We start from the raw sequence: 59,061 nt of genomic DNA, 5'->3' as shown, positions 1-59,061 counted from the left end.
ATGGACTGTTCCTCCTGCACCTTCTCAGTGAACTTCTTTAATTGAGTTACTCTACTTCGTACCATGGTCTTAGCAGTGGGTGTCTCCTCATAATAACCAACAACCTCTATTTCATCCTTTTCACTCTGACTTTTCTGAATTTCCTCCAACTTCGGGCTTAAGGACATTTATGCTTCCTTCTGATGTTCCCCCTGAGACTGAGCTGGTTCCTTGAGTGAACAGTAGCCGAATGAACAATGATGAATTTAAAGCATACGAGAGAGAGAAAGAGAATTTCGAGTGATGATGATTGATGATCTGCACAAAGGGTTAGTGTATATTTTTAACAATGAAGCACAAAGAGAGAAGAAGGAAAGAAAAGAGTTAGTTGAGCCAATAAAAAGCAACTGTAAAGGATATTTTTAAATTGAAATCAAAAATTTGGTAATTATCTTTTACCATAATTATCTCAACCAACTATAAATAAGGCATATGATATGTTTGCCTTTTATATGGGATTAAATAACTGAAATAAGATAAATTCCTTCCAAAAGGAAATATCTTATAGTAATCTTCCGAAAATAAAAGATATTATCGGATGACATATCAGAGCTGGTCTGCTGTTTCCCTTTGGTGGTACCTGTATAGAACCATGTCACGCTGTTTCTGGCAATTCAGCCTGATTTCACCTGTTTCTTACAACAATGATTCTCAATCTTTTTGAGATTTTGAACCATCTACACAACACTTGAAAGATATCAACATAAGTATGTACACACACTATACAAGAGAATACCATTCTAACCAATCATTGAAGGAAGTAATTGAAGCCAATACCTAAAATCTAACTAGACCTAAAAGGACTCTTAACCTACAAAAAGACTCTCTACACAAAGGCTTTGTGAAGATATCAGCAATTTGATCTTCACTTTTACAAAACAACATCTCCACCAATCCTTTTTCCACATTGTCTCTTAAAAAATGGTGTCTTATTTCAATGTGTTTTGTCTTGGAGTGTTGCACAGGATTCTTTGAAATATTGATTGCACTAGTGTTATCACAGAAAATAGGAACACTTTTATAAATAACACCAAAATCTTTCAGCTGGTTCCTTATCCACAGTAGCTGGGAACAGCATGAAGCTGCAGCTATATATTCAGACTCTGCTGTGGATAGGGCCACTGAATTTTGCTTTTTAGAACCCCATGAAATTAGACAAGAGCCAAGAAAGTGTGCCATACCTGATGTGCTCTTTCTATCAACTAAGAAACCAGCATAATCTGCATCTGTGTATCCAATAAGATCAATGGTACTGCCTTTGGGGTACCACAATCCCAGATTTGCTGTTCCTACAAGATACCTAAGTATCCTTCTAACAGCCTTCAAGTGAGATTCCTTTGGATTGCTTTGAAACCTAGCACACAAACCAACAGAAAACACAATGTCAGGTCTACTAGCTGTTAGGTAAAGTAGAGAACCAATCATTCCTCTATAAAGCGAAGCTTCAACATCTTTTCCCTTAAGATCAGCATCTAATTTTGTAGATGGGGGAACAGGTGTATCATAAGCTTTGCTGTTCTCCATGCCGAATTTTTTCAGCAACTCTTTTAAGTACTTTTGTTGATGGATCATTATTCTATCATCCATTTGCTTAATCTGCAGCCCTAGGAAGAATCCTAGTTCTCCCATCATGCTCATTTCAAATTCACTCTGCATAAGATTAGCAAATTCATCACATAAAACCTGATTAGTAGCACCAAATAAAATATCGTCAACATAAATTTGTACTACAATCAAGTGTTTCCCCCTGGTTCTTATGAACAAGGTCTTGTCTACTGTTCCCCTCTTGTAATCATTTGCCATCAAGAAATTGGACAATCTTTCATACCAAGCCCTCGGAGCTTGTTTCAACCCATATAATGCTTTGTCCAACTTGTACACATGTTGGGGGAACAGTGCATCTTCAAAACCAGGTGGCTGCTCCACATATACTTCTTCCTTTAAATATCCATTGAGGAAGGCAGTCTTTACATCCATCTGAAACATCTTAAAATTCATGTGAGCAGCATAAGCAATTAAAATCCTAATAGCCTCTAGCCTAGCTACTGGTGCAAACGTCTCATCATAATCAATTCCTTCTTGTTGATTGTACCCTTGCACCACTAGCCTTGCTTTGTTTCTGACTATAGTACCAAGGTCATCTAACTTGTTTCTAAAGACCCATCTAGTGCCAATGACTGATCTTTCCTTGGGACGGGGAACCAGGTGCCAAACCTGGTTCCTCTGAAACTGATTTAACTCATCTTGCATAGCTAGTACCCAATCAGGATCAGTCAATGCCATTTTATAGTCAGTAGGCTCTACATTAGACAGGAAAGAATAGAAAGCACAAAAGTTTTGAAAAACATTTGTTCTCGTTTGAATCCCCTTATTTATATCACTAATTATTTGATCAGTGGGATGAGAAGATTGATATCTATAACTTTTAAAATTAAGACTGTTTTGTGCTTTCTCATTAAGTTGGGAACCAGCATGTTCATGGATCTCTCCTTCTTCTGAGGAGCCAGGAGGATTCACATTCATGATGTTTCCTCTATCATTACTTACCTCAGGTTCAGGGGTGGTACCTTCTTCTGTTCCCCCTGAACTCATTACCTGTCTATTATTTGAGGAACCATCAGGACTTGGTTCTCCTTCAGAGTCCTCATTATCTTCATTTTCTTCTCTAGGCACTTCATCATTATCATCTGGTGGAGTATTTGGTAGGCCTAGATCTGCTTGCACTTCATCCGTGGGACCAGTATACTGGTTTCCCGTGAAATCCATCAATCCAATCACTTCATCAGGTTGTACCTGCGCAATCTCAGAAGACATGTTAAATTCATCAAAAATGACATGGACACTCTCCTCAACACGAAGAGTCCTTTTATTAAAGACTCTATATGCTTTGCTGTGAGAAGAGTATCCAAGGAAGATTCCCTCATCACTTCTAGGATCAAATTTATCAAGCTGGTCCTTCCCATTATTATGCACATAACATTTACATCCAAAAATGCGAAAATATGTAATGTTGGGCTTTCGACCTTTAAGCAGTTCATAGGGAGTCTTATTTAACTTTGGTCTAATGAGACCTCTATTCAATATATAGCAAGCAGTGTCAACAGCTTCTCCCCAAAAACTCTTTGGGAGACCACTCTCAATGAGCATCGTCCTCGCCATCTCCTCAAGAGTTCTATTCTTCCTTTCTACAACACCATTTTGTTGAGGTGTTCTAGGGGCTGAGAAGTTGTGATTAACTCCATGTTCCCTACAATAATCAATAAAGTTAGCATTATCAAATTCAGTACCATGGTCTGATCTTACCGAGACCAGCTTGTGGGTGAGCTGGTTCTCCACTTGTTTCACCAATGTTACCCATTCTTCAAACGTTTCATCCTTTGTGTGTAACATCATTACCCAAGTGTACCTGGAATAATCATCAACCATAACACAGACATATCTATGACCTCTTCGACTTTGTACTCTCATGGGACCACACAAATCAATGTGTACAAGTTCGAAGGGTCTGCTGGTACTCAAAACAGTTTTAGACTTAAAAGAATTTTTGACCTGTTTCCCCCTTACACATTCAGAACAAACTTTATCAGCTTCATACTTAATGTTAGGAAGGCCTACAACTAAGTCACGTGTTTTAAGTTTGTTTAGAAGTGTTAGGCTAGCATGTCCAAACCTCTTATGCCAAATCCATTGATTATTGTCAGAAACAGCTCTCAAACAGATGGACTTGTCTTGAGGGATTTTATCTAAGAAGGTAATGTAAACATCATGCTTCCTGGTTCCCTCACATACAAGTTCTCCTGTTTGTGAGTTAACTATGTGACATAGGTTGGCTTGAAACTCAACTATATTACCTTTGTCACATAATTGAGAAATACTCAAGAGATTATGTTGCAAGCCTTCAACATAATAAACATCATCTATTGCGTTAGAAAGTGTCTTACCAACCTTACCTAAACCAGTGATGGTTCCCTTGTTGTTATCCCCAAAGGTGACACTTCCTCCATCAAAGGCCACTAGTGAAAGGAATTGATCTTTATCCCCGGACATGTGTCTTGAGCAACCACTGTCCAAATACCAATAGGTGTCTCCCTTCACTCTAGCCTGCAAGAGCAAATCAAACATTAGTTTTAGGAACCCAAACATACTTGGGTCCCTTTTCAACAACATTAACATCTTGTTGATCCTTTCTTCTCCACACATATTTTACACCCTTGCTGTTCTTATTAGCACTAATTTTCTTAGCTGGACATTCATGTATCTTATGTCCATTTTTACCACAATGAAAACACACATGCATTTCTTTAGTCATGACATACTTGCCTCGTTGATATTCTTTGATCCAGGTGGTTTCTCTGGGAGACCAGTTAGTCCTGGTTCTCTGTCTAGTATAACCAAGACCAACTTTTCCTCTGTTTCCTCTTGATGAAGTCAGGTAATTTAAGGATTCTTGAGCATTCAATAATTTGTCCACATGTCTATGACTATCATTAAGTTCTTTTTCTCTGGTTTCAAGTGTTTTAGTTAACAATTCGTTTTTCTCTTTAAGAAAATCAAAGTTACTTTTTAAAGCTTCGAATTGTAGATTAAGTTTTGAAACCATAGAGTCAATAGACATGTCAACAATCACTGGTTGCTTGTCCTTTTTCAGTTGATTGATTTCCGCATGCAAATCACAAATATTACTTTCATACTTATCAATCGTATTACTGACATCTACACTGGTACCTGTAGGGGAAACAGTGAACTGTGCAGCTTTAAGTGAAGCAATTTCCTTGTGAGAGTTTTCCAGGTTGTAAGCCAATGTTTCAAAGGCCTTCAACAAGGAAGTTCTAGTACACGAATTTGCTTTACTTATAGCTACTGAAAAATCAAGAGTATCACTAGTGGTTGATAAGTCTCTAGGGAACCAGGAGGTCAGATCCTCTTCACCATCAATTGGTTCAAACGATCTTTCCTTTTCTAGTTCCACTTTACACTTGTCCAATTCAACCTCTAGTTCTGCTACTTGATTTTTTAGTTCATAACAGACTCCTTCTAGATGATCACAACTAGCAATAGCAATATTACATTCACCACGTTTTTCTTTTAATTCTCTTTTGCAAGTTATGTATGTTTCACTTAGTTTATAGCATTCATCTAGTAAGGAATCAATACAAGCAAGCATATTTTCTCTATCATATTCATGCATATCTTCTCTAATTTGCTCTAAGCTTACCTTGCGTTCATGTAGTACATCCTTCTTTGCCATAAAGCATTTGTTGAATGTACTGGTTCCCCCTCTGGTTCCTGGACCAGTGCTGTTTTCCTTGATGTTTGTAAAGGCAGTTAGGCAAACATCTGAGTTGGGTGATCCTTCTTCTTCATCTGACCCTGAGTCAGAGTCTCCCCACATGGAAGCTATCATGGCATTCTTGTATGCTTGTTTATCTCCGGATTTAGACTGTTTGTCATTCCACTTAGGACAATCTCGAATAAGATGTCCTTTTTCTCCACACTTGAAACATCCTGTAGAAGAAGAATTAGAGTTAGATTTTTTATAGTTTTTAAAATGCTTACCTTTGAAATTCTTTCTTTGATCTCGAAGAGATCTCTCAAATCTTTTTGCAATCATGCTAATTTCATCTTCATCATCTTCTACTGTTCCCTTAAGCGCCATGCCTCTTGCTGGTTCCTTCTCAGACTTAGAGTCAATCAGCATCTCATGAGTCATAAGGGAACCAATCAGCTGTTCCAGAGACAAGGTAGACAGATCCTTTGCTTCATATACTGCTGTTACCTTGGCTGTCCATGCATCTGTTAAACTACGCAATAATTTTCTCACAAGATCCTCGTCAGATAAATTTTTACCAAGAGATCTAAGATCATTTACAATAGTCATAAACCTACGAAAGCAGTCATTGATTTTTTCATTTTTATTCATGGCAAACAATTCATATTTAGACATGATTAAATCAATTTTAGACCGTTTTACCTCGCTGGTTCCCTCAAACGCAAGTTCAAGGGTGTCCCATATCTCCTTAGCACTACTACAGCCAGAGATACGATTTGTTTCGGTCTCACCTATTGCTTGTTGTAGTATTGACATTGCCTTAGCATTCTTTTCCAGCAACTTGTAATCAGCAATGACCAATTCGCTATCCTTCTTGGGAACCTGGTTCCCCTCAACATCTGTCTTGAGAATGATATTAGGACCATTTTTAACTACGAGCCAGCATTCATAATCAATACCCATGATAACATTCTGGATCCTGTTCTTCCACCAAGCATAATTATTTCCATTAAACTTGGGTGACTTGTTGTCATAACCGATTGCACTTAATTCTTGAGTACTCATTCTTAACTCCTCTAGATGTTACTCTTTCGAGAAGCTTAGGCTCTGATACCAATTGAAGGTTCAATGGGCACTCAAGAGGGGGGGGGTGAATTGAGTGTTAAGTAATCGTTGGCTAATTTTGCTTCTTTTCGGATTATGTGTGAGGAACCAGTTGTGCTGGTTCCCGTACGCAGCGGAATATAAATAAGCAATAAAGAAGACAACAAATTTAACGAAATAAAACAAAGCAATAAAGAACACAACAAATTTAACGAGGTTCAGCCAACTCAGGCCTACGTCCTCCTATCCTAAGTTCTTTATTAATCTACTCCGAAAAACAAAGACAAAGAACACTCTGCTGTTCCCTACTCCGGGAACCAGCAAACCCCACACTCTACTCCGAGTGTGCTCTCGACTTACACTCGTAAGCCCAATGTGTTTGAACTCACAAACACTCACCCAGCCTTTAACCCCTTTGTTAAAGACTCAATACAAGAATCAAGAACTCTCCTTTGATCTCACTTCTACGAAGCTAATTAAGAGAAAAAGTTTAAGTACTAGAATGCTCTTGTATATGACTTGATGAATGGGATTAGTGCTTAAGTATATGCTCTCAAATAATTGCTCTTTTAATTTCTGGAGAGGCTCACGAAATATGTGAAATAAGATGAGTTTATATAAGCTTAGATTCCTAAAACCTAGTTTCCTTAAATCACACAATCTTAGAGAATAAGATATAATGTAATTTTAGGAAAGTTTTTATCTTATTTGATTTAATCACAAAGATAGAATCAATTAAGATAAATACTCCTAGTTTTTAGGTAACCAAGAATATTTCATCTTATTTCCAGCTGCACAAAATATTTTCAAGATAATCTTTTCGAAAAAATCTTTTTGTAAAATCTTTTTCCAAAACGGCAGCTCGAATACAGTGAACCTGGTTCCCCAACCTGGTTCCCTGAATTGAAACATGTTATGAAACCTGTTCCAACTTTGTACCAGATTTCATATCATACTTCAATATACTTTTAAGCACTTATATAACCCAAACATGCAAGCATACTACGGAGCATATTACATGAAAACCTAGATAACATATTAAAGCATAAATCGTCTTTTCTTCATGTAATCTTCAAGACTTGAATCTTCCTTGAATACTTCTATTATGAGCAAACAATCTTTCTTCGAAATATCTTCGAAAGGCTTCTATGCTCCAAGTCTTGGAATCAACTCAACTACTGCACATGTAACATGGTTAATGCACAATAAAGAGTATGTGACTGCTTTACCACGTAGCAACCATGGAAACAGTACATACTGGTTTCCTACCAGTACATAACACTTTTATCATATAACTGTTCCCTGTATAAAGACAAGTTAGTTCAATAAGAAAACTCATGTAAGTAATAACTTGTCTGGGGAAACAGTGTTCTATGTTAGCTGGTTCCCCTAACTGTATCGAACACTTTCAAGGACCTGTTTCCCTTGGCTGTTTGTCATCATTCAAAACTATCAATCAAAACCTAAGGGACTCAACACATGGATCAGTCCATATCTCAATGGAAGATCCATTTCCTACCAGCTTTCGAGCTTCCATCTTAATCAACGTCTTGACCATAAGAGACTTAGAATTAGTCAAGAGTCGTCAAACTTGTTTAGCAAGCATAGCTTTATTTAAAATTTGCAAGTCACGCATTCCCAAACCCCCTTCCTTCTTGGACAGAAGAGTATGCTCCCATGCCACCCAAGCTGTGTTATGTTCTTCCTTCCTTTGTCCCCAAAAGAATTTTCGGCACACCCTTTCAGTCTCAATACTAACCTGCAAACTGAAACATTGCATAGCATTAGTGGGGATAGCTTGTGCAACAAATTTTATAAGGATTTCCCGCCTCTCCTGTGACAAATAACCACCTTTCCACCCTTTCAACTTTTTTCAGACTCGATCCAGAATAATGGAGAAAATTCTTTTCTTAGAGTTCCCAAGGTAAGTCGGGAGTCCAAGATATTTTTCATGTCCTTCAACGGCCTTAAACGATAACTTCATCAGAAGCGAATTTTGGTTTTCTGGTTCAACATTTCGGCTAAAGGAAACCTCAGATTTCTCCATATTCAATTTCTGACCCGAAGCAGTCTCATAGGTAACAAGGATATCTAACACATTTTCAACCTCATCATCATTTGCCCTGCTAAATAATAGACTATTATCTGCAAAGAAAAGGTGAGAAATCGGCTCCACTCATTTATTTATTTTTTAATTTTTCTTTTACCAATTTTCACACCATGAATTAATTTATTCTTCTCTGCGTCTCTAAGTAGAGTAAACATCCCTTCAGCACAAATAATGAAGAGAAAAGGAGACAACGGATCATCTTGTCAGAGTCCTCGTGAGGGAAGAAAACCCCGAGATGGTTGTCCATTGGCTAAAATTTGGAAGGAAGCCGAGGTGACACATCGCATAACATTGTCCACATACGAAATCGGAAACCCAACTTTTTCATCATACTTTCAAGAAAAGACCATTCATTCAACCTGATCGTAGGCTTTGCTCATGTCCAATTTAAGCCCTAGATAGCCTGTTTTTCCTGTCTTCTTTTTTCTCAAATAGTGGAAACACTCATACGCCACAAGAATGTTGTCAGAAATTAGTTTTCTCGGAACAGAACCTCTTTGAGTTTCATGAATAATGTTCGGTAAAACTAATTTCGTTAAATTAGCAAGCACCTTCGTCACAATTTTATAGAGCACATTGCACAAGCTAACCGGTCTATAATCAGCAGGAGACTCACATGCTTTCTTTTTAGGAATAAGAACAATGTAAGTCTGATTAATAGACTCAATATCTCCACCATTATTGAGGATATCAAGGACAAGATCAACAACATTCGGACCAACAATACTCCAAAATTTTGATAAAATAAAGCACACATACCGTCCAGACCCGACACCTTTGTCGGATGCATTTGCTTCAAAGCTTTGTACACCTCCTCCCCTTTAAAAGGTTCAGCCAGAGAGTTAAACATGGAATCTGTCACACGAGTTTCAACCTTCTCAATCACCCGATCAGAATCCACCAGACAAATCAACCCAAGGAGGCTCTCAAAATGACAAACAAAGACTTTAGAGATTTGTTCCTCATTGTCATAAGTGTTTCCTGTCCAATCCCATATAACATCAATATTATTACGTTGAGCACGTTGTTTTGTCTTGGCATGAAAAAATTTCGAACTTTTATCTCCATTCTTGAGCCATTCTTGTCTACTCCGTTGTTTCCAATAGAGTTCCTCTCTTTCCTCCAACTCATCTAATCTTTCATCGATAGCCCACATTTGAGCTAGAATCTCTGGAGTCTGCTCCTCCTCCATGAGCATCGACATTTGAGTTTTATAGGTTCTCATCTCTTTGCAAGATTTCCAAATTTATCCTTGCTCCAACTTCCAAGCCTACTGGCTATTCTACTCAGCTTCAGGGAAATACCGTTATCACCATCCCAATTGTCCCGAATGATGTCGATGCACGATTCCTCTCGAAGCCACATTTCCTCAAACCTAAAGAGCTTTCTCTTCTTTCTTTTTTTGATGGTGCCAATAATACGGTCTCTAATACAAAGGAGCATAGGAAGGTGGTCTGATTTTCTCTTCTCAAGATGCGTTACAAAGGCCCCAGCAAACATGTCTTTCCGTTCCTGGTTGGCAGTGAAACAATCTAGCCTCTCCTGCAAATTTTCCTCGTCTCCTCTGTTATTATTCTAAGTGAAAGGGTAGCCAACATATCCCAAGTCAATTAGGTTGCAATAATCCAATGAGTCACGCTAAATAGTAGCTTCATTAAATTTGAAAGCAACCCCTCTTTTTTTTCAGTTGACCACATCATTAAGTTCAAGTCACCCCCACATAACCATGGCATTTGATAGTCATCATACAACCTCCTTAAGAGATGTAGACACCTGATTGTGTCTCCTCAAAAACCAAATCCAGTGATGAGTACATTTCACGTTTTGATTAACGAGTTCGGTAAAGAGTTGAAGAGTCTCATGAAGTTCCCTACAACCCTGACCATATCCCTAACCTTACATAAAATGTTTTAATCTAAAATCATTCATTTTGTGTCCTTAAACTCAAAATCATTCACTTCGTATTCGATCAATAAAAACGTCCAAACCGGATTTTTTTGGTCCACAATCCCTGTCCAATTATTGTATAGTTGGATGAGACTTAAAAGAGCTTTCCAACGATATATTATAAGCCCAAATTTGACTTAAAACGAATAAGTTATGGCCAAAATACTAAACCGAGCCCAAACAGAACCTAGGTCCACCTTACCTACAACCCAATGATTATATGAGGGTCCAAATATTTTCCTAATCCTAAGTCAGTTAGGTACTTATAGAATGCTCTAGAAGGTTCTAATCTATCCTTCTCGAAAAGATAAAGATCAAAAGAGTTCGAGATCGAATAAAACTTCTCTTTTGATAATCCTTATCCCGTTCAAATTCAAAGACGTTCGGATATCTTCTGTAAACATAATTCCATTAGAAATCAAACTCCGTACCAACTTAAATATCCTTTTGAACAAGCGCGCAAAGCCACGACCAACGCGATAGCCTGAACGTAACGCGTTGGCACCCAGCACGGCGCGTCAGACCTAGTGTAGTGCGTCAAAGTCAGTTTTACTTCCATTCAAATTCTGATCATTTTCTGATCGTTCAACTCTATTTTTTCCTTATAAATAGAGGTCGTTAACCCCGTTTTCAAATCAGATAGAGCCATCAATCATAAGCTATAACCACCTAGCTCTAATCATCATCAATCGTCCATGTTGTTAGCCTAAACACATCCTTGATACATCTAAATCATCCACAATACCTCCTTCGCGAGATTCGAATACTTCAATCCATACTCAACGTTGCCTTTGACCTCGACAGGAAAGGTTGATAGCTTTAATGGTTTGGTCCCAAATCTATATTTCAATTCGTATTTGATTTATTCACTTTATTGATTTAACTTCTTGAAGTTTACTAACGTGTGTATTGTTTTAATAGCAATAAGGTTAAGGCATCAAAATGAGTAATTCAATCACCCTTATTATTAATCTTTGATTTTGGAGTAGAAATCATGTTTACAATGTTATTTTAATTCCTAGTATCATGTTTAGGACGTTTTTTATGAGTTTTAGTATCATGTTTAAGATGTTGATTATGATTTCTAGTATCATGTTTAGGTTAACGCTTTGATTTTGTTATTAGTGACATGCTAGGATTTCTTATTAATCCGTTTAGTATCATGCCTAGGAACTTACTAGTAACGATGTTTTGATGATGTTGTTATGATGATGATTGTTATATTAATCATATGTTGCTTGATTATTCATGATTTATTGTTATTACTTGATCACGCCCCTTTTTCCAGGTTTAAAGGGAATTTATACTTGAAATCACGCCTAATAAGATAATTAAATAATATGAATTTAGGCTAATATGACTTTAATTCAAGTGATCAGCAATATTAGATTTGATTGTGCATTAATAATCAACCAACGTAGATTAAACATGTTTAGGATTAACTTGATGTATGTATGTTGATCGAAAAGCGCACATGAATATCATAAGAATTAAGTAAAGGCCTATTTAGGGCAGGTTTGACTTCTCTTAAGTCAAACTCGTACCACCATCCCTGAACATCCAGTCATGGTTCCGGACCACTATGGAGTTAGCGATCTCCGTGATCATGAATGGGGTGTATTCTTCACACCTGTGAACGGCTTACAAGTTCCTAAAACTTGTTGGCGACTCTTTTTCTCTAGCTTATTATCCTTGAAACTCCGCCATGCCTAAAATCATGAACCACAGTAGGGCGAGAGGTGAAAAATTCCCTACAGTTTTTGACTACTCCATTGGGGAGGATTTTTAAATTAATTCCCAATTTATTTGGAAATTAATTAGAACGAGAGGATAAGACTTGAAAGATTCTTGATATTCATGTGTGTAATTTTGATTAACATTGTGGCATAAGCATAAAAAGGTACGCATTGGAAAAACCATACGTAATGCGTCAAAAACATAGGACTTACACGTAGGAAAGGACAAAAATATTTTCCATAATTAAAATCGAAAAAACGCTAAGAAAAAATCGGAAAAATATCGAAAATTGAAACTGCCGCATGGCGTCAAAACTGTCGCATGGCGACAATAACCAACGCTGAACGACAACATTGTCGCAACGCGACAGTTCTGACGCCAGACATTGGCTACTGCCTTCCAGCGATAGCTTTTGGTGATTCTGCGCCAGAATTATGTCTTCGTGTTTTGCCTGATTCTAGTACTGTCTCGACTATTTTACTTCATGATTAAGTTTTTCCGACTTCTTCTGAACCCTTATGTGTTTTACATATGGATTTAGCCCTTGGGAATTCACACTCCGCCCACCCTAATAAACGCTCCGTGTAATAATGGGTGCATCCAAGTTTGTTGAATTCACCAAACCATGGAGTTGAGTGTAATAATGGGTGCATTTGAGAAAAGGGCTACTTGTGATGGAATTACGCATACTTTCATTGATAGGTACAAGTGCAATATACAAGTAGATATTGACTATAGAGAGCTTGAAATCTTGAAGGACAAAAACAATGAAGGCTTTACTGAATTCTATACTCGGTGGAAGGAAGTTTCTATTAAAATGATCAAGGCCCTAGACGAAAAAGACTCTGTGAGAATGTTCATCAAGAACCTTCAAGACAAGTATTATAAGCACCTAAAATATTAACCTTTAAGCACATTCAAGGACGTTCATGACATAGGTATTAACATTGAAGATGACCTCTTGAAGGCCAATCACAATGGCAACAATGGCAACGACAGGAAGAACAACAATCCTTCTTCCGCTTCTTTCTATAGCAATTACATTAATAACATCGATGCCGACGAAATATGGGCTATTGATAAAGATACTTCAAAAGCCAATAAACCTAAAAGAGAGTTCACATCTACTGGAATATCCTATGATGTTGCTTTCGATCGGGGTTTAATCAAGCCTATTGGTCCCACTGAAGATCCAACACCAGAAAAGTGATCTTCAAGTTGGAACCCCAACTCTTATTGCAAGTACCATCGAGGCAATGGTCATACCACGGATGAATGTTATAGGTTTCAAAACCTTATTCAAGATCTTATTGATGTCAATAAGCTTCCATTCCCTCCAGCTGGCAAGAAGACTAAGTGATAATGAGAAGAGGCACAAGGCACTTCGATTTTTAGGATTTTCATGAATTTTCTTTCTTTCTTGTTTTCCTCTTCCCCAATAAGACTAGCATAGGCATCCCCAAGACATTTCTCCTTATGTGTTTACATTACACTTTCCATTTCAATAAAATGAGCATTTATTTCCTCGCATATGATCATTACATTGCATTAAAAAAAAAAAAATCCATACCAAACAGAGCACAAGGTATACCAATGATTTGAGGCACCCCTTGTAGCCATGTCATACCGCCTTTACCCTTTCGAATATACAATCCTTTCTTGGTGAACCACTTTGAGCCTCGTCTAAACGATTGACCTTTGTTTTTCAATCCACATCTACTTAACCTTGGGATGGAACGGTGTGTAACTTATGCAATTTTCAAAGCCAAGAACAAAAGCTTGAGTGATTTTTACTAAAGTTTCAAAAGTTCAAAAAGCAATAAAAGTGTGCAAAAGGGCAAGTGTTCCAATGTCTTTGATATGAACACGTCTCATATTGCGTTTCTCATCGAGTGCTCGACACTGTGCCTGAGAAACATGAATTCCAAGTGAGTGATAGACCGCATGATCCGGATTGCCCACACTTATCCAAGGAAGATTCAAAAACAAATTTCAAATGGAAAATCAAAACAACAAGTTCAAAAGCGAGAAACCTCAAGCATACCAAATACTAAGGTTCAAATGCAAGGTTGCACACCTTGGGGGGCTTATTTTGGGTCTTGAGCTTTTATCCCTTCTTCTTCAACCTTTAACTTAACCCCTTTACAACCCTTGAAAGACCTCCTTGAGGTGTACACACACTTGTGCGAGGTTCTCTTAGAGCTATGTCTGGCCTGATTCCTTATGGATACGTAGGCAACTCACATTGGGGTCAACCGTAATAAAAATGCATTCACTCATATTCACATGCTCATCCCTATCCATTTAGAGCTATATTTGGGGGCTTGATCCCTACTTCATTAGCCTACCTAGCCTAAGAGTCACCATCATTTGGCTCTTCTCAAAATATTTTCCATAGCCTTAGCCTTTGGAGCCTAACCTTAGTGTCACTTTCACACACATCACAAATACATAGCCAAATAATCCTTCCCTTAGGAACCCTTTGTCATGAAATCCTGATTCGACTTTGAAGCATGCCTTGTCATCTAAGAATCACTCATTATCATAATCATCATCGCATCACAAAGTATGAGGTACTTAGCCTACGAGCCTAAGTTACCCAAACCCTTTCATTATCGAATCATCAACTGAGATAGTCTATTATGCTACAAACCCTACACCATGAGATACAATGATTAACACATACACTTGATTGAGCTCATTCAACATGCATCATTACTCGCTTCATTCTTTTCATCTCTTTTTCTTTTGGGGAAGTTCAAAAACTTTGTTTTCACCAACACCCTACCTTAATTTATTTTTACGTCTTTCTTTTCGGGAGAAAGTCGGTACCTTCCACAAAAATGACAGAAATTTTTTGCTTTTCTGCATTTTCGGGTCGCACGAGCACCGTCACAACACAATGCACACACGAGTCATGCACATTGAGTCACGTCATGTTACCACATCAAGTTGAGTCTATACACATGAGTCATGCACTTCAAGTCTAGTCACAACGAATCATATCGAGTCGAGTTGAACAAGAGCAACGTCCTATAGTTCAAAGTATAGATGTAGGTACATTAAGGCCCTGGAGAACCAAGCTTCTGATAAACTTACATAGATCGATGAAGAAGGTAAAAAAATTTGAGTCCTGTAAAACAAATTGTTGTACTGTGATTATTCACTCGAGCCTCATGATGAGCAATTGATTTTTCCTAAGCCTCGTGATAAGCAATTGATGAACAAATTATTAAGCAGTTTACCAAAGATCTTGATTTGATTGATGGTTGGCCCCGATGACAATCACATTTTGATTGATGATCGACCTGATGACGATCACTTATTGATTGAGCGCCCTTAATTTAACGGCTCGATTACGATCACATTTGATCAATGATCATCGACCTGATGACGATCGCATTTTTTATAACACATTGATTGAACACATTAAGAAGAGATCGGCCCGATTACGATCACATTGAGCGATGATCGGCCCGATTACGATCACAATTTCCAAAGATCGAAGATTTCCACGGAAATTAATTTTAGCTTTGTAAAATCTTGAGGAGTAAGGTTTTACGATAGGTTTTCCAAAGCGTGAGAAACTATCACTTCCAAAGCGTGAAGACGAGAAATTTTAAAGACGGCTCAAAGCGAAGTGGTCTTCGACAGTGCTCCCTGAGAATGTGGAGGTTTTCACTCAATTTTGAAGACGGCTCAAAGCGAAGTGGTCTTCGATAGCGCTCCATGAGAATGTGGAGGTTGTCACCCCCAATTTGAGAATATGGCTCGAAGCGTAGCGGTCTTTGACAGCACTCCCTGAGAATGTGGAGGTTGTCAAACAAAACAAACTTTAACAAGATGTCACCCAGAGACGTGTGCTCGGAAATCCCAGATATGCGTTTCTTTCCTTGACTCCTTTATTTGTAGAACTGAAAATTTCTACAGGTATTGGCGTTAAAAAAGGATGGTTTAAGATCGTAGAACGTTCTGAATCAATCTTCGTCCCTATCGATCTACTTTGACTAGCATTTTCGAAACTTACATTTCTCCAAACTTAGTCAAAGTGGGGGCTTCTGTAGACACCTGATTGTGTCTCCCCAAAAACCAAACCCAATGATGAGTACCTTTCACGTTTTGATTAATGAGTTCGGTCAAGAGTTAAAGAGTCTCGTGAAGTTCCCTACAGCCCTAACCATATCCCAAACCTTACATAAAATATTTTTATCTAAAATCATTCATTTCGTGTCCGATCCATAAAAACGTCCAAACCAGATTATTTTGGTCCATAATCCCGGTCCAGTATTTTTTTAATTGGATGGGCTTTGAAAAGAGTTTTCCAATGATATATTATAAGCCCAAATCCGACTTAAAACGAATAAGTTATGGGCAAAATACTAAACCGAGCCCAAACCGAACCTTGGTCCACCTTACCTACGACCCAATGATTATCTGAGGGTCCAAAGAAACTTCTAGAATCCTCTAGAAGGTTCTAATCTATCCTTCCTGAAAAGATAAAGATCAGAAGAGTTCGAGATCGAATAAAACTTCTCTTTTGATAATCCTTATCCCGTTCAAATTCAAAGACGTTCGGATATCTTTTGCAAACATAATTCCATTAAAAATCAAACTCCATAAGAACTTGAATATCCTTTTGAACCAGCGCGCAACGCTAGGACCAATGCATGGCGATAGCATCAACGAACGCGGCACGTTGGCACCCAGCGCGGTGCGTCAAAGTCAGTTTTACTTCCATTCAAATTCTGGTCGTTCGACTCTCTTTTTTCCTTATAAATAGAGGTCGTTTTCCCCGTTTTCAAATCATCTAGAACCATCAATCATAAGCTATAACCACCTAGCTCCGATCATCATCAATCATCCATGTTCTTAGCCTAAACCACTACTACATTTTTTACCAAATGCGACAGTCAGAAAAGATCTAATGCAACGGCAATTTCATTTCCGTCTCTTTAGATAAGACTATTGCAACGACCTATACTAATATCCAGCTAATGCAACGGTTAATGCAACAACTTTAATGTGCCATCGCGTTAGATTGGCTAATGCAACGACAATGAAGCCTAATACGACGGTACAAAAGCTATATAATCTGGCGCTTAAAGTTTTAGGATTTGCCGCCTCACCATTTTCCTAAAATTTTTGAAAGCCCGCCCAATCTAAGTAAAAAACAAAACTAACAAAAAAAACAAAAAAAAGTAAAAAACAAAAAACAAAACCCATTCCTGCTCATTATACAGATTGATGAGAAATACGGAGGAATGGCTAAAGCTTTTTTATTATTCCCAATTGCTTCATATAATTACTTAATCTTCTCCAGTTGCTTAAACTTCTCCCTTTTCATATTATTTCCAATTGTTCTTCAATTTCTACTTAATAGCTTCACAAATTAACCCTAAGTTGTTCGATTTTTTGCAGTTAATTTTTAATAGCCACGACACGGTGACGATAAGGCGATGAAGAACGGCCCCTTCAATCTTCTGTTGCTCTGAATTCCATGTTGTTGGCCAAAAATCCTTTCACGCTGCATTTAATTCTATGTTGCCGCCATTTTCATTGCCGTCTTGCCAACCCACAATTTGAAAGTTGAGAAATCGTCCAATCTACAAAATATGCGTATATCTTCTCAATTTCATATTTTATCTCTCCTCGTCGTTTGTTGTTATTGTTCTTTGTTGTTGTTATGTTATCGTTTTTTGGAGGTTTAATTTCTAAGTTTCAGTTCAATTTTCAGGGTTTTTGTCAGTTTAGTATGAATAATTAGAGTTCCATAAATGGAAATTGTTAATTTGTGGCTGGTGATGATGATTTTGAGAATTTTTGGCTATTATTGATTGTATTTATTCAGAGATTAGACAATTTGGGGGTATTGGGAAACCGCTAGAAAAAGAAAAGTAGAAAGGGTTCATCCTATTTACTTTTATGGATATTAAAATATAATGGGGTTTTTATTGTATAATTTTGATTATATGAGTTTAATTAGTGTTTATAAAAACATAATCGACTTGGGATTTTTCCCAATTATTGGAACTGCTAAATCATAGTTTTGTGTTTTACTCTTTGACTAATTTTGTGCTTATTGTTTGATGATGGAGTTAAAGCCATTTGAGTCGATGCAATTAGATAAATAACAAGGATTATTCCATTATTTAATGCTTGATTTGAGTAGTAGCAATTGGCTAAATAACAATAATGAATTTCTTTTGGAAATTATTGCTTATGTTCTGTATGTCAAAGTCAAATTCACTGCCGATAAGGTTCTATCCCCTTCTTTCCTCTATATTCTTTTCGTTAATGTTGTTTTGAGGATCTTTATCTTATTTTCTTATGTTTTATTTATTAATTAGTTTAATCAATTTAGTTCTAAATACTACATCCGTTTCTAAAAGTTCGACTCACTTACTATTTATATGGTCAAAATAAAATAACTTTGACCACATTTTATGAGCTATACAATATAAATGAATTAGCATGTGAGATCTTATTAGATTCCCCTTATTATAAATAATCTAAATATCAACTTTTCATAATTTTCACTTATATACAACACTAGTTATTCATGGTCAACGATGTTCATTGGAGACCGCGCAATTGCAAAGTGAGTCAACTTTCAGGGACGGAGGTAGTACAATAGTTTCCATTTCTGACTGTATGACCAGTCAAGTGTTCGTGCAAAGTATGTATAAATAGAGGTACTTGTTGTGTTCATTGCCATTGTTGTGGTAAATGTATGAGTTTCTCAATTGTGGGTCTAGTATATTTAGAACTTTTGTGTGCTTATTATGAGTAGGGAATATTTCAACACTCAACTTTGAGCTCTACTATAATCATGCACTTAAGCATGGTGACGTCCAAAGGGAAAGAAGCTAGAGCAAAAGAGTCGCCAACAAGTTTTAGGAATTTGTAAACCGTCCACGGGTGTGAAGGTTGCACCCCATTCACGATCACAGAGGTCGCTAACTCCATAGTGGTCTTGAACCATGACTGGATATTCAGGGATAATAGTACGAATCCAAACTAAAAGAAATTGAACCACCCGCCCTAATTAGGCCTCTACTCAATTCTTATGATATTCATGTGCGCTTTTCGATCAACATACATCCAACAAGTTAGCCCTAAACTTGTTTAATCTACGTTGGTTGATTATTAATGCACAAATAAATCTAATATTGGCGATCGCTTGAATTTAAATCATATTAGCCTAAATCAAATTATTAATTATCTTATTAGGCGTAATTCTAAGTAAAAATTCGCTTTAATTCTGCAAGAAAGGGCGTGATCAAGAAATAACAATAATATATGATCAAGCAACATAAAATTATTCACACGACAATCATCATCATAATAATAAAACAATATCTCCAAAATAATATTAGCAAGATCCTAGGCATGATACTAAACAAATTAATAACAAATCCTAGCATGTTATTAAATAACAAGAATCAAAGCTTTAGCCTAAACATGATACTAGAAAGCAACATGATATTAGAAATATTAATTAACACCCTAACATGATACTAGAAATCATAAAAACATCCTAACATGATACTAGGAATTAAAATAATACTCTAAGCATGATTTCTATATCAAAAGCGAGGAATAAGGATAAAGATAATAGATCTACTCACTTTGATGCCTCGTATCTCTTTCTATCAAAACAATACACACATTAGTAACTTCAAGAAAGATTAAATCAAACAATAATAATCTCTTAAATATGGATTTGGGACCAAACCCTCAGAATTATAAACCTTTCACGTTGAGGACGAAGGCAACTTCGAGAAGGGCTTGGAGTATTCAAGTCTCGCAAAGGTCGTATGTTGTGATGTGTTTAGGCTAAGGTTAAGAAAATCAAGAGAGAGAGAGAAAGAATAAGCTTTAGCTTAGAGAGAGAGAGAAGGATGATGATTGTTGGTGAATGAAAACGGAGGAAATCGTCCCCTATTTATAGAGAAAAAATGTCTGAAAAGATTAGAAAACGATCCGAATTCCATCTGGAATAAAATAGGTTTCATCGCGTCGCGATGCTTTCATCGTTGTGTGATGGATCCATCGCTGCGCGATGCTTTTCTGAAGATAAGACTCATACAGAATCCGACTTCACATGAAATTGGGTTAGTCGAATATTCGTACTTATCCTTATTTTATCAGAATTAAATCTATTATAAACACTCGTTTTATTTGAAATAAAATTCTTAATCATTATCTTTTCAAAACAGGATAATTAGAATCTAAAACAACCTTCTAGAAGATTAAGATAAATTCTAATGGTTTTAGAAATATAGTTAAGATAAATGGACCCTCCACATGATCAGTGGGTCCGCATATAAAGCTCGGTTTGGGCCTAGTTTAGTATTTTGGCCATAACTTCCTCGTTATAACTCAGATTTGGGCTTATAATATATCGTTGGAAAGCTCTTTTCAAACCTCATACAACTACATAATTATTGGACCCAGATAATGGATCAAAATAAATTGGATTGGACGTTTCATAAAAAAGACACGAAAAGAATGATTTTAAGGACACGTAATGAATGATTTTGGTTTAAAGGCACAAAATAAATGATTTTGGCTAAAAAAATTTAAAGAAAGGTTAGAAATGGTTAAGGCTAATGGGAAATTCACGAGACTTTTCAATTCTTCACTTAACTCGATAATCAAAGACGCGAAAGGTACTCATCACTGGGTTTGGTTTTTGGGAGACACAATCAGGTGTCTACATTATGTAAATATTCTACTGTTTTGAGCTCCTTAGTAAAGTATTAGAGTTTTCCTTGTTGTGCATACATTGGGTAATGGTGGACTCATGTTGTGGATGTTTGCTCTCAATCCACGTCGCCGTACTTGGCTGCTGAAATCACCCCTATTCATTGTTCAATTTGTTTGGTTCTTGTTAGCTTAATTATTTAAGTTCCAACTAATTATTTAGATTCTTGTCAGCTTTACTCAATTTTATAAACTTATTTGTGCTAAACTAGTAGAATTGTAGTTCCCTTTATAGAATGATAGCTTGGTTTATTTTTATTAGAAAAAAGAATGCTTGAGAATACAAGTTTTATTAAGTTTAAGTTTTTGCTTAATTAGCTCGGTTCTCCACATGTTTAGATATCCGTCAACCTTAAATTAAAAGCTGAAGCAAATTTACACGAAATTCACAATGCACTACAAGTGTGACTGTATGATGCTTGATTATAAATGAAATTGTCATATATTAACCAAATTATATGCATGGACTATACCTCATTACCACCATTTTTGAATGAGAGGACTGATTTGGTACTCCCTTCGTATTTTATGCTTTGTCACTTCGTTTCGGCCGTTGATGTTATGCAGTTTTCCAAATATTCTAACAGATTTTAAATTTTAAATTTTAAATTTTAAATTTTAAATTTTAATCTTTGTAAACCCCTCTTTTTCTAAATACATAACTTAATTTTACATGTATATTAAGGTGAGCTACAAATTTTTAATCTTAATGTAGGTATATAGTATAGTACTAGAACTCTAGAACAAGGTTAGTGTAACATTCTATACTATAAAATGACTAGGTTTGTGAATTTTTTTTCATAATTATACATAACTTTATTGAAAGTTGACAAGCCAGACATGTATTTATGAAATTTTAAGAACTATTAGTCATGTTTTTCCTTGCTTTCTCCCTAATCCTCTATTTATACATACTAACTAGTCAAGGAATAAATATAAACCATCTATTTACGTGTTTGCAATTGTCACTCACTTCTCATGTGAAGCCAAATACTATGAAATAGATTGTCACTAGTTGAATGCAAGTAGTATTTCTTTCTCTTAGATCATATACACCATAGTATCTTTTCTGGCCTTTTTATCAGGATTATTGTTTTTGAGTTTGCGTCCTACTCCTAACTCCTAACAAGTGTTTATTTACATTGTTCACACTAGACAATTGGTTGGTGTACGTGGAGTTTTTCCTCTCCTAGCAAGCACTAAAGCTATTAAAAATTTCAACTTAAACTCAATAACTCTTCATTGCCACATATGCTTAAAGGACAAAACCGAAGAGTGAAGAACGATAACAAAAAAGAACGATAACATATGTATTATTATAACTCTGATTTTTAATTGTATTATTATTATTATTATTATTATTATTATTATTATTATTATTATTATTATTATTATTATTATTATTATTATTGGCATTAGGTATATGCACTGTGTGACATTAGGTATAGAGAACCGTGGCATTAGGGTATATGCACCGTGGCATTAGGTATAGGAAACCATGGCATTAGGTATTATAGCTAATGCCATGGCAATAATGTTGTCGTTGCATCAGGTATTGATCTAACGCAACGAATCATTGATGCTGTGGCATTAAGTGTCATATGTCATTGCATTAGACCTACTGCAACACAAGCAGATGCCACGATACATGGCCGTTGCATTAGGCCTAATGCCACGGATTTTGACGCCTAATGCAACAGATTTTGGGGTTACAATAGGTCAAAAATGTAGTAGTGAACACATCCTTGATACATCTAAATCATCCACAAAACCTCCTTCGCGAGATTAGAATACTTCAAGCCATACTCGACTTTCCCATCAACCTCGACGAGAAAGGTTGATAATTTTGAGGGTTTGGTCCCTAATCTATATTTCAATTCGTATTTGATTTACTCCCTCCGTAAATTTTTATTTGCAACTTTGGGGCAAATTGCGGTTCACGAGGCAAAAGTTAAGGGGCAAATATTAGAGGAAGTATAATGGTGATTAATATATTATAGGAGTATGTAATTAAGGTGGAAAGAGAATGTTTAAAGAAATCAACCACCCACTGCCACCACCAAGACCAGCCAACACCACCGCCGCCTCCACCAACAACACCGCCGCCTCCACCAACACCACCGCCGGCTTCACCACCACCACTACCACCCCCACAAAACCACCACCGCAACCAACCCCACGAAACCAGTCCGCAACCAACCCCACGAAACCAGTTCGCAACCAACCCCCACGAAACCACCACCGCAACCACCTTCAATAAAACCCAAAACCCACGCCCTAGACCCACCTCTAACCCAGACCACCCAAAAATCTGGCAGCTCCAGCCACCCACTCACCCCACCGTAACCAAGTCACCACACTAACCCTAACCCAAAAAAATCGAACAAAATCCAAAAAAAACCCAGAAATTCGAAGATAAATCACCCAAAAAAATCGAAAAAAAAATACAAAACTGTAGATCTACAATAATCAACAATAAAAATTAACAATAAAACGGAAAATTAACAATATAAATACAATACAAAAACATACAATAAGCTTACAAAATGGAAAATTAACAATAAAAATTTTCCTCGCTGCGGTCGTCGGTGACAATATAAGCGTCACGTAGTGGTTCTAGGTTTACCATGGTGGTGGGGGACTCGTGTTTTGGAAGTTGTGAGGACGAAATCTCAGATTTGAGGAGGAACAATGGAGAAAATTACAGAGGCGAAGGAGAGAGAAAGATGAAGAGGAATGTGGGTGGTTGAGAAAGACGAAGAGGTTAATTTAGATGTTTTGTATATAATGTGGGATTAAGGTTAATAAGGGGTAAAATTAAAAAAATCAGAAATTTTAAGTAAGGGTAAAATAGTAATTTTCAGGGTTTTTGTTTACCAAAAGTAGAAATAAAATAGAAAGTTGCACATAATTGTTAGCGGACTAAAATGGCAAAAGTTGCAAATAAAAATTAACGGAGGGAGTATTTACTTTATTAATTTAACTATCTTGAAGTTTACTAAAGTGTGTATTGTTTTAATAGCAAGAAGGTTGAGGCATCAAAGTGGGCAATTCAATCACCCTTATTATTATTCATTGATTTTGGAGTAGTAATCATGTTTACAATGTTATTTTAATTCTAGAGGTGATCATTGGGCGGGCCGAGCCGAGCCGAAGCTAAAAAATTATGCCCACTTCTCGGGCCGGGCCTGGCCTGGCCAAGCTTCGGGACGGAATTTTTGTGCCCAAACCCGCCTAAAATGGTCGGGCCGTGCGGGCTTTTCGGGTTATTTTCGAGCCGAGCCTAAAAAATCAACTAAATATGCATAAAAATGCATTCCCAAACCCGCCCAAAAAAAAATCGGACCGGGCCGGGCCCAACCCGATTTCTGTCAAAAACATTCTGCCCAAAACTCGACCAAAATAGGGTTGGGCCATACTTGATCAGGTCTACTTAATTCCTAGTATCATGTTTAGGATGTTTTTATGATTTCTAGTATCATGTTTAAGATAATGATTATGATTTCTAATATCATGTTTAGATTAACGCTTTGAATTTGTTATTAGTGACATGCTAGGATTTGTTATTAATCCATTTAATATCATGCCTAGGATCTTACTACTAACGATGTTTTGATGATGTTATTGATGATGATGATTGTTATATTAATCATATGTTGCTTGATTATTCATGATTTATTATTATTACTCGATCACGCCACTTTTTGCAGGTTTAAAGGGAATTTGTACTTGAAATCACTCCTAATAAGATAATTAATAATTTGAATTTAGGCTAATATGACTTTAGTTCAAGTGATCACCAATATTAGATTTGATTGTGCATTAATAATCAACCAACGTAGATTAAACAGATTTAGGATTAACTTGATGTATGTATGTTGATCGAAAAGCACACATGAATATCATAAGAAATGAGTAGAGGCCTATTTAGGGCAGGTTTGACTTCTCTTAGGTTAAATTCGTACCATCATCCCCAAACATTCAGTCATGGTTCCGGACCACTATGGAGCTAGCAAACTCCGTGATCGTGAATAGGGTGTAACCTTCACACCCGTGAGGTCGTGAACGGTTTTGTAGACACCTAATTCTGTCTCCCCAATACCAAACCCAGTTATGAGTACCTTTCACATCTTTGATTACCGAGTTTGATAAAGAGTTGAAGAGTCTCATGAAATTTCCTTAAGCCTTGACCATACCCCTAACCTTACCTAAAATGTTTTTTAATCCAAATCATTTATTTCGTGTCCTTAGACCCTAAATCATTCTTTTCGTGTCCTTAAAATCATTCATTTCGTGTCCAAGCCATGAAAACGTCCAAACCAGTTTATTTTGGGTCCATAATCCCAGTCCAATTATTACTTAGTTGGATGGGGCTTGAAAAGAGCTTTCCAACGATATATATATTATAAGCCTAAATCTGACTTAAAACGAATAAGTTATGGCGAAAATACTAGCCGAGCCTAAATCGAGCGTGGGTCCGCCTTACCTACGACCCAATGATTATATGAGGGTCCAAATACCATATTCCTGATCCTAAACCAATTAGGTTTCTAAAACCGAATAAAACTTCTCGTAGGATAGTCCTTATGCCGTTCAAATTCAAAGTCGTTCTGATATATTTCACGATCATAATTCCATTAGAAATCAAATTCTGTACAAATTAGATAACCCTTTAAAACCAACGCACAACGCTAAGACCAACGCAGCGCGTCAAACCCAGTGTGGTGCGTCAGAGTTAGTTTTACTACCATTCAAATTATGATCTTTTTCTAATCGCCAGACTCTCTTTTTTCCCTATAAATAGAGGTCGTTTTCCCCGCTTTCAAATCAGCCAAAACCGTCAATCATAAGCTACAATTAGCTAAACCACTTAGCTCCAATCATCATTAACAATCCTTATCAAACACCTACTGACAATCATTGATAATTAGCCTTAGCTTGAAAATCCCATAATCATAGCCCGGAATTCTTTGATTCCAATGTTCTTAGCCTTAGCCTAAACACACATCTTTGATACTCTCCAGAATCAGTCACAATACCTCATTCACGAGATTCGAATATTCTAAGTCATCCTCGATGTTGCCTTCGACCTCGATGTGAAAGGTTGATAGTTTTGAGGGTTTGGTCCCAAATCTATATTTGAATTCATATTTGATTTACTTACTTGATTTATTTAATTTTCTTGAAGTTTACTAACGTGCGTGTTATTTTAATAGCAAGAAGGTTGAGGCATCAAAGTGAGTAATTCAATTACCCTTTTTACTATTATTTGATTTTGGAGTAGAAATCATGTTTACAATATCATGTTAATTCCTAGTATCATGTTTAGGATGTTTTTATGATTTCTAGTATCATGTTTAGGATAACGCTTTGATTTGATTATTAGTAACATGCTAGGATTTGTTATTAATCCGTTTGGTATCATGCCTAGGATCTTACTACTAACTATATTTTGATGATGATGATTATTGTTGTATTAATCATATGTTGCTTGATTATTCATGATTTATTGTTATTGCTTGATCACGCCCTTTTTGCAGGTTGAAAGGAAATTTGTACTTGAAATCATGACTAATAAGATAATTAATAATTTGATTTAGGGTAATATGATTTTAATTCAAGTGATGACCAATAATAGATTTGATTGTGCATTAGTAATCAACCAACTTAGATTAAACAGGTTTAGGATTAACTTGATGTATGTATGTTGATCGAAAAGCGCACATGAATATCATAAGAATTGAGTAGAGGCCTGTTAAGGGCGGGTTCAATCTCTTTTAGGTTGGATTCGTACCATCATCCCCGAACATCCAGTCATGGTTTCGGACCACTATGGAGTTAGCGATCTTTGTGATCATGAATGGGGTGTAACCTTCACACCCGTGAGCGGTTTACAAGTTCCTAAAACTTGTTGGCGACACTTTTTCTCTAGCTTCTTTTCCTTGTAACGCCGTGATAAGTGTCATTTATGACACTATTTAGGGTGGTTTTCTTTCTTAGTTTTAGGTTTATTTTGGTCTATCTTGGTTATTTCTAGTCCTTTTGGTCTTGATTTAGTTAATATTGTCTTAGTTTATGTTTTTAGGCCTTAGTGGTGAATAATGCACTTTTTGCTCGGTTTCTAGGTTGATTTGAGTGCTTTTCTATGTGATATTTCACTATTTTCTCTCTTGGTCTATTTGTCTAGGTACTTGGCACTTTCCTCAATATTGATGACCGGAGAGAAGGCCGGAAAATTCATTAGAAGAAACCTTGAAGCAAAAAAAGAAGCTAAGAAGCAAGCAAGAGCAAGAAGCACAGGCACCAAGCAAGAGCAAGCAGCAGTTGCGTGGCATAGGGCATTGTCGTCATGCGGCAGATCTGCCGTGATACGCTGGACCCTGCAGTGGTGCGGCGTGATCCACCATGGCGCGGCAGACCTGCTGTGGCGCGGCACCCCTTAGCCACTGCGGGCGCAACTTTGATCACCGCGGGCGCGGTTCTTCGTTTTCCAGGTTTTCACTACCTTCCTGTAGATGCCCCAGAGATGCCTCACCACGGGCGCAAGCGCGGTGTTCTGGGTTTTCATCGCGTTTAATCTCCGATTTTTCTCCTTTTTTTTCTTGTAATATAAATAGTGTTCGACCCTATTTTGTGAGGGGACTTCTTTTAGCAGATTTTCACATTTTGTCTCTCCTCTAATTAGGATTAGGCTTAGATTAAGAGTTTCTCTCTCTAGTTTAAGAGTAGTTTTAGAGAGAGAAAGCTTGGGGTTTCAATGGAGAATTGAGAGCTTGAAGAAGCAATTATGTGGATTCTCTTCTCAACTATTCAATGAGCATTTCTATATTTCTTTCACCTTTGTTGGTTTCTTTAATTCTTGTTTTTGATTAATTCTTTGTTGATTAGAGTAGATAATTAGATTAGTTGTTTGATTCTTGCTTTAATTCTTGTTTTATCTTGATTTCCATGTTTTTATTCATTATGATTGCTTAGATTTTGTTCTAGGGAAATGGATGAATGTTATGTTGATGAATTGAATGATTGATTGTGATTTGTATACAATTGATTCTTAATTATTGGGTGTGGATGATGTTTACATTGCTTAGAGTCTTTTTAGCTAATTGATTCTAGGTTTTTAATTGTGCTTTTAATCAATTGTGTGGAAGTGAGTTGATTAAGAGTCTAGATTCTTCCATACTTATGCTAGGCTAGTTGCGCTGGAGTGAATTAGCTTAGTAGGATAATTAGCATGCTTAATTGCGCGGGAGTGAGTTGAGTGTGTTGATTGTTCCTAATTGAGATCATGATCATCTAATTGCAATTTGTTATTGAGTTCATTAATGCAATGTAATTGGATTTCACTTTCCCTAGTATTTTGTTGATTGTTTAAAGTAGTGTTTTAGTTGTTCCTGTCTCCACCTCACATCTTTCCTGCTAGTTTAATTAACTCAAATTGATACACTTTATTCTTGTGGTTCGACTCCGAACTTGACTCTATGCTTGCTTGTGGTTAGTTAGGAATTTATAAATATTGTTTGATAGTAGGAGGTTGGTCAATGACCTAACCATCACCTACCTATCCAAAACAGCTCCGTTGCCGGGGACTAAGACGTTCATTAGTTTGTGTTGATTAGATTAGCTAGGTTCTTGTGTATAGTTTGATTTTTGTTTGTTTGGTGAAAAAAAAAAAAAAAAAAAAAAGAAATGGCATGCTTATCTTTTCCTCAATTCGATGATGAATTCTTTTATGCTTATTTTGAATGACTAGATGGTTTCCTTAGTTTCCATGGGTGTTCTCTTTGGGAAGCATATGAAATAGCTTATTGGGGTAGGAATGAGTATAATAGGGGAATGGTTGAAAGTATGTACAATGGTGAATTTCGTGCCTTATCCTTGGATGATGCTTGGAATTTCTTTGTGTGGTTTGCTAGGGATACTTATGATAGGAATTCTCATGTTTCTAGTTTTGATGCAAATTGTCAAAATTCTTTTAACTTGTGCATGAATTCCCTTAATGTGCTTAATGCTCCTTATGATGAATCCAACATGCATGTTAACCCCTCCCCCTTATATGCTCATTGTGTTGAGGTTTGTGCTAATTTTGATGATATGCAATTTGATTTTGATCATGAACCTCAACCCAATAACATTGATGCCCAAATTCTTGCCCAATTACAACATCTCACCTAATAAGTCCATGAGCTTCAAGAAGAATAAAAATTGAGAGAAGTGAGACTTGCCCATGTGATGAGTGCTAGGGTTGTTGGAAATGGATGTGAGGCACCTCACTTGGAGTTTGAGAGTGTTTTTGAGGATGATATGGGCCAAGGGTGTAAGGGTGAGGGGAGATTTGGTTGTGGTGAGAGGATTTTTGAGGATTTTGATCCTAATCATTCCCCTCTTGAGCTTGAGCGCCTTCCTTCCCCTTATTCGCCCCCTTTGAGAGCTACCCTTGGTGAGGATGTGAGTGAGCCATTTTCAATATTTGCTGAGGGATTTCATGATGATGATGATGATGAATTTGAGCTCTCAAGAGAGATTAAGAGTCCCTTGAGTGATGGTGGAGGAATTGAGAATGAAGGAAATGTTGATTTTGTAAATCCCAACTCCCTTCCCCATCTTGATGAGTCTACCTTGCATGTTTATGACCCTTCTATCCATGACTATTTGGACTCATTTGAGGTTATGCCTAGAGTGTTCATTGAAGGTGTAATGAAAAATCATAGCCTTTTGAGAGAGTTCATTGGCAATGCTTCATGGGAAAAGGATGCGTTTGAGAGAAACCTTCATCCTTTCATGCATGGTTTTGAGACTTTGGGCTTTGAGATTGTTGAGGGAATTGTTGTTCATCATGGGGGAAAGGAGAAGAGGTTGTTTCTCTTGGAGAGTTTTTGTTTGAGGGAGATGTGAGTCATGAGTGTTCTTTTGAGGATTCCATGATTGATTTTCATTCCCTCATTGGTGATGTAAGGCTTTGTGAGACCATTGCTTCCCCTCCTCTTCCTCATGTCCCCTTCTCTTTAAGATTTGACCATATTCCTTCCTATCCTACATCCCTCCCTTCTTATCTCATAGAACCTATTGAGGACCCTCTCTTCTTTGATGAGCTTCCCCCTTCTCATCCTCCCTTTATTGAGGAATTGGGTGATTGTGCCACCCAAAAAGATTTTGAGGAGGTTTTTCCTTCTTCTTCTTCTTCTTCTTCTTCTTCTTCTTCTTCTTCTTCTTCTTCTTCTTCTTCTTCTTCTTCTTCTTCTTCTTCTTCTTCTTCTTCTTCTTCTTTTCTTGATTTTTCTTCTTTCTTTTGGCATCTCCCTCCTCACTTGCGTGCAATAATCTTGTTGCATGTCCTCCTCCCGTCATTTGCCTACCGTTTATCCTATGAAATGTTTAGTAGTGCATTTGACAAGCTCTTGAGATCGTTGAATTATTATTTTTATAGAGCGGTCTCGCTTGGACGTTAAACAAGCCTTTCTCGGGAAGTAACCCGTGTTTTATTGCTTTCATTTTCTTTTCTTTTTAGAATAAATTTTCTCTCATGGAAATGTTTGTGTGCCCTTTGCTAGGTACATGACTTGATATACTTTTTTGCATTGGTATTGGATCAAGAATCAAGGAAGTTTGACTCCTCTTTCCTAGCATGTGGCATACAAGGCATAAACTTGGAGGAAATTGGCTTTTAAAGGTTAAATTGGGTCATTTGCGGGTACTTACACCCATTTATATCCGGTAATATCTTTCCTTGCTCTTTCTCTAATGCTTGGTGACTTATTGTACATATGTTGGTTTGTTGGATTGATTTCTTTCTTTTCCCCGACCCTCCCATGGACTCTTTGGTTTATGTTTGAGCATATTGTCTCATTCAAGCTTGGGGGAGGGTATTCTATCATGTTTTGGTGGGATGTTGATTCATATATACCATGCACATTTGTATATGCATTTCCATGTTCTTTATTTTGAAAAACTCCAAAAAGATTTCGTTTCTATCAAGGCAAATTTGCAATGTGTTTTGTTTTGTTCTTGCTTTGGAAATAATACTTTTGGACTTGTGCTCTTGAATATTTTTCTTCCTAAATGGTAGTGGTTTGCACGCTTTGAGATATCTTGGATTGATTCTAGGATAGAGTATGCTAAGGTAGTTGGTTAAGAACTTTAGGATCATGAAGCCCTAGTCTAATTGCTTGTGGTAAGAAGGTGTTGCTTCCTATAGTTAATTTGAAGCCAATAATGAGTTTTTGCTACAACCACGTGAGGTTTCATTTCTCTAGCCTTCTACCTATTTTGCATGATTGGCATATGGATCCTTGACTATCACTTACTTTATCTAGAACTTGACTTTTATCTCCCAAGATCGCGACCGAACCATTTGGAAAGGACAAAGGCATCTTTTCGGGGTGGTTATCTTTGCTTTTCTAGGTTTTGATTTTATATTTTTGGTTTTGGGTTTACATTTGCCTCTTTGTTAACCATTTGAGCCTTATACCTTCTTATCTAGCCATATTACTAGACTTCTTACCATTTGTTTCATTCTTTTCATCTTTGGTTTTTGTGAAGCTAGTGGTGATGAGTTTGTTTGGTGATTATAAGTGCAATAGTTTGAAGTTACGAGCTCATTTTGTGTAGCAAGTATGTATTATGTATAAGTTTGTGAATAAAGGCAAATGCAAGTTGAAAAAGCCGTCCATAGTCAAAAGAGGCGAGGACAAAGCAATAAAGTAAAAAGAAAAAAAAACAAAAAAAAAAAAAGATGAAAAGCACAAAAATATTTTGATGTAGTTATGAGTTCCCTACTTTGGAGCATTGAGGACAATGCTCCATTTAAGCTTAGGGGATGCGTGTCTACATTTTTTTGTATATATGTTTGTGACTTTGCTTTGAATAAGCTTGGGGGTGTTGGTATTTTTGTTTGAGTTTGGTGAAATCTTGATTATGATGTTGAGGATTAATCACCCTTTGCTTCACAAATTAGGTATACCACCAAATTTCAAATTTTAGCCTACATTTACCCTTTTTGCCCTTACGTTACAACCCTTCAAAGACCCTTTGACCCTTATGGTTGAGTTACAAGTCGGTGGAGGGAGACAAGAGTCAAGCCTATGGAGCGGGTTTGCATAGTTAAGATGTCGAGTAGCCCTAAATCTCTTCTTTTCCGGTTCCTTCGAGGAATCATTGAGATGCTCACTAGAGGTGGATTTGAAACTAGTAGGGAGAACGCAGTAAGATTGTTTGGGATGAAGGTGAATTGTGTCTTATTAGTTCTCTATGCTTAGCATTTCTTATGTTTCAATCAACCTTGGACATCCTTGAGCGTGCACTCCTCTATTATTTAGAAAGAATTATATTCATTGGTGCTTGTACATTTGTAAAAGTCCATTCATGAGCAATTGTTTTCTTTTTTTTTTCTCTTTTTGATTTTCTTTTTTTTCATGCTTTGCCTTGTTTGTTTGGTTTGTGAGAGTTGTGGGTTAACCTCTTAGGAAACCCTCACGAGAGCACGCACACTCGTCCTCTAGGGTGATCTAGGGGTTTAAAGGGCTTGTTTTTAGTTGCTAAAATTGACCGTGATTCATACGAAAGTGAGTTAGTGTACATTCTCATCTCCTTTAGTGTGCTAGTCTTGCTTGAATAAATCTTTCTCCTTTTATCTTTTGTTTTTGTCTTGCTCGAGGACGAGCAAGAGTTAAGCTTGGGGGAATTTAATAACTGTCATTTATGACACATTTTAGGGTGGTTTTCTCCCTCAATTTTAGGTTTATTTTGGTCTATCTTGGTCATTTCTAGTCCTTTTAGTCTTGATTTAATTAATATTGTCTTAGTTTATGTTTTTAGTCCTTAGTGGTGAATAATGCGCTTTTTGCTCTGTTTCTAGGTTGATTTGAGTACTTTTTTATGTGATCTTTCACTCTTTTCTCTCTTGGTCTATTTGTCTAGGTACTTGGCACTTTCCTCGATGACTCGAGAGAAGAAGCCTTGAAGCCAAAAAAGAAGCTAAGAAGCAAGCAAGAGCAAGCAGCACAGGCACCAAGCAAGAGCAAGCACCAGCTGCGTGGCATAGGGCATTATCGTCATGCGGCAAATTTGCCGTGACACGGTGAACTCTGTCGTGACACGGTGGTCCCTGCCGTGGCGCGGAAGACCTTGAGCCACCGAGGGCGCGATTCTTCATTTTCCAGATTTTCACTACCTTCTTGTAGATGCCCCGGAGATGCCCCACCGCCGGCGCGGTGTTCTGGGTTTTCTTCGCGTTTAATCTCCGATCTTTCTCCTTTTTCTTCTTGTAATATAAATAGAGTTCGATCCTATTTTGTGAGGGAAACTTCTTTTAGCAAAATTTTACATTTTCTCTCTCCTCTAATTAGGATTAGGCTTAGACTAAGAGTTTCTCTCTCTAGTTTAGGAGTAGTTTTAGAGAGAGAAAGCTTGGGATTTCAATGGATAATTGAGAGCTTGAAGAAGCAATTATGTGGATTCTCTTGTCAAATATTCAATGAGCATTTCTATATTTCTCTCACCTTTGTTGGTTTCTTTAATTCTTGTTTTTGCTTAATTCTTTGTTGATTAGAGTAGATAATTAGATTAGTTATTTGATTCTTGCTTTAATACTTGTTTTACCTTGATTTCCATGTTTTTCTTCATTATAATTGCTTAGATTTTGTTCTAGGGAAATGGATGAATGTTATGTTGATGAATTGAATGATTGATTGTGATTTTGTATGCAATTGATTCTTAATTATTGGGTGTGGATGATGTTTACATTACTTAGAGTCTTTTTAGCTAATTGATTCTAGGTTTCTAATTGTGCTTTCAATCAATTGTGCATAAGTGAGTTGATTGAGAGTCTAGATTCTTCCATACCTATGCTAGGCTAGTTGCGCGGGAGTGAATTAGCTTACTAGGATAATTAGCACGCTTAATTGCGTGGGAGTGAGTTAAGTGTGTTGGTTGTTCCTAATTGAGATCATGACCATCTAATTGCAATTTGTTGTTGAGTTCATTGATGTAATTGGATTTCACTTTCCCTAGTATTTTGTTGATTGTTTAAAGTAGTGTTTTAGTTGCTCCTCTCTCTACCTCACATCTTTCCTACTAGTTTAATTAGCTTAAATTGATACATTTAGTCCTTGTGGTTCGACTCTGAACTTGCCTTTATGCTTGCTTAGTGGTTAGTTAGGAATGTATAAATATTGTTTGTTAGTAGGAGGTTAGTCAACGACCTAACCATCACCTACCTATCACGCCGCCATGCCTAAAAGCATGAACCACAGTAGGGCGGGAGTTGAAAAATTCCCTACAATTTTACAAGTTCCTAAACCTTGTTGGCGACTCTTTTTCTCTAGATTTTCCTTGGAACGCCGCCATGCCTAAAAGCATGAACCACAGTAGGGCGAGAGGTGAAAAATTCCCTACAAGAGCTTTCTAGTTTTATGTTTATTTTCATCCTCTGGATGCCCATAAAGACCTGTGAAACGCCACACATCCCAATCCTCGCACTTTACCAGCACATCAATATGATTGATCGAGAATGATTGAAGACTAATATCCCATTCACTTCCCCAATGTAAAACCACTCAACCGCTTCTCTTCCTTCCCTCACCTTCACATCCCACTAAATTTTAGTTTGTTTTTTATTCTCTCCATTTCACCCTGACTGAGTTTGGTTTCTTGCAAAAAGCCCATTTCAAAGTTTCCAGTGATAACTATACGCCGAAGCGCATTAACTGCTCGTGGGCTCCCCAACCCACGACAGTTCCACGATAAGATGTACTTCATTGTTCACCAAGAGCCTAAGGAGTATGGCTCTCCACCTGTCATGATTATATCAAAAGTACCAATTTCATTTTCAAGGCCAATTGCTCTCTTCTTCTATCTGCTTATATCATCTGCACCCTCCGCTACCTCCTCCATTTCCCCCTCGCTTCTTCTTCTGGTTTTTCCTAGGACAGTAGCATTCTGTTTGGGGGTAACAGTTCTGTCTTTCACAATTCTGACCCTGGGATTTTTTTTCAAAGAAGATTTCGAGACTCCCCCTACATCTACTCTCTCCATATTGTTTTGTATCATGTTATGAGCAGGTTCAGTTGTTTTCTTAGCTTCTCCATCTTAATGAAGACTCTCGCTATTTTCTCCTTCATTATTAGCAGTCTTAGCATCAATAGGTTGTCTGTCATCATCAATGTTCCCATGCAACACCTCTTTCTCTTTATTTATATCACGACCGCCCAGCTTTCCAAGGAACAAAGAAAGCTTCTCCTCCTGCATTTTTTTCTCTACATTTTTTGGTTTAGTAACAAACAACTCATAAGCACAAGTAGAGCCATCAGATTTCTGATCAGAATTTTCTTCTTTGAAATTGTTCTTCCAGGGTGAGGCTTTCATCCATCCCCCATATTTTAGCTTTGGCTCGTCTTCTTCTCGACATCCATCATAGTCTTTCACTCCATGCCCAAGCTTTCCACAAAAAAAGCAAAATAGAGGCGACTTTTCATACTTCACTTCAAAGAAATCCTTAAAACCTCCCCTCATTTTCACCTTTACCTTCTACATCAAAGGTTTGTTTACGTCAATCAAAACTCTAATTCTCACAGACTTGTCAATCCCCATACATTTTGCATTCTCCGATCCACGTTCACAAATCTTCCGATTTTATTTCCTATTGCTTCGACATTAGCAATATTCAACCTTCCCTTGAAGGGAAGATTATACACTCTCACCCACATAGGAATTTCGGATAGCTGCATATCGAGAGGTTTTACATTATCATCTAATTCGCCAAGTAACAAGGCATGACGATCAAAATGCCACGGTTGATCATCAAGGACCCTTTTCTTATCCCTCCAGTGATGAAATTGGAAAACAAAAGTGTTTTTGCCAATGTTACTGACTTCGAGTCCATACTTAGGTTGCCAAACATTCTTGATTGTTAGAGATAAAAGCATTATTTCCGTCCAAAGTTTCCCCACAAGCCCTAATTCAACTCTCGCATCCTCCTCCTCTTAGTCTCCCATAACCCATTCAACAGCATCATCAATTTTTTTTATTCTCGGGTTGCTTTAACAATTCTGTCGTACTACTATCTCCCTCTTTTTGGTTTTTTGTAATTATTTGTGAGAGCGATTGATCATTAACCACGTCTTCCTTTGGAGTATTGGAATCCATGGCCATGAAAAATCACAAAGAAAGCAAAAGAAACCTTCAGAAAAAGGAAAACCCTAGAAAACCTAGGCAAAACCCTCCCAAGGAAAACCTAGAGGGAACGACCTAACTACTACTTGAATAGTGAGTGTTACACGCATTTAGAGGGAGAATTATTCACATGCACCTCTTTGATCAATGTTTGTGCTTTATACCTTATACGTAGGATAATATATAATCAATGAGTACTTGTTAGAATCGTCTCAAAGCATAGTTTCCAAAATCTACTTTTTATAATCTATACTAACTGATAATTAAAGGTATCATTAGTCAAAGTTGTGCATTGAAAAATATATCAATCAAGCTGAAGCACTTAAATAAAACCAGAGGTAGTATCGGGTATGAGTTTATTTTCCTAGATATGATCGCCTTGTATATAGAGGAATATATTTTTTAGACCTTCCAAAAGGAGGTTAGTGAGGTATGAGTAAATGCATAACGAGAGACATGAGGGTCATTTCACGAAAATGTATATTCTGAATTTAGTAGTATAATTGGGTGATCAATAGTATCACTAGATGATCAAATAGTGTCATTGAACAGTCATTGGTACTATGTATGTAGTGATACTATATATCCATTCAGTGGTACTAACTACGTGTAGAAATAGTATCACTACATAGTTCAATGGTATTATATAAGCTTTTAAGTGGAACACTTAAAAGTGGTCCCACTTAGCCATCTCTCCTTATTTTATTCACCCCCATGTGCTTTCAATATTTTAATACTTATATTTGTTATGCATTTGCAAATACATATCAAACCTACATTAGTACTTCCTCTATTTTTTTTTCATCCATTCTATTTAACGTTGGGCTTTGCAGCTTAAAGAGTTAAAGCTAAAGCTGAAAATTTTGCCTTCATCCAAAAACTCAGCCCAAATTCCAGAAATTTCCTCCAAAAGAAATTAGTACAAGAGTTGAGGAGTCGAGGGAAGAGAGAGAAAGATAGAGGAAGTATGAACGTACTGTGGAAGAGCGAGTCATGGAGAAGAATCGTTGCAAAAACTCGGGATTCAAAGCCCTTCTTCTTCACTTTTGCTATGGTTTGCGGAGTTATACCTGGGTTTATCGGCTATGGTGTTATGCAAGTCACCAACTCCCGTAATGAAAAGCTTGAGTCCCATCTTCGCAACAACTCTCGCCCTGAAACCCGGGTTTGTTCTTCTGTTTAAATTGCTGATTAATGTGCTGAAAAATACCCATTTTATTTGTGTAATTGATGTTGGGTTTTGATTTGATGTTATCAGTTTTTATTGAATATGATGGGGTTTTTGTTATAGAAATTAGTTTGGATTATTTTGTTGGTCTTCAACTGCATAATTTGCAATATAATTACTCAATATATGGATTGTTAATCCAGAAAAGAAAATTTAATTTTTGGAACTTTGAATTTTTTATGCTGAGAACATTTGATGTATGGGTTTTGTTGATTGGTTTTGCAATTGGGTTTATATAATGGATGATTGGCCATTTTTTCAATTGTAATGTTAGTTGCTTGGTTTTTGTGAATTGAACTCTTAGCTAAACATCAAATGTGCAGTGAATATTAGCATTTACTTGTAATTATTTTGCCTAGTTAGAGATTGCGTTGTCATGGCAAGGATTAATTGGCTATTAGTAAGTCTATCAAAGGTAATGGCTATTAGGCTGACTGATGTATTGGAAGTTGTACGTCCTAGAATGGGAGAAGTTGCTTACCTTGGCCTGCCCTAGGTAAGGGGAACCTCCCACGAGAAGTCAAAATTCCTAAGATGTGAACTGCCTGAAATGTGCAGCTTTGTTGGAAGTATAACCACCTATGTGCAACCAAGCGATCACTTAGAACTGTTGAGGGTAATTCTTTTTGGAGGGAGACATTAACGAGTAGATATAGTATTGACTTTCCACTTGTATCCAGCGAGTGAACTGCAATATCAGAACAATTTAGGGAACTTATATTCGTGTGTTTTTTATAGTCTGGCTTGTGAGTTGTGAGCTATGTTAATCGGACACATTGTTTCACCTTAAGTACCCAAGATGGATCCTCAATACCCTGACGTGGGTATGGACACCTGATACTTCTTTTTAGATCTAAAACATGGCAATTTTTCACATAATAGCTGAGCCTACCCATATCTGAGATGACTACTCAGGTCCAAGTGACATACCTTGTAAGGTGGAAACTGAGTTATGTGAGGTAACATTCAAGCTTGATTGAATTTGAAAGACAAATCATGAATGTCATGGAAAGCACTGAGACCCTAAAAGGTCTTCAATTGTTGGGTACTAACTAGCTTCTCAGGTGCACTTATGGGCTTGCTTCGATTTTGTGATATCTGAAGATCCAGATAGAAGCATTCTCTGAAAAACCTCTAATTTATGTCCACACTATCAATTGTCCTTATTTCCGGGCAGGTTGCTGCATTCTGTGGATTTTAATTCTCTTGTACAGAACTAGGTTTATAGAAACCGGAGCTCTCTTCATTGCATAACTAGTTTCAAAATCCCTTAAGATGTATCTTGTCCTCTTCAATTGATAAGTCCAATCTTGTGCTGTTAATTCACTTGCTTCTCTGTAACATCCTTAACAATGTGTTTGGATTGAAAGAAATGGAGGGAAAGGAAGAGAAGGAAAATGAAGGGATAGAGTACCTTTCATTTGGATAACAAATGAGGAAGGAATGGAATTGGAGGGGAGAGAAATAGGGAGATTAAATTGTAAGAAATTGACCTCTCCAACCATGGAGAGATTTGGAAGAAAAACTCATTTGTCCCTCCTTTCCCTTTCCCTTCCATCTTCTTCCCCTCCCTCCCCTTCTTTTCCGCCCCCCTTCTTTTTCCAAACAAACTGTAAAAGAGCTGTGACCTAGTACCTTTCTCAGTTCCCAGTCTTCCCACCTATATATGCTAGGATACACCAATCAACTTAGCTACAACTTTATTGTCGAAGAGTAATTACAAAAGGCAATTAACCTACACTTAGGGATTAATGGTCCTTATCATGAACTCTCTCTCTCTCTCTCTTCACACACACACACACACACACAACACACACTCACACACACACTCACACATTTACACTCTTGCTGGATTTAAGGTCAAATGTTTGGTTTTAAGGTTATTATAAATTCTTTTATGATACTTGCTCTTCTTTTCCTGACCGACTCTTCTATGGCACTCAGACATGGGTATGGACTCTTTTAACACTTTATTTTGGGCCAAAATCATGATTTATTTCACTATGTACTCGAGCCGTACTCTTAGATGCATTCCCTTATCTGACATGATCTCTTGCAGTAACAATGTTTTTTTTTTGTTTTTATTGTTTAAGATGTGATAACATGTAGTAGGGAGCTCTGTTGCTCAACTTAGGTACTTGTGTCCAATACGGGTATGTATCCAAGTGTCTAACTTGGCTATTTTGTGAAAGTTTTCATGTTTATGTTTTTTTTTGGTAAAAAAATGGAGGATTGAAGTGCCTTTTAAGCCCTTGAGGATCCGACATGGGTACTTAAGTTAAAATGATGAGTCAAGGTAACGTAGGTAAATAATCTAATTGTAATTTTAAAATATTATTTTCACTGTGAGAGTTTTGAATTTGAGAGGTAGTTGGTTGAACATGTCTTAAAGAGTGAAGGCCGCAAGAAGTTTATAAGGATTTTTAACATGGGATTTAGATCTAATTGCTTATAATTTAGAACTTTGGATACAACATTAGATGATAGATCGGCATGAAGTGCTAGCAGATTGCAGAGATTGTTGTTGTTGCTTAGTTAAATAGTAATACTGAATGCTTTAAAATCTGTCAAAGCTCCTTTATTTGTTCATTACTCTATGGTTATAGTCAAAGATATTATTACTGTTTTTTTTTTTGGAAATGTCCTGGTGTTATTTTAGAAATAGGAAAGTACTTTGGCTCTATCCAATGTTCAATTCAGTGTTACCCAACTCTTTCCCACCAACGAATTATACTAGGCAAATTGGTAATTTTTGGTTTAGTTTATTATATTATGTACCAAATTGTGAACCCATGCCAAATCTGTTTTTAACTAATATTAGGTAATGCAGTTTCAATTTTTTGGCATAATTTGATTGGATGGACCTTAGTACTGTTGCATCTACTACTTTGTTGTGGGATTTTTCTTAGTTTTGTGTATTTAATTCTAGAGGAGGGTAGTTGAACCATGTTTGGTGTATTTTTTTTCCCATCGTTCTCTGGTTTCATCTTATTTGGGTGGAGATTAAGGAGTATCTGAATGTGCTGTCTGTTGTTAATGATGCAGATGAGATTATAATTGGATGAATAGATGGTCCATTATAGTAAACTTTGAATGTGCTGTCTGTTGTTAATGATGCAGATGAGTTATAATTGGATGAAAAGTTTTTAACCTACTGGTCCTACCTGCTTATATTGCAGTATGCAGTCACATTATGCTAGAAATGAGTGCAAATAGGATAATGTTATAAATCAACAGTTCACAGAAAAGTAATAGGATTGCAGAAGATTTAAGTGTTAAATGGAGGATATTCATGAAAAATCAGGACTTCTTTTAAGATTTATGTCAAGTTGGCTCTAAACCCCATTCTTAATTATTCAGCTGATGAGTTTGATACTTATCACGCTAGCAACTTTTATGTTATGGATGGAACATCTTTGTTAGGAGATAATTTTATTAGTTGGAAGTACAGTGAATCTTATCTCATGTTTAAATGGGAACATTCTTAATTCTAGCAAACCTCTGTATTGGAGGAGGGCTGGCCTGATGGGAGGAATGCTAATTCGGTTCATTCTTCACCATCCTTCCCAACGACATGCTATGACACATCCATCCATGATTTTAACTTGTCAATAGTTGTGTGCTACTGTTTCCTCAAGCAATCTTATTCTAAACTAGAGAGGTGGTAATAGGAAGGCTTTTAAAGGGCTTGCCTAGGCTCATTATTTTTGTTTTTGTTTCTTGCTTAAGGATTATTATCAGGCTTTTGTGTTTTTCTTAATAAAACTATTGTTAGGCTAGAAGAAAGATGAGGAGGATGTAGGTGTTGATTTAAAACAAAATTGAAAGTAGGAAAGGATATGAGGTGTATTATGCTTTAGGTGTGTTTTTGTCATTCCATAGGACATAAGATCTTGATGAATACTCCCAAGAGAGGTGTACTATGTTTGGTTGAAGTTAAAACCTTTTTTTTTATTTATTCCATTCTTATTATGATAATATTTGTATGAAGCAGAGAGGATGAGGACTAATAAAAATGTTGTTCATATAGTAACCTGATTTTTGAATTCAAAGTCCAAATGTTGACCCGCTCCATTATAGTGGAGAAATTTAGCAATTGCTTTTGGAGCTCTTTTGATTGTTGTTGAGGTGTGTAGAAGTCTTAATGTAGGGCACATCTGTGCAAGTGAGCATTAACTAGGTTATATGATGATGAAAGTTTGATTCATCTTCCTCTATATGATTCCAGAAGTTTAGCTGAAGTATTTATTTTTTCTTTACATAGTGTCGTTGGAGGAGAACTTTTTTTTTTTTATTTTGTGTGGAATAAATCAGTTTATATATGGGGTAGCATATGTTAAATGAACTATGTTTCCCAAAAAAAAAAAAAAAAATGTTAAATAAGCTAAAATATGTAATTGTCAGAGATGCAATGCTTAGAACTTAGAAGATGGTGGATATGTTGTATGGAGAGGAGAAAGAAAACTTAGGTTTATCTTTGTACAATTAAAAAGTTGTACTGTTAGCTGTAATTGTTTATGGTTTATATAAGCTCCTACAATTTGACGCCCCCTCCCCTCTCCTCCCTTTTTCAAACATGATTCACTCGAATGAGTTCAAAAGTTCATCTCCCCCCCCCCCCTTTTTTTTCCTAAATTTTCTTTTATCATGTCTAATTTATTTATTTTTCTTTATTTGGTTAAAATGGAGATTTATTATGAAGGTATGGCTTCTTGTTGTGATTCAGATGATGGGACAAGTGAATAAAGAGAGGCTGGGTGAATATTTAGCAGAGCTACAGCGGAAGGAAGACACAAATGATCGATATGTAGCCGCTTTGAAAGGGGAAACTTTAACTAGAAAACCATACGTGAGGATCCAACCAATTCCTAAGCAAAATCCTACAGAAGTTGCAGAACCTACAAAGAAATAAAGAAGTAAACCAATCACTTATCAGGTATCTTTTTTGCGATGATAGTAATCATAGTATATAGAACAATGCCCTGTTGGAACCAACAAGATCAAATCATTTTGATGTCAAAATTTGTGTATCACATGAGGGGTCTTTACTGACATTTTTGTATGATTCTTTTATTCTACCTACGTTGCTAGTTGATATCTGTTGGAATAATATCACTTGAATCTTTGATGGTCAATCAGTGTGCTTGTGAAGTTGTGATTGATCACTTGCTATCTTTTTTAAGGAATACTTCGTATAATGCAAGGGGTAATATAAGTCTTTTGGAGGTTGTGTTTGAAGGCATGAATTTCTTGTACTAGCTGTGTTTTGTAGATGATAACTTTATAACTTTCTCTTCTTCAAAAATAACAAACAAAAGAGTGATATTATATGCAGTGACAAATCCTCTAATTGCAACCCTCATTAAGTTATGCAAAGACAAAGTTTGCCCTTATTAAATTCTACTGAATCAATTAGACTCAAAACAATCAATTAGACAAAGTTTGCTTTCTCTTCCTAAACTAAGCTTCAAAACAATCATTTGAAACCGTCTAATTTTTAGTTTTTTAAAAGCTGGTGATGCTTGGCCAGATCTTTTAAAATTAATCATAGATGTTGGTTTTTTCGTACTCGGTATAACCAAAGCCTCGAGGAGCTTGATTGGTTGAAGCAAAATGAGGAAGGTTTGAGTTTTGTGCACCCGGATCTATATATAAGGTGTTTGCTCCATTACCTCATTTTCTTCATAAAACTTCATTACTATCCATAACCACTTGAAGGTATTTCGTAGTATCGAGTTGTAATGAAAATTTAGGAAGTATAAAATATATTTGGGGATAAGGTTTCATTACCATCGTAATGAACATTGGTTTTCCTTACGACACAAATTCATCAACAATCCTGCCATTTTAAACTGTTTACCAATCGGACTCGTAACCACATATCTTCTATAAAGAAGAAAAAAAAGTGACTTGACATTGTTACCCCTACACTAATTTGGCACATTTAAGTCTTGTTAAACCTCTTCCTATCAATCGGAACATTTCTATTAAAATTTTATAACGGTTAAACAAGTACTCCGTAGCGTTAGACGCTAGTGGCAAGGTGAACAACCGGTGTAAATAGCATCTTCAACTATGCTTACCAAAACATCTCTCAATCTTTGTTGATTATTATCCATGCATGATTGTGTAACGCTTATCAATTATTTTACGTTATTCTCCATGTTCAACCTCCTCGACTCTTTTGTCGGCCTTTCTACGTCCTCCCAAGTGATTAGTAGCAATTAAATCCTTTTTTCTTAAGTTTATCCGAAACGAAAGTTATTTGATTACGTAATTTATTTTTGAATAATATTTCATCCGTTTTATAATAACTGACACACTTGCTAATGTACTAATTATACCATTATTACATTTGATTAAATATAATCATGCTAATAAGATTTATTAAAATAAAATGATATTTTAATAATGCGTACTTCGTATCTAACAACATTTTACTTGATAATATTCGTTTTTTAAAAATTATTTAGAAGCAATAATTAAAATTAGTACTCGTGTCTAAAGTCAAGCTATACCATTACTATGAGCAAAAACTCCTCCACATACAATTAATTAATAGAGAAATGCTTAAGTATCAGAGCACCAGTGGTCTAGTGGTAGAATAGTACCCTGCCACGGTACAGACCCGGGTTCGGTTCCCGGCTGGTGCAGGTTTGAATTTTATTTTTGAACCAAATATATTATTCATTGTAAATATTATGAAAAGCCAAGTAAACAGAAAGGGGTGGTGGCGCAGTTGGCTAGCGCGTAGGTCTCATAGCTTGTTGAGTGATCCTGAGGTCGAGAGTTTGAGCTGAGCCTCTCTCACCCCATCATATTTTTCTTTTCGACGAGAATAAAATTTCAAACATTTTTTTGGTTAACATTTTTAAGAGCGAGAGCAGTCAGAGCACATATTGTTTTTTTTAGAAATTAACTCAATTAAGGGTGTGAAAAGTTGTAGTTAGAACTTATAATTATGTCTTAAACCAAAACTTGTTATTTTTAACAGTATAGGATTTCTTTTCCTAATCACTTTAGTACTAAATTTATAGCCCATTGACAAACTCAAGTTAAATGGTTAAGCTCATCCGAAAAGGGAAAAGAAGTACTCAAAGGAAACATAAAAAAGGCCTTTACCTTGTTGAAATAGAAGTTGAGGTAAATAATTTATATGGTTAAGCGGAGAAAAACCAAAATAGTAAACCATTTTGATTTACATTCACTGAAGGGCGAATTTCACCCTGTTTCTCCTGCAGTACACCTACATATCAACAATAGTTAGTCAAGGATCATGTGCCAAAAATTGGCCAAAATTATGGCAGAGAAAGAGCTCGTTTATCCATACATAAAATTGGCATATGCGGAACAGGCATAAGCACATTTCAGTTACAAACAACAATCTAGAGGTTCAAATTACATTTAGATGTACTCGCAGTTACATTACATACTCGCAGTTACATTACATTGGATAAAGATTCCAAGCAACATATATCATGTCATTTGAGCTCAGGTCAGAATTTATCTACACCTACTCCATCCCGAAGAACCTGATAAGCCTCCCTACTGCGGGTTTTCTTCACTCCAGCCGTAAAATGGAGCTTTGAACCTTCAGAAGTAATGGCAGTCACTTTAACCCAGATCATTACTTTTGTCTTCAAACCCTCTATCTCAGCAAGCTTCCCCTTTTCAAGGTACCCAGTAACGGTGGTAAAAAATCGCAAAACCGATGAGTCCTTGTAGCCCACTTCACAGACTTGAGGTACATATACTGTAAGTTTTCCTGTCCTCTCATCAAACTCATAGTGGGTGGCATCCTTTGGGAAGATTCCCATTGCCAAATCATATTCCTTTAGCAACTCTGGTAATGGCTTTTGCATCTTCCCTGCAAAATTAACTCGTTACTCTCTAAAATCAAATGATGCCTTAAAGGTATCGGAGTCTTATAATTAACAAATAAGGGAATAAAGAAGAATCAGCTCGCTCAAAATTCACATTCTAGGTAGAAACAGATTGCCACATTACAGGTACATTATCTCACATTACCTTTGAGTGCTTCAAGTAAATCGATTCTTACTCTAATATTATAATTGAAAAAATGTGGCAATATAAACCAACATAAAGTTTCCATACATATAATAAAAAGAAAACATGAAAGCAATGACACATTAAAATTTTAGGCAAGCAAAGGTTTGCTTTATAGGGCCAGGGAGGAGGGTGGCTAGGAAAGAAAAGCAGTTTTGTTGCTTGCTAGGTGTTCCGTGTTCAGGTGTCCATATTGTAGAACAAACTATAATCTGAACCCTGATGCTAGGGTCCTTCCTTCTAACCCCCCGCCCCTTCCCCCAGATCCAGTCCCCTTGACCATTAGACGCCAGTTGTGCAAACATGTTTTCACCTCAATAAGTAAGAGTGCATGGTATAGTTAGCATGAGATAGAAAATGTCAGAAGGCAGAAAGCAATGGAATCCATCTGTAGCACATGAAGCAGCACAACATATTCATTTTAAAATAAGACATACAAGGGAAACAGGAACCAAAGTAAGGCCTCAAGCTGGAAAGCAAATTCAAAAACTTAGAGCAGAAGAAATTACAAAACCGAGCATGTAAAGGCATTCCAAACCTTTAAGTTTGTTGACTATCCATTTGGTGCTATCTCCAATGCTGCTTCCCAGAGACTAATTACAGAAAACAAGCAAGCATTAGACCTTAAACATTCCAGTTTAAGTATATATTGCATACATAAAACACAAAACGTGTATAAAAATCAATCACCACATCAAGATAAAAGACCTAGTTGACAACTTGACCTTAGATACATAGCTCGTAATAATAATACTAACTTGTGATACCCTCATGCAAAGAGATGAAAGAGGAGATATGAGCATAAGAGTAGTTTAAAGTTTGTTTTACTTCATTCAATGTCCAAAAATCCGTACAAGTTACTAGCTCCTAGCTCTTGTCCAACAACATACTCAAGTTCGAGAGAGAGATCTATGCTGCCCTTCCTAGATTTTGCTGCTAGACTAGTTGAGACAGCTATTTAACTGTTGTAATGAAGGTTTCGAAGTCTCTATGAACAATATTCTGTACTGCCATGAAAAGGAGAAAGAAATCTCTTCACTTGCAATCAACTCTACTTAAGAGAGAATTGTACTTATACCATAATGCTAATATTTGCAATATCTGTAGCGCGATTACTTAATAAATAGCCAAATCAAGTGAGACAGCATTACTACAGCCACACCAGATTTGAGTCAAGAGCCTCCATAAGATGACATGGTGCAAGTTCTACGACCACTGCCATTATAAATGATGGTAAAGGGATGAGAACATCTATGTAAGGAACTTGCATTGATATTAGACAGGCATTAGATAAGACTTTTTTCATAAAATATGATATTGCTTGAAGCCTGTCCTATTTGGCTATTACTGCTAAGAACTCAGCATCTGATTTACAAATTACCAGTGACTTAATTTTATTACACTTATAGACCTTAGGCACGAAAAATGTTTCTCTTTCAACAATCAAGGGGATAATATAATTTTCCACCACAATTAGGGTGTAAAGCCTTGAAACTACTCGTAGAAAGATTTTCCTCCGTTTACAATTACCCCTTTTAAAATTTTGACATATTGCACATGGTTTTTGTTCTTAAACTATAATCTGCCTGGTTTCTTACAGGTTGGAAAACCCTTCGCATAATGACTTTTCATTTATCTCTACGCAAAATATAGCTGATTGTACTACAAATCCCCTCCAACACCTTTTCACTTATCTAAAGAAGCACAAGGAAGCTATCAGAACATTCATTGGAACTGTATACGGCATAGTATATCTTATTCCACCACTTTATCTTGGTAAATACTTTATAAATTGTTTTGGTATTTTGAACTTCTATATGGCATATGGCTTTTATTTAAAGTTTGCATGGTGTCCTCGTAGTATTGACCAGTGTCTAGTTGTCTACATGATAACCTTCAATCAGCTTTTCCATAAATAGCTGTTCTGCTTAGTGAATTTCTAACCCACTATGAAATTTATAGACCGTAGGAAGACTGATGATAACAATGAGAAGATAATTTCCCCTCAAGGCAATATTACAAAGCAGCAGAGAAAGCGGAAAAATGGTACAAATGCTGATGAAAGAAGCAATGTTGTAAAAAATGGTTGAGTATTGATTTAAAATACTCCTCACAAAGCAATCAAGCTAAAAAAAATTGCATAAACCACTTTCCGTCGCAATGTTCTACACAAATTGAATCACACTTGTCACTAATTTGCTAGTACTAGAGGTTAACATGCAAAGTAGTTTTAAATGGAAAAATTTTGGAGCTGTTTTTCAATATCTTCCCACATAAATCCCTAACAAAAGTACCTAAATTTATTAAATTCATATATTTACAACTCAATTTTAGCACTCAGAAATGGCTTTGAATTTACTTTTTCAATGGCTTCATGCAAATTTAACCTTCAATATAATATAGGAATCATAATTTACATGCAAGAACACCACTAGAATTAATGATAACCCAATTAGCTCATATACATTCCAAATACCAGTATGATAGAACCAGATCTTAAGAACAATCTAGATTTGACCATTTTACATTTCCATTTCTAGTATACATGATAGGTTCAATTTCAGTAACTTCGAGATCATAATATAATAAACCAAATGGATCAATACTGTGTTTCTTATTAATTGTGGAGTCGCAAATGACGTGGTGTGTCAAATTAGGATCTAATGCAACCCATCTCACTGTTATTGCATAAGTGAGGCTACGTACTTTTGACTTCTCCTTACACCAACGTAATCTATCTAAAAGTATTGGGTAGTGTTGAAAAGTTAATGTAGCCCCATTTTAATAATTTAAGTGATCCAAAACAATCATGCCCTTCATTCTAAATGAGAAGACTTTGGAAAGATAATTGTGCACCTCCAAAGTTTTACAGAGTACTTTGCTGCTTTGAAAACCTATAACAGCAGAACCTTGACTTGGTATTGATATTCTAGAGATACTATCATATATTGCAATCAACACAATTTAGCCAATTATTTCTACTCGAAAGAACTGAAGCATATAAATCACTCAAATCATGAATCACCTATACAAACTAAATAGATTCTTGATAGAGTTGTATCTTGCATTTAATAGATAGACTTAAGTGATCAATACAGTAATATAATGCACTATATAAACAACCTCCAATAGCGCATTGGTGGTGTATCTAGAGCATCATAAAAAGCATATGAAGCACTCCATATTACTTTATGGACTCCAACTTTTTGTTCTTTTGTGCAATAACAATGAATTTGATCAGCACACAATGAATTAGAAGTTGAGTTCCTAAGACAACTTTGTAAGTATTACACTCATTTTTCTGAACTCTTTGAAAATCACGGAGACACGGAGTTGTCGACTCTCAAGGCTTCTACATTATGAGAATATGTGAATAACTTTTCTTCAAGACGAAGGATACAGAACTATTGAAAAGCTTCACATCTAAATATTCTATACTTGCCACTATATTGTTCGTATCAAAGACAGCCAACAACAGTAATTAAGATCAGTAATTCAACTAGATGAAAACAATAAATGCAAAATAAGATAAGGCGTTTTACTCAAACAAAACAATCAGCTCTTCAACATCTAAAGATAAGTGGCGTAAATCATAATCCAACCATTTATAAACCAAATCAAACAAATCAGCTCTTCAACATCTTAAAATTCAATAAACCCATTACACCAAATTCACAAATTAACCAAATCATTCATAATTCAGAAACAAAATAACTATATCCAAAGAAATCCAAATTAAAGCTTGCTAATAACATCATCAACAAAATTAAGCAAAAGGGGTCCAAAATTAAGTATAAAATTAACAAGGGTATGAATCAAATTGTCAAATTGAAGAACCCAGGAATTGAATTCACCAAAAAAAATGAAGAAGATTAAAAGGGGAAGCTTACATTAATGTCATCGCCGACGGAATTGAACTCTTTGTTGGCTTTTTGACCCAACCAGTAAGATCCAACCTTATTAAAAATTTGGTCCATTTTTATTAATAATAATAAATTCAACCCTCCAAATTCGACCCAAAACACCCCCTTTTTTTAATTTTCTAATTTCTGGAGCTCCAATTTAGGGCTCCTGCAAAAGTTTGATTGTTGAGAGAGAAAGCAGAAAGGGTGGAGGAGAGAGAAAGAGAGAGGTGATTGCGTAATACGTTAATTAATAAATTAACAAATGAAGAGTTTTCTTCAAAATTCGTACACCAACTTGTACATGCTGCCACGTCATTTACTTCGAAATATTTTAATGGGTCATTTTTTTTGTTAGAAAAGTATAAGAGATTCAGTAAGTTAGAATCCTGATTTCTTTCTTTCAAAAAAAAAAGTTAGAATCCTGATAGAAACGAGTCAATCCAGTATGATTTAGCAAGCAAATCTTATTGGGAGTAGGAATAAGCTGAATTTTTTTTTTTTAAATGAAATATTTGACATAATAAGTTTTAATAAAAAAAAAATAACTCGTTTGGTTGATATGGGAATTAAATTCCCGTAGAAAATTGCATTTTATGGAAAATTATTTTAGAAACTTGTTTGGGTTGTTAGGCCATGTTCACTTCACCTTATTTTTGCTGAACTGAAATTATTTTTATTGATTCTATTAAATTTTTTGTTTAAAGTTACTAACTTAATTTTACTAAATTGAAATTATTTTTTCTGAAATGAAATTATTTTTTGTAAGGTGAAATGAATAGGGTCTTAATGAGTGAATTTTAAAATTCCCAATTTTCACTTCCTCTCTATTTTGGCCTGAGAGTGAGGGGGAAAAGTCGAAAAGATTAGGAATCCCTACCATTAAAATGTCACTAGTAAGGATTGAACCCCTAACCTCAAGGTTAGAACTTAGAAGATGCAATCGTTCCACTAGACCAAACTTAGCTTGGTACAGAGTAACATATAAAGATGGCAATGGGGCAGGTCAGATGTGGAGGATGATACCTCCACACCTAGCTTCGCCTAAAAATCTTATACACATCTCCACCCCACCACCCATGGTGAGAACAATGCTCACAACCATACCCATCCCATCGGGTAGAAGCTAATATCCATCCGCACCCGCCCACCTATTTGGATATCCATACCCACCTCAAATTGGCCCCATACCCGTTACCATAAGCCCTATATGCATGTGATGCGTACAATAATTTATAGATGATGGTTGTAATTGTATAAATTAATTGATTGATTGAAAATTTAGAATTATATATTAATTGGTTGATTGTATAAATATAAAATAAATGATGTAATTTATTAATTTTTGGACCTAATTCAAGTAATTGATTTTTATTTTAGGTAATTCTTTACTGAATAATTAATCTTTCTTTTTTTTTTTTGGGAAATTCTCAATGGTGCTCTTAAGGGTTTTTTTTTGCCCCTCAATGGTAAAAAGCAAAAAAAAAATCAAATTATCTTTGTTAATCAACTATTTGTGTTATTAATTCAGTGGTGACATGAATGAGATTAATATATAAATATAAGCCTAATCATAGTTAACTAAAGACGAATTGACTAATATATCCTTGAAAATCATATTTTCCTTTTTTTTTAAACAATTAAACTATTAATAAAATAAAAAAAAAACCCTACTGCTCCCAAATCCCCACTGCTCCAGGCCGCGCCCCAGACCCCCCACCCTCCGACGGCGTCGTCAACGCCAGCGCCGCACCAACCTTCCTCGGCCCTCCCTTGGCCCGGTCGGCATCCCCCCTCACCTAACCACCAAGCACCAACCGTCACACTCTCTCCGAAACCACATCTCAGCCCCTCTGATTTCCTGTCGAAACCCCAAATCTATGGTTTAAAATTAACTCGGAAAATCAAGAAACATGTTGATGAAACTTCCTCTACTTCGTCTTCTTCTTCTTCTTCAATTCCAAGAGGGATTAGAATCCCTGAAAATCGCAAAAACCTTAAGTTTTTTGTTCGTTGAAGCGTCACCAAAACTCCAAATCCGTTAAAACCCATCCCTAACTCTCAAAAAACCCCAACCGGAACCCTACCGATGGTGAGGGAGGTCCGGTTAGGGTTTTTCAAGGGTGAGGTGATGGTTTTAGGGGATTTCGTGGGGGAGGGAGAGGGGTTTCCGGGTTGGGGTTTGGTGGTTCGACGGAAGGGAGATGCGACCGGGGGAGGGAGGTTCAGCGCGCCAACGGCGCCGAGGAGGAAGGGTATAGGCACGCCGGCACCGGGGGCGGTGAAGGGCGGGGGTGGCTGGGCTGTTGAGGATTGGGTGTTTTTTTTAATTATTTTGAAAATAATTTAATTATTAAAAAAATAATAAAAAAAAATCTAACCCTAATTTATAGTTTTAACCAAAATAAATCATTAATGTTATGATTAATCAATTCTAATAATTCTTGATTACCAAAGATAATTGGAATTTTTGCTGTTCAACATTGAGAAAAATAAAAAACTTAAGAGCACCATTGATAATTTCCTTTTTTGCCAATTGGTTTACTTTTTTAAAAGTAAAATCTTTATTACAATTTAAAAGGAAGAGGGTGTTGTGGTCTTTTTAGGTGGACATCACAACCCCCCTCCTCTTCAGTTATACAACAGAGATAAGACTTTGTTATACTTAATTAGCCTTGATTTTCAACTTACTTTTATAACAAATTGCACATGCATGATCAACTCTTATTATTACACTTGATTGGCCTTTAAACATTTTTCTTTTCATTTTTAAGGTGAATATAACGCTCCCTAATAACTATTCCCAGCCCTCTATTTAATTATAGACATGGTAGGGCAATGTAGGCTTTTTATGTATATAGTAAAATAAAAAAAATGTTAATACAAATTGGTATATGGAGAAAGAATTTCATGAGTGAAAATGAGATACTCCATTCATCCATTTTATAATGTTAGTCCCATTTAAAATCTTTTGACTATTAAAAATGAAAGGGAATTTCTTAATTTCACTGTATATATACAAACAAACATAGTCATATGAGAAATAATTTATTCGTCTTGGAAAACACATTATTAATATCTAACTTTAATAATTTTTTCTAGTGTGAGATTAAAGATATTTGCGATCAAAGACTTGCATCGATATATGTAAATGAGACTAACATTATGGAACAGAGAGAGTAGTTAGTGACGTAGTGAGAGTCGATCACATCACATAGATAAAAAGAGTTAAGCAAATTTTTCATATAAGGTAACAAGACAATTAATTGGGAAGGACAAAAATCGGTACACATGACAATTATTAAAGGATGTTAATAAAAAAAATATATATGATATGAGCATTATTACTAGTTTGGACTAATATGGTTTGATTTTAATTAGATAAATAATTATACTCACTCCTGAGAGTGAGGGATAGCTTAGTTGGTTAGAGCTTCATTATCTTCCTATTTCGAGGATCAATTCTCATCATTCGCCATTATGGCTCTCCGAACAATCAATCAATCAATCAAAGCCTTAATCCCATAAGTGGGTCGGCTACATGAACCAAAAGTGATTATTTCGTGTAGTCATCGACAAAAAACTTCCTCCTCCATCCTTTACGATCCAATGCCTCATCCTCATGCAAGTCCATATACTTCATATCCTTCCTAGCTCCTTCCAACCAAGTCATTTTCGGTCTCCCACTCCCTCGTTTAACCCCTCCATCCCACTCTTCCACTCTTTGTAGCGGTGCACCCTCGAATTTTGTCTTACATGCCCAAATCAACGCAGACGATTTTCTCTTAGTTTGTTTGCAATGCCTGCCACACCTACTTTCTTACGAATAACCTCGTTTCTGATCTATCTCTTAGAGTGTTCCCGCACATCCATCTTAACATGTGCATTTTTGTAACCTCCATCTTTTTAATGTGCTCCTTCTTAGAAGCCCAACATTCTGTACTATGGAGCAACTCTGGTCTTATGGCAGTCTTGTAGAATTTTTCCTTCAACTGTAAGGGAATGCTTCGGTCACATAACACTCCCATGGCCGCTCTCCATTTAAGCCACCCCAACTTAATCCTGTGGGCTACGTCTTGATCAATGTCGCCATTTTTCAAGATGATCGACCCAAGATATTTAAAACATTCACTCATGGTCAAGTCCTTTCCATATATCCAAACTCACCACATCATCGCTTGTCCCTCATTGAGTACCAAAGCGGCATACCAAATATTCAGTTTTACTCCGGCTTTAAACCCTCTAGATTCCAACCTTTGCCTCCATTGCTCCAATTTGGCATTAACCCCATCTATATTAGTTTCATCCACCAAAACGATATCATCTGCAAACAACATACATCATGAAACCTCATCTTTAATTGGTCTGGTTTCTTCATCTAGAACCGTTGCAAAAAGAAAAGGGCTTAATGTAGACTTTTGGTGCAATCCAATTGTAATTAGGGTTGTTTAATGTCGGATATTGGATCCGATCCGATCCGAAAATTCGGATACCCGAAAGTTCGGATCAAGGATATTGCGATCCGAATCCGATCTGAAATTTTCGGATCGGATATCCAAATCCGAACCCGATTATCTTTTTTTAAAAAAGACGTTTGTTTTTATATTGACCTGCTTGTTGGCTGTTGCTTATCTTTATAAAACTAATTGCTTTTATAAACCAAGTCTTAGTGTCTTACAACCTATTAAGATGCATATGTCTGCAAAATTATAACAACAAATAAAAGGCAGAAAGTTAACAAATAATCCCACATCACAAATTCACAACTCACAAGTTTACTACTTATTCACAATTACAAAACAAAATCCAGAAAATAGAATCCACAAAATAGAGTCCACAAGTACTCCAAGTCTTCAAGCAAAGCTTCCAACTTTCCAGGTTCAAAGTCGTTGATCATCCAAACTGGTGTCAATTGTTTCATCAATAATGATATCTGGTTGCTCCAAGGTTAAATCTTTCATGCCTAGCAATTAGCAAATACAACAAATTTTGGTTATAACTAAAAAAAAAAAAAAGAAAAAAAAAATAAAGACTTACCTTCTTCCATTTCTTCTAGAGCAAGCAAATTCTCCTCTATAAAAAGCGGTGTTTGAGAAGTACGTAACCAATCTTGAGTGCAAACTAGAGCTTCAACCATTTTTGTAGTCAATGACGTGAGGAATGAATCAAGTGCACGCCCTCACGGTGGAAATTAAATGGGTATGGAAAGCACATCCATAGCCATTTTGTAAAGTAAAGGATATCTCTTACGTTGATCCTTCCACTATGCTAAGATATCAAAGCTAGAGTTAAATTGCTCACATGCATCCTCTAAATACTTCTCCAACTCAGTTTTCCCTGCATTAATAAATGAGTAACCAGTATCCCTTTCATACTTTGAAGTCATGATTTGTTGAGGGTCAACTTTATATTTACTCCCTGATTCCCCACTTCTCATAGGCACATTTGAAGTGTAAGGGATAGAAGTTGCATTAGAAGAGGAGAAACAATCTTGTGTAGTAGACATGCATGGAGGCTAAATAAGTTTTGAACAAAGTGTAAAAGACAACCTTGATTTTAGAGATCAAGAGAGTGGTTCTTGCTTCATCATAGGAATCCCGCACAATCCAATTAACATAATTCATCTTATGCCTAGGGTCAAGGATTACACCCACAAACACCAAAACATTGATATTCTCAACATTTCCATAATATTTTTCATGCTTTTCTTTCATTTGTTTTGCCATTTTCCTAACACCTTCATAATCATGACTCAATCATGTATATAGTCCCATAAATCTTATGTATATAAGTGTTAGAGGCCACATAATGACTCCTAATTCTTAATGTTACTTCATAGAAAATGTTCAAGATAGGTATAAAGAATCTTACCTTGTTCCAATATTCTTCCGTTGGACTACCACCCACCTTCCTAAGTTCCTTAAAGCAAGCAGAATCTTTCATGCACAAACTAGCAAAAGACTTTTTAAATTTGATAGCGGATTCGAGCATTAGAAAAGTAGAATTCCACCTTGTATCCACATCCAAAACAACAAGACTTTAACTATCTTCTTTCTCTTCCTTTATGCAAGCTTTAAACTTTTGAAGCCTAACGGGAGAGGACCGAACAAACCTAACAAGAGTACGGATTTCCTTGATAGAGCCATCAAGATCTTTCAAACCTTCTTTCACAATCAAATTAATAATATGAGCAGAGCATCTCACATGCAAATATTGACCATCTAACACACTTGACTCCCAAATATTAAGTCTTCTTCTCAAGTTATCAATTGCAAGATCGTTAAAGCTTGCATTGTCAACGATCACAGTCAAAATGCTTTTCACACCCCTTGCATTCTAACACTTTTCCATAATTTTGCCAATTATTTGCCCAGAATGTCCAGCAACAGAACAAAAATTAATGATCTTCTTATGCAAAGTCCAATCATCATCAATGAAATATGCGTCAAGCACATATAACTTAGATTTTACTAGAAGTCCAAGTATATGTGGTTAAACAAACCTTGGAGTTCAATTTCATGAAAGTTGATTTAAGTTTCTTACTTTCTTCAATAAAGAGTTTATAGAAATCTCGAGTAGTGGTAGAACGTGAAGGAATGACAAGTAGGGGATTTAAGGATTTGACAAATCCACGAAAACCTTGACGTTCAACAAAAGCAAAAGGCAATTCATCCACTATAATCATTTTTACAAGCTCTTTTCCACGGTGATCATGATCAAATTCCCACAATTTAGGAACACTTATAGTTTCAAGATTCCCATCATCATTGTTTGTTTATTTTTTATTTATTTATTTTTTTCTTTCTCTCTGAAGTTCAATGAACTTGTTCTTCACATCCATATTTAGAGGATACAACTTGCATCTTGTAACATGATTCTTCAAAGTGGTGGTTCCATTAGTACTTGCACAATCAATAAGTGACTTACAATATATGTAAGAAGCGTAATTTGGATTGTCGGTCAAAGTGTAACGATCCCACCAGGAGGATTTTTTCTTCTTCTTACAAGGCACTTTATTCTCCTTACTAGAAGCACCAGATCATTTTCTTTTTTTTTTTCTTTGGGATTTCCTTTTCTATTGCATCATCATTGTCATTTTCATCGTCATTTTCAGGACTTTCAGTAGTATTTATATTTTCATGGTCTTCATTCTCATCAATACTTGATGGGACAACCTACAAGACAAATCCATAAAAAAAATATTTCAGAAATTCTAACACAAAAGGGTGAGAAATTTCAAAATTTCCAAAATTTTTTTTAAAAAACCCCAAATTAACCCTAACTAAGTAGTAACTAGAATTATTGAAATTCAGATCATTTAGTAAATTAATGGAAAAATTAAAAGAATTAAAGGTTAAAAATTACTTGTGATTGGCTGAAACTTGAGAGGACACTTATGCGGCTGGTCTGACCAATGGTTGGTGGGGCGGCTTGTCTGGGCAGCAGTGAGAGAGCCGAGAGGTGCGTCAATTAAGCTGGTGGCCGTGGGTGACTTAGCGGTGTTGCGTTTGGGAGTAAACGGTGCGTCGATTAGGGTTTGGGTCTTTGAGAATAGAGTGAGGCAGTGAAAGAAAACGAGAAACTGAGAAACCAAAACCTAAAGGCCAGTAGGCTAAAGCATGTACAAAAGTTATTTTTTATTTTAAAAAAATAGTTTCGGAAAAGTCAATCCGAAAAAATTCGATCCGAATATCCGGTATTTTTACGGATATCCGAAATATCCGAATCCAAAATTTTGGATTGGATATCTGAATTTTCGGATCGGATCGGCGGATTTTCGGGTTGGATAATTCGATTCGGATATTTTTGAACAGCCTTAATTGTAATAGGAAAATCTTTTATCAACCCTCCACATGTCCTCACATTTGTTGACACATTCTGATACATTTCCTTAACCAGGTCCACGTACCTTCGTGGAATACCTTTTGTAAACACTTCTCACCAAAGTACCTCTCTTGGCACCTTGTCATATGCCTTCTCTAAATCAATAAAGACCATATGAAGATCCTTCTTCTTTACCCTATAAAACTCATCATTTGTCTTATCAAATGGATTGCTTCCATATATAATAGATCTCCCAGGAATAAAACCAAATTGGTTATCCAAAATGCTTGTGCATGCCCTCAACCTATGTTCGATCACTCTTTCCCATAACTTCATAGTGTGGGTCATAAGCTTAATCCCTCGATAGTTAGAACAATCTTGAGCATCTCCTTTGTTTTTATAGACCGAGACCAAGGTGTTTTTCCTCCAATAATCTTGCAGGTTCCTTGTAGCCCTCCATATCTTGTTAAAGAGGTATGTTAACCAATCAATCTTACCCAAACACCTCCACACCTATATCGGTATACCATTAGGGCCAACCGCCTTCTTAGCTAGGCTTCATCTTCTCCAGTTCAATCTCCACCTCTACTCTCCTAATCCTCCACACATACTCCACGTTGATTTTTTCATCACTCACTGAGGTATCTCCTGTCACAACTCCATGACTTCCATTAAACAATTCATCGAAGTACCCCTTCCACCTGTCCTTGATGTCCTCATCTTGTACTAGAACAATTTGGTTATTATCTTTGACACACTTTACCATGCCAATATCCTTCCTTGCCTCTTGTCTTCTCTTCGCCATCTTATAAATGATCTTTTCTCCCTCCTTGGAGTCAAGCTTTTCATAAACCTCCTGATAAGCCTTTTCTTTCGCTTGGTGAATAGCTGCCTTTGCCTTACTCGTAGCCTCCTTATACGCTGAAAAAGTTTTTTCACTCCTACATTTTTCCAAGGCTTTATAGCATTCCCTTTTTTGCTTAATTATTGCTTTCACGTCTTCATTCCACCACAAAGTATCTCTCTACATCGAATCCCCTTTGATTCCCCTAAGACCTCTTTGGCCACTCTTAAGAAACAGTTCCTCATTCGTACCCAAGTCATGTCTGGATCCACCTGTCCATCCCAATTCGCCTCCTTGATTACTTTTTCTGTAAAAACCTTAACATTTGCATCCCTTAGAGTCCACCATCTTATCCCTGGCTCCTCTTGTCTTCAATTTTTCTTTGCCTTCTCTTTTAAACAAATAGTCATAACCAAAAGCCAGTGTTGGGTGACCACATTCTCTCATGGGATGACCTTGCATTTTAGGCAACTTTGTCTATTCGTGCTCCTTATGAGTAGGAAGTCTATTTGTGTGGCATTTGCTCCACTCTGGAAAGTTATCAAGTGGGAATCCCGCTTCTTAAACCAAGTATTAGCCAAAATTAAGTCATATGATTGGGCAAAATCCATAATAGCCTCATCACCTGCGTCCCTCTGCCCATACCCAAAGTCTCCGATCCATGAACACTCTCTAAGCCATCTCGGCTTACCCCAACATGCCCATTTAAAACGCCTCCAATATATAATTTCTCTGTGTGGGTGGAAACCCTATACCACCTCATCTAAATCCTCCCAAGATTGTCGTTTCTCTTCTGTATCTAAACCAACTTGGGGAGCATAAGCACTAATAACATTCAAAATCTCCTTGCCACATAGCAACTTCACTCTTATCAACTTATCATTCTTCTGATAGACCTCGATTACATGACCTCTTTCGACAATCTATCATCAAGAATCACACCAACTTCATTCCTAGCTCTACCATTCTTAGTAATGTGGCTCGTTTCCTGTCCAACGTACCACACCTTATACCCCAAAACCAAGCCTCGAGCCCCTTCTCCTGTCCACCTCGTCTCTT

The 59,061-nt window shown here is 36.4% G+C and overlaps 3 protein-coding genes and 1 non-coding gene across 4 annotated transcripts; 2 read left to right on the top strand and 2 right to left on the bottom strand.

The window, feature by feature from the left end:
• Positions 1–36,989: 36,989 nt before the first annotated feature.
• LOC110733888 lies at positions 36,990–42,607 on the top strand. Its single transcript, XM_021913964.1, has 2 exons — positions 36,990–37,302; positions 42,092–42,607. Exons 1-2 carry the CDS (start codon positions 37,105–37,107, stop codon positions 42,275–42,277), a joined length of 384 nt encoding a protein of 127 aa, XP_021769656.1. The 5' UTR covers positions 36,990–37,104; the 3' UTR covers positions 42,278–42,607.
• Positions 42,608–43,947: 1,340 nt separating this feature from the next.
• Positions 43,948–44,018, top strand: TRNAG-GCC. Its single transcript has one exon. It is a non-coding gene; the product is annotated as a tRNA-Gly (tRNA).
• Positions 44,019–44,653: 635 nt separating this feature from the next.
• LOC110733887 (uncharacterized protein At5g01610-like) lies at positions 44,654–49,592 on the bottom strand. Its single transcript, XM_021913963.1, has 3 exons — positions 49,323–49,592; positions 45,971–46,025; positions 44,654–45,232 (listed from the first exon to the last, which is right to left on the bottom strand). The coding sequence occupies exons 1-3, from the start codon at positions 49,407–49,409 to the stop codon at positions 44,862–44,864; spliced, it is 513 nt and encodes a 170-aa protein (XP_021769655.1). The 5' UTR covers positions 49,410–49,592; the 3' UTR covers positions 44,654–44,861.
• A 5,005-nt stretch (positions 49,593–54,597) lies between these two features.
• Positions 54,598–57,494, bottom strand: LOC110733982. Its single transcript, XM_021914050.1, has 4 exons — positions 57,285–57,494; positions 56,370–56,509; positions 55,206–55,344; positions 54,598–54,849 (listed from the first exon to the last, which is right to left on the bottom strand). Exons 1-4 carry the CDS (start codon positions 57,492–57,494, stop codon positions 54,598–54,600), a joined length of 741 nt encoding a protein of 246 aa, XP_021769742.1.
• Positions 57,495–59,061: the final 1,567 nt, after the last annotated feature.

The sequence above is a fragment of the Chenopodium quinoa genome, unplaced genomic scaffold, assembly GCF_001683475.1.
Source record: "Chenopodium quinoa cultivar QQ74 unplaced genomic scaffold, ASM168347v1, whole genome shotgun sequence".
Lineage (NCBI taxonomy): Eukaryota > Viridiplantae > Streptophyta > Magnoliopsida > Caryophyllales > Amaranthaceae > Chenopodium > Chenopodium quinoa.
The sequence above is the reverse complement of the archived record's forward strand: the minus strand, read 5'-3'. Positions and strand labels throughout refer to the sequence as shown.

Bases quoted from the DNA above. Each gene is read 5' to 3' on its own strand.
- LOC110733888 (XM_021913964.1), top strand. From the start codon at position 37,105: ATGAACGTACTGTGGAAGAGCGAGTCATGGAGAAGAATCGTTGCAAAA. The intron at 37,303-42,091 runs GTTTGTTCTTCT...GTTGTGATTCAG, and splicing joins ACTCTCGCCCTGAAACCCGG to ATGATGGGACAAGTGAATAA.
- LOC110733887 (XM_021913963.1), bottom strand. From the start codon at position 49,409: ATGGACCAAATTTTTAATAAGGTTGGATCTTACTGGTTGGGTCAAAAA. The intron at 46,026-49,322 runs GTAAGCTTCCCC...TTCTGTAATTAG, and splicing joins CCGTCGGCGATGACATTAAT to TCTCTGGGAAGCAGCATTGG. The intron at 45,233-45,970 runs GTTTGGAATGCC...TTAATTTTGCAG, and splicing joins GATAGTCAACAAACTTAAAG to GGAAGATGCAAAAGCCATTA.
- LOC110733982 (XM_021914050.1), bottom strand. From the start codon at position 57,494: ATGAAGTTATGGGAAAGAGTGATCGAACATAGGTTGAGGGCATGCACA. The intron at 56,510-57,284 runs GTACTTTGGTGA...TTTGTCTTGTAG, and splicing joins ATGACAAGGTGCCAAGAGAG to GTTGTCCCATCAAGTATTGA. The intron at 55,345-56,369 runs GTGCTTCTAGTA...TGTGGATACAAG, and splicing joins AAAAAAAAGAAAATGATCTG to GTGGAATTCTACTTTTCTAA.